The 72,089-nt window shown below is 39.1% G+C and overlaps 1 protein-coding gene across 1 annotated transcript; it reads right to left on the bottom strand.

The window, feature by feature from the left end:
• Positions 1-34,109: 34,109 nt before the first annotated feature.
• sall1a (spalt-like transcription factor 1a) lies at positions 34,110-45,438 on the bottom strand. The gene is made up of 3 exons (XM_058089405.2): positions 44,696-45,438; positions 36,566-39,906; positions 34,110-34,598 (listed from the first exon to the last, which is right to left on the bottom strand). Exons 1-3 carry the CDS (start codon positions 44,766-44,768, stop codon positions 34,158-34,160), a joined length of 3,855 nt encoding a protein of 1,284 aa, XP_057945388.2. The 5' UTR covers positions 44,769-45,438; the 3' UTR covers positions 34,110-34,157.
• Positions 45,439-72,089: the final 26,651 nt, after the last annotated feature.

The raw sequence follows: 72,089 nt of genomic DNA, 5'->3' as shown, positions 1-72,089 counted from the left end.
AAAGTTTTTTTGTGTTTTTTTTAGCTAAGTGATGGAAATAGGCCAACCACGGATGGAAAGTGTCGTGGTCCATATCAGCTTTCTCTGCTGAGCTCTGACGGCCACCATGGTGATGATAAAACATCAGACTTGATTACAAAGCCAGAGCCCTGATACAAGTGTTTGATCCCACAGTGGGCGGCTGTGACTCACCCCCGCAAGTCGGCCCACATACACACACATTACTACAACACATGGTGACGAGATCCCCGCTGGAGATCCTGCCTCGGTGGTGCACAGTGCATTAGACGGGATGACTTCAGACTCTGTGGGATCCAAGCAAGCAAAGCTGTGGGATCAGACGGGGAGTTCAAATGCACACGTACGCACTGGCAAACACGTCGGTCGGCGGCATGCAGCTGTTGTTCCGCGGCTACTGAGGTGGCTCGCGTACCAACACGGAGAGCCGTGGAATCGCCGGCCGCCATGTTAAGTACCTTATGTGATCTAATTCATTGTTTGCGTGCGACAACTGACTTAGGCGTTGTTAAGCTTCCGGTTTTGGAATGTTGTCACTTTAAATCCCAAAAGTCGAAGCTAATGATTAATGTGCTCACAATATCGGGGGTGTCCATATGCCGGTACTGGTCGCTGGGTCCCGGGCTGCACATGTTCCCCACTCTATCCGGAGTACTCGAGTGGCGTTTAAAAAAACAAAAACATAAACAAAATTATATTATTATTAGTATATGGTTTAAATATGTTATTCCTGATGACAAAAGCCCAAATCTCCATTTCATCCATCCACATACAAATTGACATAAAAGTATTAAAACTGCAGTCAAGCCTCGGTTAGAGTACACCTTGGTTAGTGCGCGCCTTGGTTAGCGTTTTTGTACCCTTGTTAAAACATATTACTCCTGTTGTAGTTTTTTACTCCTCCTCGTAGTTCTACATGAATCTAAGACTCATTCACAGTATTCCATAATGCCAACCTAGCATCATTATACTACGATGATTACTAGCAAAGAGGAAACATGGCAATGGTGCGCGAAAGAGATTTATGTTTTGTGTGTCCAACTGTGTTCTTAATGTATTTGTATCACAAAACACAAAACCTTTTTACCATGCTATTAGCTTGCTAATACATTGAAACAGGAAACGGAAGTCAGCTCCATTGACTCCGTAGTTCTTTGCTAATTAATACAGTTATGCCACACGGATGCTAAAATAAAAATTGTTTACAATTATAGTTGTACAAGCATAAAACAATTTTAAATGCATATAAATGATGAATGAAATGGGATAAGATGAACGTAAGCTTAAATTTTGATTTGTCAATTATATGCATTTTATTGTAAAAATACATTTTATATGTACAGTATATTATAGAACTATATACATATGTTTTTTGTTCACATCTTTTGTTTCTTATGGGACAAATTAATTTGGTTAGTGTCAGACCTTCAAGGTTACGCTGTACTTGCATATAATATACCTGCATATAATCCGCAAGGCATGCTGGGTAACCTGCGTAATGATGGGTCCCACACCCAAACTAAACTTTTAATCCTCTAGAAACATGTTTAAAAACACAACCTAAAACGATATTTGCAGACATTCTTCCTTTGTGTCTTGTCGTTGGTGGTAAAATGTCCGACACGGCCGAAAACCCAGCCACTGTGCCGGGGCGCCGCGATGTGACAGTAATTTTACGCAGCCGGTTCCTCGGCGTTCCCGGAGGTGGGCCATTAAAGTTCAGGTGAGGTTAATTACACAGCACTGCCAGGCCTGCTGCTGCGCACTGGGCGGGCGGGGAGTTTGTCGACGCCTCAAATGTGACGCGACCCCACTCACGAGCACAACGGGGGTGAGTTCCACGGCGGATTTACACCAACCAGTACCAATCAATCAAGGAAACGCTGCTAGATTCAAGCGGAAAATACTGCACGTTTACCACAAATAGCAACAAACGCACTTAATATATCCAAATTTTGGAAGAACAGACGTTAAATAAACGTTGGCTTCCATTTTTGCTACAAGGTTATATTAACCCCGAGAAGTGGAAACCAAGCCACTCAAAGATGCACTGGTCTGCCTTTGAGTAAGGATGAGATTATATTGGATTAAAGGGTATTTTTGCAATGCAAATGAATGCACCTCCAATCAATACGCCCTGTTCTACTCAATATACAAACTAATTAAGAGGTAATACAATCAAACCCAAATAAAATAGATTGCGTGGCCTTCTTTAGAAAGAAATCCAATCAAAGCTTTTTATGTGAATAGATAAAATCTCGGGCGATCTCTCTTTGGGAAGGAATAATGACCTCGGCTTTGTGTCCATTTAATAAGGAAAACTTGTCTTAAGAGCCTGCGTTCAATGTGCATATTCTAATCAATATGAATTACATAGGGTTTTATCTATGTTATCTGCTCCAGACCGCTAAGCTAATTAATGTTTTATCGAGTGTTTTAACTCAATTATTTCACAAAGTCACAGAGGTTCAGCGCAATTTTCCGTGCAGAGGGAGTCGAGGTCTGCGGCCTTTTTCTTAGGAAACCAAACCAAAGACACTTTGACTTTCTCTCAGGTTTCCATGAACGCATCACAATGCCTGTAAAATACAAATAAAATACACTAGACAACACCATCATGCTGGGACACGGGTGTGAAGTTTAACACTTAGTTCTCCGTCTTTGTTGTATTGAAAGCAAAATTGAGACAACTTGCATCCAAACTGTGTTAAAAACATTTAAGAACATTAAATGTTAAGAAAATTTTAGAATGTTCAAATTTTTTTAATGTAATGTGAAATTTGAATTTAAAAATAATTTGATAATATTATTGATTTTTTTTACAACAAAATTTTTTTTTACAAAATTTTACATTTTTTACATTTTTTTTGCAAAAAAATCTCTGACACATTTTATATAATATGGCAAAAGCAGGCTAATAAGCAAGCCAATAAGCCGGCCAATGTTAGCAACAGCCAATGACGTCATTTGGCCTATTTTAGGAGGGGGCTTCACACCCCCAAAAATGCCTCCCTAAATAAATAAATAAATAATTTGATATTTTTTAGTGATTTTTGTTTTTGGAATCTGGAAATTTCTGGACGACTTCGAAAAATGTGGTCAAAAATCACGTATTTCTGGAACCGCAAGTCGTGGCGAGTCATGCTCGATACCGTTGGAAACCTTGTGATGGAATTTTTTCGGGCAAAAATGGGTTCCAAGTCGATTGGACTTCACAAAAACACTGATCCAATCATATTACAGCAAGAGAAGGTCAGTGAGGTAAGATTTTCAAAAAATGTTCATGGTTAAGAGCACGATTCAGACCATTCTGAGTTGATTGGACCCAAATTTTTTGGGTTTTGTTTCCCCAAAATTTGAACGCCAGTATGAAGGAACATATGTCGTGCTTGGTGTAACGGTTAGGTTCATGGCTGTAATGGGGAATGAAGTAGGAACAAAGTTGAGCCGTTGGCCGTGTGCAAAGGGAATGTTGGGAATTGCTGGGACAGGAAGTGTAACACCTGAATGAAAACATATCTGTATGAAAAAGTATCTGAACCTTTTGGAATTTCTCACATTTCTGCCTAAAATCACCATCAAATGCGATCTGATCTTTGTCAAAATCACACAGATGAAAAAAACAGTGTCTGCTTTAACTAAAACCACCCAAACATTTGTAGGTTTTCATATTTTAATGAGGATAGCATGCAAACAATGACAGAAGGGGGAGGAATAATAGTAACTTAAACATCACATTTAATATTTTGTGCCCCCCCCCCTTTGGCAGCAATAACTTCAACCAGACACTTCCTGTAGCTTGGTGTAACGGTTCGATTCATGGCTGTAATGGGGAATGAAGTAGGAACAGAGTTGAGACGTTGCCTGTGTGCAAGGGAATGTTGGGAATTGTTGGGACAGGAAGTTTAACACCTGAATGAAAAAGTATCTGTATGAAAAAGTATCTGAACCTTTTGGAATTTCTCACATTTCTGCCTAAAATCGCCATCAAATGTGATGAAAAAAACAGTGTCTGCTTGAACTAAAACCACCCAAACATTTGTAGGTTTTCATATTTTAATGAGGATAGCATGCAAACAATGACAGAAGGGGGAGGAATAAGAGTAACTGAAACATCACATTTAATATTTTGTGCCCCCCCCCTTTTGGCAGCAATAACTTCAACCAGGAACAGAGTTTAGATGTTGCCTGTGTGCAAGGGAATGTTGGGAATTGCTAGGACAGGATGTGTAACACCTGAATGAAAAAGTATCTGTATGAAAAAGTATCTGAACCTTTTGGAATTTCTCACATTTCTGCATAAAATCACCATCAAATGTGATCTGATCTTTGTCAAAATCACACAGATGAAAAAAAAAACAGTGTCTGCTTTAACTAAAACCACCCAAACATTTGTAGGTTTTCATATTTTAATGAGGATAGCATGCAAACAATGACAGAAGGGGGAGGAATAAGAGTAACTGAAACATCACATTTAATATTTTGTGGCCCCCCTTTTGGCAGCAATAACTTCAACCAGGAACAGAGTTTAGACGTTGCCTGTGTGCAAGGGAACGTTGGGAATAGTTGGGACAGGAAGTGTAACACCTGACACTTTTTTGTGCTGAAAGTAATTGTCGCCATCAGACAAGCATTGTACCAAAGTTCTGTGTAAAAGACACACATGGGTATGAAAAAAGCCAGATCGATATTTAAGGCACTGATGCTGCAATTTTGCAGGGTCGCTGTGTGAAAGGGTACTATTTTGCATTTAGTATGGAACATTTTTTTTCCGAGTTCAACGCTCCATACATTTCTCAAAGACTGCTCCAAAAGTTGAGCCCCCCCCACCCCGACCCCCCACTCCTCATCCTCCCTCCGTCCTCTTGCGCTTCATTCCAGCTGATTGCTCATTTTCTAATGCTAATGTAGCTCGACTGGGGCTAGGGTTTCTCCCCTGTCAGCTGGCCACTGGGGCTGTGGCCGTGGGGACGGATCTAATGGGCTCTGACAGGAGGGAACTGATCTCATTCAAAGGGGATTTGATATGTGGCATGAATGCGCTGACACTATTAATGGCCGTTATCATTCACAGATTTTGTAGCCATTCATATAAAGCCTCGCTAGACCTACGCCTTTTCAAGACGCCATGACTTATAGATGAGCCCCGTATTGTTTTGGCCGCCTTTTAGGGTAACACGTCAAACCGTGGGGGTAAAGGAGGTGTAGTTTGAGCAGCAGTAAATAATAACACGGTGGGTGTTGTTTACAATTCAATTACAATCGCGATGACGGTAGAGAATAAGACAAAAGGTCACAAGAGACAGCGGCGTGGGATCACGAAGTCAATATTTAGCCTCCCTGCATGCGATTTATGGCCGCAGCATTCAAATTATTGTCTGTCCAAAGAAGACAAAGAATGAAGAGGACAACAATGAGCTATTAAAGTTCAGGTAAGGTTAACGGCTCGGTCGTTAAACCTGTTGCTGCGCTATTGAGCCAAAGTCACGGCCAGTTTGTAGCTGAATTACGATTCTGGTGTTTGACTTTGAAGTTTGGATACGTTGGTGCCGAGTTGTAGGACGCAATAACACACCAAACACCAATGAAAACGGGGGAAAAAACTACAATTGCTGGAGCCTATCCCAGCTGTCTTTGGACGAGAGGCGGGGTACACCCTGGACTGGTGGCCAGCCAATCACAGGGCACATATAGACAAACAACCATTCACACTCTCATTCATACCGATGGACAATTTCGCTAATTAACCTAGCATGTTTTTGGGATGTGGGAGGAAACCGGAGTACCCGGAGAAAACCCACGTATGCACGTGAGGTCTCCGTGCTAACCACTCGACCGCCGTGCCGCCCTGAAATAATGACATAAAAAGTAAAATATATAAGAACATTAATAAAAAATAAAATAAGCATGTGTAAAAATATAAAGATATTTAGTTAAGACTTAATACTTAATAAACAGGAACTTTCCGAGTTGTTTGGACTACAAAAACGCTACTTCCTGGTGATTTCCTGGTGATTAAGGGTGTATGGTCATAGCTAGCATACAGCTAAAGCTCGAAAAGTATCGTCGGGTAAACCACTAACACGCTAACATTGGACTTCATTCATTCATTTTTTACCAGCCAGCCAGCCAATCACAGGGCACATATAGACAAACAACCATTCACACTCACATTCATACCTACGGACAATTTGGAGTCGCTAATTAAATTAACCTAGCATGTTATTGGAATGTGGGAGTACCCGGAGAAAACCCACGCCCCATGTCCAGATGCCCGAGGGTGGAATTGAACCCTGGTCTCCTAGCTGTGAGATCTGTGCGCTAACCACTCATCCACCGTGCAGCACAAACATTGGACTTGAGCTCGCAAATTCAAATAATTAGTACTGTAGTGTACTGTAAAAGCAAAGTACACGGAGAACCATGGTAATGACGGTTTAGTTTATCTCCGTCTTAAACAGGCAGTGTAAAAGTAGCTATTCCGTGCCTACTAGCCTAAAAAAAACACAAAACAGTTTTTAGCACATGGAAGCCAGAAGCACTTAAAATGACCATCATTATGCAACAAGCGTTCATGTGAGGAACGTGACCGGAGCTAAAAAAGATGGCAGAAAGTTCTTGTCAACATGTGGAAGCTCTGGAATAAACATGTATGAAAAAGCGCAAAGTGGTTTTTGTTGGATTTTTTTTTTTTTGCACAAAATGCAGCAGCCACAATTAAATGTTTCAGGCAGGATGCTCATCAGAGTGCGGTTCCCCCCGTCCCCCCCCCTGAAAAGAAAACTTCCAACAAAACAAACACATCTATAAATGGGAGCAGCAGATGCAGAAAGTCATATTGGCTCATATGAATGAATGCATATGGCAGCAAGAGGAAGGCAGGAAGGAGTCGTTCTTTGCCGTTCGTGTTGCAATCTGAGCTGCTACCTGCCACCTGAGACGTCAGGCGGCATCTCCGAGACAAATAAACTCGTAACACACGGCAATGAAAGGTTCAAACAGGGTGAATCCATCACAACAAGGCATCGGATCGTCACATTAGTCGTCATGCAAACGAGCATATGGGTCTGCTCTGCGTACCGTGCTGATGGGAGGTGTTTTGTTGACAGCTGCACAGGAAGTTACATCCCCCATCCCCGCCACCCATCACCACTTGTACGACACACATGACGAGGTGTCGCCAGACTTTTTTTTTTTTTTTTTTTTTTTTTTACTCTTAATCATGTGCCACCTTCCAAGTTTGAAGTCAAAGTGGCACCCTCGCACCCCGGATGCCTCCTAATAACAATCTGTTTCATGCCACGGCGTGCCAACAATATGCACGCATTCAGCAGAACTATTTACTGTGAAGCACTGAAAGTTAGATTCCCCCGAGGTTGGATCCATGTATTTTCAGTGGCAATGCACTTCAGGAGTTGCACCAAATGTCACCTCAGTAGTAGAAACCTCAAAAGTTACCATATAAAGACTTAATATAAAGGCTTATCCTCACGAGGGTCGCATGGGGTGCTGGAGCCTATCCCAGGCCTATCTTCGGGCAAGAGGCGGGGTACACCCTGGACAGGTGGCCAGCCAATCACAGGGCACATATAGACAAACAACCATTCACACTCACATTCATACCTATGGACAATTTGGAGTCGCAAATCAGAAACGAGGGAAACTTCACAACCACTCAACAGGGGCCCCAGAAGCACCCAAAAATGGCATAAAATGCCAGTGTTTTAATTTGGTGATTTTTGACAAAAAACGTAAGGGGTTAGTTAGTATGTCGTTTTTTTCACTTTTTTTCAACTTGCTTCAAATGCACTTTTCCAATCAAAAAAACAGGGGAAACCTCACACACACTCAACAGGGGTCCCAGAAGCACCCAAAGACGGCATAAAATGCCAGTGTTTGAATTTGGTGATTTTTGACAAAAAGCGTAAGGGGGTATGTCGTTTTTTTTCAGTTTTTTTCAAGTTGCTTCTAATGCACTTTTCCGATCAAAGAAACAAGGAAAACCTCACACACCCTCAACAGGGGCCCCAGAAGCACCCAAAAATGGCATAAAATGTCAATGTTTGAATTTGGTGATTTTTGACAAAAAACATAAGTATGTTGTTTTTTTCTGTTTTTTTCAACTTGCTTCTAATGCACTTTTCTGGTAAAAAAAAAAAAAAAACCAACAACAACAAAAAAAACAGTGGAAACCTCACACACACTCAACAGGGGCCCCAGAAGCACCCAAAAATGGCATAAAATGTCAATGTTTGAATTTGGTGATTTTTGACAAAAAACGTAAGTATGTTGTTTTTTTCTGTTTTTTTCAACTTGCTTCTAATGCACTTTTCCGACAATCAAAGAAACAAGGGAAACCTCACACACCCTCAACAGGGGCCCCAGAAGCACCCAAAAAACGGCAAAAAATGCCAGTGTTATAAAATGGTGATTTTTGACAAAAAAACGTAAGGAATTAGTTAGTATGTCATTTTTTCAGTTTTTTCAGTTTTTTTCAACTTGCTTCTAATGCACTTTTCCAATCAAAGAAACAAGGGAAACCTCACACACACTCAACAGGGGTCCCAGAAGCACCCAAAAATAGCATAAAATGCCAGTGTTTGAGGGCGGTGATTTTTGACAAAAAACGTAAGGCGTTAGTATGTCGTTTTTTTTCTTTTTTTTTCAACTTTCTTCTAATTCACTTTTCCGATCAAAGAAACAAGGGAAACCTCACACACACTCAACAGGGGCCCCAGAAGCACCCAAAAACTGCATGAAATGCCAGTGTTTGAGGGCGGTGATTTTTGACAAAAATCACATGTCGTTTTTTCAGTTTTTTTCAACTTGCTTCTAACGCACTTTTCTGGTAAAAAAAAAAAAGGGGGGGAAACCTCACACACACTCATAAGGGGCCCCAGAAGCACCCAAAAACGGCCTAAAATGCCAGTGTTTGAGGGTGGTGATTTTTGACAAAAAAACATGTGGTGTGGCTCAGTTGGTAGGGTGGTAGTTTCCTAGATCTTGCCACGATCCTGTCAAAGTGCTGTACATGGGAAAGACCCAAGACCGCATTGACGCAAAAAAGGGGTTGTTTCACATCAAAATAAACATTAAAATATTGCATTAAAAAGTGAATGTAGTAGGTCACTCGGTGTCAGTAATTGTTTAGCGAGACAAACACCACACTTGTTGGAACAGCAGGTTTTAGATTATCACAATAATAATAATCATAATCATAATAACAACAACATAGGTCATCACTTCCTGTATAAAATCAGTCGTTTGGTTTGTATTGCCTGGCCTAAAATGTGAAAATGAGCCTACTGTATGAGCCCAAATATTCAATTATCAATATTAAAATAAATAAATAGTATCACTACAGCAATTTATGGGCAATATAGCGAGCAAATTTAACACTTAGTTGTATAATAAAGGGGCACAAGCAGACATTAAACAGATGTAAGAGCAGACGTGAGCGTAACCAAACATCAAACATCCACAAAAAAAGTGCTCTTCTTCCCTCCTAGGGACGTTTTTTAGGGCGTCAACGGGCCGGAAAATCCTGCCGACATTAGCGAGCATTGTGAGAGCGACTTTTTGTTTTCACACTCCAAAGATCAAAAAACGTCAGCCATGTTTCAAGGGAACAAACGTCCTCCCGGCCGCCTCGGCGTGAACACAGATATAATGGTGACAGGAAGCCGAGGCAGTCACTTGTACAGCCAATTATGGGCCGAGCCATGGGGGCGGCTTTACACACTTAGCTTGTGTCGCGCTATACGACGAGGCGTATGATTAACTTCTCCCCCTTAAAAGAACCCGGGGCCGAGCCTGGAGTCTGCCGGCTTTGTAATTTGGCGAGAAGTACGGCTACACCGCACAAGCGAGACAATAAAACAACAAAACATTGTCAGCTTCAAATTCAAACCCCCGTACAATATGTAAACAAGGACATTTGTCTGTAAAAATATGGCTTAAAACATAAAAAGAAACTAGCATTAGCATATTTGCGAATAGTTAGCATAACTACAGCAGATTCTAGCAAATTTTAACCCTAACTCTAACCCTAGCTTAAAACATTAAAAAACTAGCATTAGCATATCTGAGAATAGTTAGCATAACTAGAGCAGATTCTTGCAAATTTTAACCCTAGCCCTAACCCTGGCTTAAAACATAAAAAACTAGCATTAGCATATCTGACAATAGTTAGCATAACTAGAGCAGATTCTAGCACATTTTAACCCTAACCTTGGCTTAAAACGTAAAAAGAAACTAGCATTAGCATATTTGCGAATAGTTAGCATAACGACAGCAGATTCTAGCAAATTTTAACCCTAACTCTAACCCTGGCTTAAAACATAAAAAAACAAGCATTAGCATATCTGAGAATATTTAGCATAACTACAGCAGATTCTAGCAAATTTTAACCCTAACCCTAACCTTGGCTTAAAACATAAAAAACTAGCATTAGCATATCTGAGAATAGTTAGCATAACTACAGCAGATTCTAGCAAATTTTAAACCTAACCCTAACCTTAGCTTAAAACATAAAAATAAACTAGCATCAGCATACCTGAGAATAGTTAGCATAACTACAGCAGATTCTAGCAAATTTTAACCCTAACCTTGGCTTAAAACATAAAAAGAAACTAGCATTAGCATATTTGCGAATAGTTAGCATAACGACAGCAGATTCTAGCAAATTTTAACCCTAACTCTAACCCTGGCTTAAAACATAAAAAAACAAGCATTAGCATATCTGAGAATAGTTAGCATAACTACAGCAGATTCTAGCAAATTTTAAACCTAACCCTAACCTTAGCTTAAAACATAAAAATAAACTAGCATCAGCATACCTGAGAATAGTTAGCATAACTACAGCAGATTCTAGCAAATTTTAAACCTAACCCTGGCTTAAAACATAAAAAGAAACTAGCATTAGCATATCTGAGAATAGTTAGCATAACTACAGCAGATTCTAGCAAATTTTAACCCTAACCTTGGCTTAAAACATAAAAAGAAACTAGCATTAGCATATCTGAGAATAGTTAGCATAACTACAGCAGATTCTAGCAAATTTTAACCCTAACCCTAACCTTAGCTTAAAACATAAAAATAAACTAGCATCAGCATACCTGAGAATAGTTAGCATAACTACAGCAGATTCTAGCAAATTTTAAACCTAACCCTGGCTTAAAACATAAAAATAAACTAGCATTAGCATATCTGAGAATAGTTAGCATAACTACAGCAGATTCTAGCAAATTTTAACCCTAACCTTGGCTTAAAACATAAAAAGAAACTAGCATAAGCATATCTGAGAATAGTTAGCATAACTACAGCAGATTCTAACAAATTTTAACCCTAACCCTAACCCTGGCTTAAATCATAAAAAGAAACTAGCATTAGCATATCTGAAAATAGTTAGCATAAGTACAGCAGATTTTAGCACATTTTTGCACATTTTCTAAGCTAGCCGTTAACTTCTGTTTACGCGTTTATGACAGACAACTCATTCACTAGCAAAAACATATTTGTACGTTTTTTCACTGCGAATTTGCCATATATTAACGAGCTTGACAGCAAAGAGGAAGTGGAAAATCACAAAGAAATGGAGCAAATTTTCAGCGTGAAAATGTTGTGGCATATTTTGGCTAAATATATATGGTATGTGGAAATTAAAAGCTATGCTTGAAATGTATCTTTTCACAAAAAGTTGTTTTTCTCCCGGATTTTTTGTTGGGAACTTATATTTTGCTGAAACTTACCTATGTTTTACTACTTCTTTCTAAAGAACGGAAAGACGAGAGTGTAATCTTTCATTTGGTAGGTTCCATCTTTACATAGCCATCGAACTGAATATTCCGTGGAACTTGAAAAATGGCCTAAAAATGGCCTAAAAATGGCCTAAAAAGTGCTAAAATCTGTGACGCATCAACTAAGTTATTTTAGTTTAGCGTATATTTAAGTGGTTCCCAAGCTCGGCACAATCCCGTACGCCATGTTTATTGTGTTCAAAAACTACAAAACGCTCTTGAAGTTACACAAAACACAACAGGTCTCGACTGAAGTTGTTGTTTGTGTCCTCATTTACGTCACCTCCGCGTTCTTGTAGCATTTAACAGCTCTCCTCGAGGATGTGTTAAACTGTTCTGTTTTTTTACGGGACCATCCTGAAGCTCTCGGTTGCAGACAAGAGGAATTTCTAAACACAAAAACGCCTTCGCTTTGGGGGTGACTCATTTTAAAATGTTTTCACCTCAGCGGCCATAGCTCCCTGGATCAGTGAGTAGTTTTCATTTTGTTGTAGTTTTATTTAGTCTTATTTATTTAGTGTTTGGTCTTAGTCTAAAGCAGGGGTCTCAAACTCAATTTACCTGGAGGCCACTGGAGCTAGGGTCTGGGCAAGGCTGGGCCTCATCAGGTTTTCCAAAAAAAAAAATGCATTTATTAAAAACAGAAAAATATACAAACTTTTTCAGTGCTTTGGTTTCGATTTTCTACAATAAAAGCTCTGATAAAACATTCCACTGTTCTCAAATATCTTAATTTTTATTTTTCTGCACAAAATAAGATAAATAAACAAATCAAGAATAAAGAAAATCAATCAATCAGTCATAAATAAATATAATAATAATAATAAAACGGCAAATAATAAAAACTTCAGAAACCACATATAGTTGGTGGGTAGACAAATTATTTTTTTCACATTAAAATGAACAAAACATTATTAGAGCCCTGTAGACATGACAAAACACGACTATAGTCACATTTATACTTTTTTTATTTACAACATATTGCGCAACTGCAGGGTCTTGAGACACATGCTAACTCACAAACTAGAGAGCTAGCGACCTAAACGCTAGCCTTCAAGTTATTTCCTTTGAACTTAAATAGCCAAAAACTTACCACTTCCACACGGATAGGGAGGATAACTATTAACAGTTATTTAACCTTTAACATGAACATTAATCAAAAGTAATAATTTTTTCTGGGTACATGATACCATACAGCATCCATATCAAACATTAAACTTTCATATCAAGGCGGGGGCCTCAAACTAGTGTGGCCACGTGTTTGAGACCCCTGGTCTAAACTGTGTCAGACGCTTTTAAGTTGTACAATTTTACGTTTTTAGAGTAAACATCTTTAGTAGTGGAGTAGTTCACGTTATCGTACAGTGGTAGGCATGAATTTGGCTCGCCTATGCATCATCATGAAAAAGTAATACAGAATCATTTTAGTTTCACGTTGGAAACACTCCTGAAGTTGTTGAATTTGTAGTTTACGTTATCATTTACGGCACTTCCGTAGTCTCTGAGAATTGAACGACTCTTCTCGACGATGTGTGAAAATGTTGTTTTTTTACAGGACCGTCCTGAAGCTTCCTATTGGAGTCATGAGGAATTCCAAAAATGGAAAAATGCCTTAATTACAAGCTTTTCTCCTGAATGGGGGGGGGGGGTTGAAGGGCTATCTTAATTAACTCTCTGGACGTGCCCCCCACCCTCACCCATTATCAAACCAAAATCATTTTCCGGGGGTTGCTTGAACTTTAAACTAGAGCGAGGAACTGGCTGGTGTTCAATCTTGTTTGAATCCAAACAAGCAGTGCGGTATTGTAAAGGGAGAAAGGCGGGGGTCTCCACTACTGTCCCGTTTGAAAAGTCCCTTTGAGCACATCTGCCCCTCATGTGCAGCCTTTTTGCATTCAAACGCGTGAATATAACTGTCCTCCATCGTTCCCTCCGTGAATTCATGCTCGACTTACCCCGCATAAAGAGGGTCTCTGCCTCCCAAAATAAAGCAGCAGCACCCAATCTGGCTGTCTCTATAGAAAACAGCCCCCCCTGCCCCTGCGTCATACAGTCCCCCTTTACAACTCTACATTTCCATTTAATGACAGCCTACATATTAACCCCGCTCAGCATCCAATTACACAGAAGAAGTGAATGATCTGTGCCAGCGCAGGGAGCAACGTTCATTAAAAGTTTTTGGGAATCCATTAACTCCTAAATACAGGTGATTCCCAGGACCCCCCGGGACCACCAAGGGACTGGGGACACCAAGTGATTTGATGATGAGACTAAAAAGCCAACAAACAAGCTGGGGTGACCCATTTGTGTTTAATTCCAAGCTGCGTATGTAAATGTTACACCCGGGTAGAATGTGGACAATGTGGAGGTTCTTTGGACCGTTTATGCTTTGGACCTGAAGAAGAATCCGAGTCAGCAATAACAGCAGTTGTGTTTCTCTTAATGGCATGTAAATAACACCAGGTGGTGAATATTATATAGAAAGCAGAGTTCTGGATGTGGGGGGGGGGGGGTGTATGCAGGGTTAAGGGTTAACCCTAACCTTAACCCAACCCTTACTTCAACCCCAACCCCACGCTAACCCCAACCCGAACCTTAACCCAACCCTTACTTCAACCCCAACCCTAAACCTAACCTTAACCTTAACCCTACCCTTACTTCAACCCTACCCCAATCCCAAACTTAACCCAACCCTGACTTCAACCCCAACCCCACGCTAACCCTAACCCCAACCCGAACCTTAACCCAACCCTTACTTCAACTCTAACCCTACCCCAATCCCAAACTTAACGCAACCCTTACTTCAACCCCAACCCTACCCTACCCCAACCCCTACCCCAATCCTAACCTTAACCCTACCCTTAGTACAACCCCAACCCCACGCTAACCCCAACCCTAACCTTAACCCTACTCTTACTTCAACCCGAACCCGACCCCAATCCCAAACTTTACCCAACCCTTACTTCAACCCCACGCTAACCCTAACCCCAACCTGAACCTTAACCCAACCCTTACTTCAACCCCAACCCCACGCTAACCCTAACCCTAACCCAAACCTTAACCCAACCCTTACTTCAACCCCAACTCCTACCCTACCCCAACCCCTACCCGAACCCCAATCCTAACCTTAACCCTACCCTTAGTTCAACCCCAACCCCACGCTAACCCCAACCTTAACCCAACCCTTACTTCAACCCCAACCCTACCCCAACCCCAACCCTACCCCAACCCCAACCCTACCCCAACCTCAATCCTAACCCTACCCCTTATGCCCTAACCCCAACATTGACCCAAACCCTAACCCTCTAACCCCAACCCAAACTTTAACCCAACCCTTACTTCAACCCCAACCCTACCCAAACCCCAACCCTAACCTTAACCCTACCCTTATTTCAAACCCTAGCCCTACCCTATCCAAACCCCAACCTTAACCCTACCCTTACTTCAACCCTAACCCTACCCTTACCCACTCCCCTGACCCCAAACCATCTAACCCTACCCCTTATCCTCTAACCACTTCACATAACTTTCTGTGTGCGTTCACACGAGGTATTACAATCACAGAGGAACTCACAATATAATATCAGGATAGCCTATGATAATATGTTCTGTAAAATGCTTCTCATTTGCATATTAATTAATAACTACTAAATACTTCTAAAACCTAATTACGAAACTACTATCATAAAAGTCTGATCAAATGCTAATGTGGGACAAAAAACATACCAAGGTCCACAGTCTTCTTTTTTCCTATTTGATTTTCTTACAATAAGAAAATTAAAATAAAATTCCTATTGTTATGAAATGATAACATTTATATATATTGTGCATTGAAATCAATGTAATTGATAGTTGAATGACAGGTAATGACAACTCATGAGCATCAGTCAATACTAAAAGTACTTTTAACCGCTTCAATTCCAGCATGGAGGTTCGCTTTTGAGCAACACACTGAGTGTTGAAAAATACCTTATTATTAACCTGTAGTACATATACACACAAATATCAGACACATTCAAAGTGCGTCATTATCTCGGCACGCCGGCGCCCGTCACTCAGTGGGGTTGGAGACTGCGGGCCATCGACAGGCGTCTAAGTCAATGCCTGACAAAGCTCAAGACACCAGGCTGTAATTGGAAGCGCCGGCCTAATCCTCACATCAAGACCATGGGGCTCATTGACAAACAGAGCGGGTGGCCGTCCCACCATGCAGCCTTATTAGCCAAGCACGGACGCTCTCATCACCGAGTAAAAACAATCACACATCCTACAAAATACTAAATAAGGAGGAATTCTGTATCACGGCTAGTTTTTATGCTCTTGTGCTTCCATTCATTGTGGCGTTAAGACTTTTAGTCAATTGTGAGGAACTGCAACCATTAGAGGTGCTGTTGATTTTGGGGTGCAATCCCGAATTGAAACTAATTCTAGTCCATCAGTTATGAACGCAGTTACCAACATGGACCACGATGAAAGTAGGAGTCAGTATTAAAAATATATATTTTTGTAGTTTGGCTGCACGGCGGACGAGTGGTTAGCGTGCAGACCTCATAGCTAGGAGACTCTAGTTCAATTTCTCCCTCGGCCATCTCTGTGTGGAGTTTGCATGTTCTCCCCGTGCATGCGTGGGTTTTCTCCGGGTACTTTGGTTTCCTCCCACATTCCAAAAACATGCTAGGTCAGAAAAAAACGACTTACGTTTTTTGTCAAAAATCACCAATTTCAAACACTGGCATTTGATGCCGTTTTTGGGTGCTTCTCGGGCCCCTGTTGAGTGTGTGTGAGGTCTCCCCTGTTTTTTGTCCAGAAAAGTGTAATAGAAGCAAGTTGAAAAAAAAGGAAAAAACGACATACTAACTCCTTACGTTTTTTTGTCAAAAATCACCAAATTCAAACACTGGCATTTTATGCCGTTTTTGGGTTCTTCTGGGGCCACTGTTGAGTGTGTGTGAAGTTTCCCCTGTTTTCTTTGACCAGAAAAGTGCATGAGAAGCAAGTTGAAAAATAATGAAAAAACGACATACTAACTCCTTACGTTTTTAGTCAAAAATCACGAAATTCAAACACTGCCATTTTATGCTGTTTTTGGGTGCTTCTGGGGCCCCTGTTGAGTGTGTGTGAGGTTTCCCTTGTTTCTTTGATCGGAAAAGTGCAATAGAAGCAAGTTGAAAAAAAACTGAAAAAACGACATACTAACTAACCCTTTACATTTTTTGTCAAAAATCACCAATTTCAAACACTGGCATTTTATGCTGTTTTTTGGGTTCTTCTGGGGCCCCTGTTGAGTGTGTGTGAGGTTTCCGCTATTTTTTTGACCAGAAAAGTGCAATAGAAGCAAGTTGAAAAAAAATGAAAAAACGACATAATAACTCCTTACATTTTTTGTCAAAAATCACCAAATTCAAACACTGGCATTTTATGCCATTTTTGGGTTCTTCTTGGGCCCATGTTGAGTGTGTGTGAAGTTTCCACCTTTATTGACCAGAAAAGTGCAACAGAAGCTAGTTGAAAAAAAAAGAAAAAAAAATGACATACTAACTCCTTATGTTTTTTTGTCAAAAATCACCAAATTCAAACACTGGCATTTTATGCCATTTTTGGGTGCTTCTGGGGCCCCTGTTGAGTGTGTGTGTGAGGTTTCCCTCGTTTGTAAATGGCGATTCCAAATTGTCCATAGGTATGAATGTGAGTGTGAATGGTTGTTTGTCTATATGTGCCCTGTGATTGGCTGGCCACCAGTCCAGGGTGTACCCCGCCTCTCGCCCGAAGACAGCTGGGATAGGCTCCAGCACCCCCTGCGACCTTCATGAGCATAAGCGGTACAAAATGAATTAATTAATTTTTGTAGTTAGAGCACGGAAAACCTGTATTGACTTTCTAAAAAAAAAATTTAACATTAGAGCTTTCTAAACATGATATAACACCCCTATAGTCACTCAGTATTTTACCCAATATAGTAGACATGATGAGCAATACCGTTAGCTTTGACAACGTTCCGTGTTATAGTATCTGGAACGTAATGTGGGATTAATTAGGTTATCATCAGGTTACCTATTTGCAGAAGAAGCTTTAAGATGCGTAGTGAAGCCTGATTTTTTTTGTGTTTTTTTTTATTATTATTATTATTTTCAACGCTGTCCTGTATGAAGTGATGGGTGTTTTACCTTCATGCTGTCACCTTCCAAAGCAAGTCAACAAGTGAGGGAGATGCTATATTGTTTTCATAAACAGGCTCGAGGGGCTGCTAGAACGTCATTCAAAAGTCCACATTTGAAAACAATAGTTGTATTGTTTGTGTTTCTATGCTCCAAAATGCTGTTGTCATGTCAATGAAATAACACCGGTTTTAACCCACCTTGCAAAAAAAATCCCCTGAATATGAGAGACATGTTATTATAATGCACCAAAGTCGGAAAGACGATTGTGTTTGGAGTCATAACCAGCTTCCAATGTACCGCATAATGGACACATGATATCACAATTAGCTGCTGTTGTTGGGTCCAAAGCTGTGTGGTGCCTGCCAAAGCTTGAGCACCATCAACTAGTGTTTCTGTAAGTGGGCGCTTGCCCCGGTTTTTGTTAAAAAAAAAAAAAAAAAAGTTCCCGGGAAGCTGGATGAGTCCAGCCAGGCATGTCTGCGCGGTGTAACCAAGGCTGACTGGCTGACCTCGGACTGTGTGGGCTCTTTAGCAGCAGATGAAGGAGCTTTTTCATGCACACGGGAACAGGAGGTATCGCCTTCCCCCTTCTTGCGGCAGCGCTCATTCATGCCAGACACAATGCGTTATTATTGGTTTTGAATTGAAATGTTAATTCTGGGGGAACCGGGCTAACTGGGCCTTGGGAGCTTTCTCTTTGCGTTTCTCATTTTTCACTTGACTGAGGGGTCGCTTTTATTTAAACAAGGGGAGTTAACCCCTTTGGGTCCAGCCAGGTACAGACGGACTGTGGGTTTTTACCACCTTGGTAATGCGGTGTTGGATCTTCAGTTGACAACATGGTGTCCACTTGAGGAAACGCTGGTCCAAGAAAAAAAAAACCTGAAAAAAACGACATACTAACCCTTACGATTTTTGTCAAAAATCACCGCCCTCAAACACTGGCATTTTATGCTATTTTTGGGTGCTTCTGAGGCCCCTGATGAGTGTGTGTGAGGTTTCTCTTGTTTTTTTGACCAGAAAAGTGCATTAGAAGCAAGTTGAAAAAAACTGAAAAAAACACATACGATTACAATTATGATTATGATGTTTGTCAAAAGTCACCAAATTCAAACACTGGCATTTTATGCCATTTTTGGGTGCTTCTGGGGCCCCTGTTGAGTCATGGTGTCGACTTGAGGAAACGCTGGTCCCAAAAAAAAAAAATGAAAAAAACGACCTACTGACCCTTGAGATTTTTGTCAAAAATCACCGCCCTCAAACACTGGCATTTTATGCTATTTTTGGGTGCTTTTTATTTTATTTTATTTTATTTTATTTTATTTTATTTTATTTTATTTTATTTTATTTTATTTTATTTTATTTTATTTTATTTTATTATTTTTATTATTTTTATTTATTTTATTTTTTACTGCAAAAAATCTTAAAAAATAAAAAATGTTAGTCAAAGATCCTCTATGTGACATCAGTGCAGTGTTGTTTTTAAGGACCTACTGACCACACACTACACAAAGGTCCTCTATGTGTGACAGGAGTGCTCTGTGGTTTTAAGGACCTACTACAAAACTGCTAGTCAAAGATCCTTTACATATAGGAACACTCTGCTGTTTTTAAGAAATTGAAAAATTCTTGTCAAAGATCCTCGGTGAGATTTTGCTGTGATTTTTAAGGACATACTGATAAACTGCTTGTCAAAGTTCCCTGATATGAAAAGAGTGTTTTGCTGTTTTTAAGAGGAACAGGAAATGTTTTTAATGACCAACTACCAAAAATGCTAGTCAAAGATCCCCTATATGGCAGCAGTACTGCTGCTTTTAAGGACCTACTACAAAACTACTAGTCAAAGATCCTTTATGTATCGGAACACTCTGCTGTTTTTAAGAATTTGAAAAATTCTTGCCAAAGATCCTCGGCGAGATTTTGCTGCGATTTTTAAGGACATACTGATAAACTGCTTGTCAAAGTTCCCCGATATGAAAGGAGCGCTGTGCTGTTTTTAAGAGGAACAGGAAATGTTTTTAATGACCAACTACCAAAAACGCTAGTCAAAGATCCTCTATATGGCAGCAGTACTGCTGCTTTTAAGGACCAACTACAAAACTACTAGTCAAAGATCCTTTATGTATCGGAACACTCTGCTGTTTTTAAGAATTGGAAAAATTCTTGTCAAAGATCCTCGGCGAGATTTTGCTGCGATTTTTAAGGACATACTGATAAACTGCTTGTCAAAGTTCCCCGATATGAAAAGAGTGTTTTGCTGTTTTTAAGAGGAACAGGAAATGTTTTTAATGACCAACTACCAAAAATGCTAGTCAAAGATCCTCTATATGGCAGCAGTACTGCTGCTTTTAAGGACCTACTACAAAACTACTAGTCAAAGATCCTTTATGTATTGGAACACTCTGCTGTTTTTAAGAATTTGAAAAATTCTTACCAAAGATCCTCGGCGAGATTTTGCTGCAATTTTTAAGGACATACTGATAAATTGCTTGTCAAAGTTCCCCGATATGAAAGGAGCGCTGTGCTGTTTTTAAGAGGAACAGGATCTGTTTTTAATGACCAACTACCAAAAATTCTAGTCAAAGATCCCCTAAATGACAGCAGTACTGCTGCTTTTAAGGACCACTTGTAAAAAAGCCAATCAAAGATCCTCTATAAACAGGACCTCGATAGTGCCACACTGTGATGCACAAGCATCCCCGAGAAGCGAGTGCATCAGCAGGCCTGCTAGATCTATATATATGACGGGAATTAAACAGCATAATCAAATTGTTTGCGCAACCATTTAGCATCTCTTGCCCCTGGGCCAAAGTGACCACTGGAGACCGTCCGTCCAGCCGCAGTAACAAAGTAGGGCAATAACTAACGGCGATTACGGCCATATTGATGGCCTGTGACATGCGGCCGCCTGAAAAATGCCTTTCGCTCAAATAGCCGCAATAATTAAGTATATGAGGGTCAGTCAATTTTATCTGCCGCTTTTATTTGGATCGATCATTTCGTTAAAAAAAAAAAAAAGCAGGCAAGCCTCAGCGCATTATTGCTCGGGTGGGGTGTCGACTCCGTGCTGGCGCAGGCACGCCGAGGTGTTAAAAGATGTTTGCAACATGTCAACTGCGCAAGATGTTTCCTGTAGGAAAACAAATGTCAGAGAGACATTGGAAGATAGAAAGAAAAAGTCTAGAAATGCTGCTATGCTAATGTTAGTATGCTAACATTCTAAAATTACATGCGAACACCTAGCTTAGTGGTGCTAAGTGTTTATATATGTGTATACCTATGAAAACGTCTAGAAATGCTGCTATGCTAATGTTAGCATGCTAACATTCTAGAATTACATGCTAACACCTAGCATAATGGTGTTAAGTGTTTATATATATGTCTACCTATAAAGATGTCTAGAAATGATGCTACACAAATGTTAGCATTCTAGCAGTGCTAACATGCTAACATTAGCATGTTAACACCAAGCCTAACAGCGATAAGTGTTTATATACTGTAAGCGTTTAGCTCTGAAAATTGCAAAAAAGGCTACGATCATGATAGTGCTAGGTGTTTATATCAGTTTACCTATAAAAACGACTAGAAATGCTAGGATGTTAGCATGCTAACATTCTAGAAGTACATGCTAATACCTAGTTTAATAGTGTTTATATATGTGTATACCTATGAAAACGTTTAGAAATGCTGCTATGCTAATGTTAACATGCTAAAATTCTAGAATTAACATGCTAACACTTAGCATAATGGTGCTAAGTGTTTATATATGTGTCTACCTATGAAAGCGTCTAGAAATGCTGCTATGCGAATGTTAGCATGCTCGCATTCTAGAATTAACATGCTAACACCTAGCATAATGGTGCTAAGTGTTTATATATGTGTCTACCTATGAAAGCGTCTAGAAATGCTATGCTAATGTTAGCATGCTCGCATTCTAGAATTAACATGCTAACACCTAGCATAATGGTGCTAAGTGTTTATATATGTGTCTACCTATGAAAATATCTAGAAATGCTGCTATGCTCATGTTAACATGCTAACATTCTAGAATTATATGCTAACATCTAGCTTAATGGTGCTAAGTGTTTCTATATGTGTCTACCTATGAAAACGTCTAGAAATGCTGCTATGCTAATGTTAACATGCAAACATTTTAGAATTACATGCTAACACCTAGCTTAATGGTGCTAAGTGTTTATATGTGTTCCTACCTATGAAAACGTCTAGAAATGCTGCTATGCTAATGTTAACATGCTAACATTCTAGAATTAACATGCTAACACCTGGCATAATGGTGCTAAGTGTTTATATATGTGTATACCTATGAAAACGTTTAGAAATGCTGCTTTGCTAATGTTAGCATGCAAGCAGTGCTAACATGCTAACATGAGCATGTTAATACCAAGCCTAATAGCGGTAAGTGTTTATATACTGTAAGCGTCTAGCTTTGGAAAGTAAAAAAAGGCTACAATCATTATAGTGCTAGGTGTTTATATCAGTTTACCTATGAAAATGACTAGAAATGCTAGGATACTAATGTTAGCATGCTAACATTCTAGAATTACATGCTAACACCTAGCATAATGGCGCTAAATGTTTATATATATGTCTACCTATAAAAAACGTCTAGAAATGCTGCGATGCTAATGTTACCATGCAAGCAGTGCTAACATGCTAAGATTAGCATGTTAACACCAAGCCTAACAGCGGTAAGTGTTTCTCTACTGTAAGTGTCTAGCTCTGAAAATTGCAAAAAAAAGGCTACGATGGTAATGTTAGCATGCTGGCAATGCTAACATGCTAATGTTAGCATGCTAACATGTAACAAGTGTATATATATATATATATATATATATGTGTGTGTGTGTTATATGTGTTTATGATGAAAAATAGCAACATAATAGCAGTACTAAAAACACAGAGTCACTTTATTGTAAATTTAAAAACGACTTTCTACGACTTTGTTTGGAAAAAACAGTCAAACTTTCTAATGAAAAGTCAGCATTATATCTTTGCACAAAGGCATTTTTGTATAGCATCACATTAGCGCATTACAATAACGGTGTTTTGTTTTTCACATATTTCATTGCTTCTGAGTGGAAGCTTCATTGCTTTTAATGCAGCTGGTTAAAAAAAATAAATAAAGCGGGCCATTTAGAAGCGTCACCCCGCCTTGATTGATTAAACATTAACCTGCTGGATGTGGGATATTTCTTATTAATCACAGGTGGCAGCGACTTAACTGAGCATGAGGATGTATGCAAACGCACACACACATGAATGCACCCGTGAAAGTGTGTGATCATAACATATCATTTAGTAGATGTTTTACCCTTGTTAGACACACACACACAAACACACACACGGAGGAGCCCAATGTGGGAATACCATGAGCTAATGCAATTCTTATCTATGAGATTAGACATTTCACAGAGGAAACCAGTGAAGGAACTAACCCTGACTAAAGGGAGTGATTAGTTCTTTTAAAAAAATTATTTTCTTTTCTTGAAAAAAAGCCTGTGATGGTTAGCCATCAGATAATGACAGCAACACCGTAGTCAGCCTGCCAATAGGAAAGAGTGAATTCCCACGCAGGAAAGCACAGGAAGTCGTCACGCTGCAGCCATATCGGAAAGCTCTAATGTGGGTGGCCCACCAAGTCTGATCCTTGAAATCCTTGAGCCTTGATCCTTGATCGGCATAACTGAAAATGCTGTTATTTTTTTAACTCTGTTTCGGTCATGAAAAATGCTAAGATTTGACAAGTGTCAAAGTTTTTCAGTCTAAACGTAAACAAATGTCAACAGTCCATATCTTAAAGGTATTTATGGTTTTATTGTCAGAAAATTACAACTTTATCTATTATATCATAATTTTTTTGCCTCATAATTATGGATTTATTCCCATAATATTTTGACTTTATTCTTTCAACATTATGACTTTTCCCAACCTCTAATTTTTTTAATATTTTTTTGTTTGTTTTTTTGTCTTAATATACTCATAAAATAAAATTTTAGTCGTTTGATTACAACTTTTTTATTTTATAATGTTGACTCATTGCTGTTTTTTTTGGTGTTGTTGATTTTTAGTTTTCTTGTTATTATGTTTTTAAAATGGGCCACAGGCCAATAAAAAAATGGGCCATTTATGGTTTTATTCTCATAATATTAAAACTTAATAAAAACATATGATTTTATATTAAAAAAAAGTAAGATATTTTCTCATACTACAATTTTTCAAATATTTTTTGGTTGTTTGTTGTTTGTCTTAATATTTGCGTAAAATCATAACTTTTTGTTGTTTGATTACAACTTTTTTTCTTTTATAATGTTGACTTTCTCTTGCTGTTTTTTTATTTTTTGGTGTTGTTTATTTAAAAGTAAGACATTTTCTTGTACTACAATTAAATTCTTCAATTTTTAAATATTTTTTGTTTGTTTTTTGTTTTAATATTTGCGCAAAATCATAAATCTTTGTTGATTGATAACAACTTTTTTCTTTTATTATGTTCACTTTCTCATTGTTGTTTTTTTTTCAATTTATTAGTGTTGTTGATTTTTAGTTTTCTTGTTATATTATGTTTTTAAAATTGGCCATTTATGTTTTTTTATTCTCATAATATTAAAACTTAATTTAAAAAATGTGATTTTTTATTTTTATTTTTATTTTTATTTTTATTTTTATTTTTATTTTTATTTTTATTTTTTATTTTTATTTTTATTTTTATTTTTATTTTTATTTTTATTTTTATTTTTATTTTTATTTTTATTTTTATTTTTATTTTTATTTTTATTTTTATTTAAAAAACATATTTGTATTTAAAAGTAAGACATTTTCTCATACTTCAATTTAATTTTTTACATTTTTTCAATGCCCCCCATGAGTCAAAACGTTTGTCCGCCCCTGCTTTAGAAACGTGTCCTTATTTCTCCTTCATCAGAAGCAAATTGCGGCACGTAGTTTTTAACATCGCCACCTACTGGCCTGGCCAGCCAATGGCGGCGTTGCCATGTCCTGAGCTTCCACATTGCAAAGAAAAATCTTACCAGGGTGATTTTTCATCCGGCAGAGTAGAACCAAACAACTTTTAACGTCTGTGATGTCCTGATTGGCGGCTATCAAAAGTAAATATTTCAAAAGCGCTCGAGGGTTGTCCCCGCTCATCAACTGTCATGGCGTGAGGCGGGTGGCGTCTTATGGCGGCGTCGGCGCACAGGTGCCCCCTCTGTTGCTCCCGGGGGGCCCGAAAATGACAAATTCAATAAAGTCAAGACAAGTCGGCTCATCACCTTATGGAATCAAACACACCTGACAAGGTGGCTGAAGGGCTTCCTCTCCTCGTCACTCCGCCGTCTTCATATCCAAATCTCCGTCCTCGGGCTTCCGATGAATATATGTCAGAGGTTGTGGGGACGACGGGAAATTGGATCTGCGAGATGACATTAACAGAGAGTGTCCCCGACTTGTGTGTGTTTTTTTTTTAAGCCCCACAAAAGCAGACGGGGGCTCCGGGGCCTTGGCTCTGGTTTCCAGACTTCATTCTGAAGCTGAAAAGACCCCCGTCGTAATCTTCGAGAAAGACGATCCGTCTCCTTTTGGACTGTACACAACAAGGAAACATGTGATTCATCTTAAAAGTACTTTCAATTCAATTTGTCTTTCCGTGAGGACGAAACCCGTGACGCTGGCAGGTTCTCCATCCCGTGACCACTCAAAAAAAAGCTGCTCTGTCTTCATAAAATCGAAAGAAGAAACGCTGAGGTGTGAACGCATTGAAGAATTTTATCGGCGGTGAGGCAAAGATAGGCGGCGTCCTACGGCATGTACTTCTCCAGCAGATATCTGCAGCTGTGTGTTGGAGTAATAGTACCTTAAGCCCCCCACTTGATGTCGACCGCCCTTGAAATCAAGGGGTGTCCAAACTATTTCCACCAAAGTCCGCATAGTGAAAAATGTGTCAGTTATATTTTGTCCACATTTTTGCAATTTTTTTACTAATTTTTTATGATTTTATTACCATCATATTGGATTTTTCAAAAATTACATCTTTATTTCGTTTGTTTGTTTCTCGTAATATTATGATATTATTACAAATGACATTATTTTTCTTCATAATATTATAAGTTTATTCTCATAAAATTTAGACAATTTTTCTCAGAATATTACAAATGTTTTTTTCATTTCTGCTGTAGCTTTTTTTAATTTCCAAAATAATGTTGTCAATGCTGTTATGAAAAACAAGTTTTTTTTAATGTTTTTTTTCTCAATGTGATTCTCATAAAATTTTGACAATTTTCTCATAAGAATGCAACATTTTTCTCAGAATATTACAAATGTTTTTTTTTCATTTCTGCCGTAGCTTTTCTTTTAATTTCCAAAAATTTTTTACGTACTATTATTATTTTTTAAAATTATTTTCTCAACGTGATTCTCATAAAATTTAGACAATTTTCTCATTAGAATGCAGCATTTTTCTCAGAATATTACAAATGTTTTTTTTCATTTCTGTTGTAGCTTTTTTTTCATTTCCAAACATTTTTTACGTACTATTATTATTTTTTTAAATTATTTTCTCAATGTGATTCTCATAAAATGTAGACAATTTTCTCATTAGAATGCAGCATTTTTCTCAGAATATTACAAATGTTTTTTTTTTTCATTTCTGCTGTAGCTTTTTTTAATTTCCAAATTTTTTTACATATTATTATTATTTTTTTTAATTATTTTCTCAATGTCATTCTCATAAAATTTAGAAAATTTTCTCATTAGAATGCAGCATTTTTCTCAGAATATTACAAATGTTTTTTTTTTCATTTCTGCTGTAGCTTTTTTTTAATTTCCAAATTTTTTTTATGTATTATTTTTTTTGTTTTATTATTTTCTCAATGTGATTCTCATAAAATTTAGAAAATTTTCTCATTAGAATGCAACATTTTCCTCAGAATATTACAAATGTTTTTTTCATTTCTGCTGTAGTTTCATAATGCTTTTTTTTTTTAAATTTCCAACTATTTCAATAATTTTTCCCAAAAAACGTATCCATTGCTCATGAATATTATCACTTTTAAAATATAATTTTTTCATTTATTTGCTACTCAAATAACATAAGTTTTATTCTCATAAAATTGCAACTTATTTCTCAGAAAATTTGTCTTGATGTGGCTTCAAATTTCAGCAGTTTTTTTTTCAATTTCTGCTGTTTTTAAATTTTCTAACTAATTCTAACTTTTTTCTTGCAAATTTTCTTGTAATTAATTACCTCATTCTCGTCATTTTCCAAAATTTACAACTTTATTTGTTTTGTGACTTGTTTCTTACACTATTATGACTATTATTTGAAAAATAATGTTGTTAATGCCGTTATGAAAAACAAGTTTTTTTACGTATTATTTTATTATTATTTTTATTATTTTTCTCAATGTGATTCTCATAAAATTAAAAAAAATTCATTAGATTACAAGCTTTTTCTCTTGCTATTTTGGCTTTATTCTTATAAAATTGCTGATTTATTGCCAATTAAAAAAAAAAACAGCCACAAGCCACAAATGGCCCCCGGGTTACACTTTGGACACCCCTGTTGTTTTTAAGAAATCTGCTGCAAAAATTTTTGAACTGACCACAGAGCTCCTCTGATTTCTCTGCTATTTATGGGCCTGATAACTCATTAGCATTAAAGCTACAGACACAGATTAGGACCTCAAGGCTAGAATGTGGACAACATGCGATCTCTGAGACTCTCTGAGTCTTTGGAGGAGTTAAAGAACGGGAAGCTCCTTAAGTCCGACTTTGGTTCTCCCACCTGTTTGTCTGGCTGACACAATCGTCACGGCAACACGAGCCCCGCCGAGTCTTCTGGACGCACAAAAGGGCTGAAGAGTCCGACATACGTGACCTTGGCGTGTCTGGATGCTCTCCAGACGCCATAAAAAGTGGAGGCGTGTCGGGCAGATGCATTTTCCCTCAGAGGTCTTTGATGGCCTCAGACCTCCAACATGGTGCTTACACGTGTCAACTTTTAAACGTCCCGGAGGTCTGCATTTCCACACGGTGATGACGGACAGATGCCTGGAATGACGAGAGACGCTATCAGTAAGGGAAGCTAAAGTACGCTACAAGGAGACCAAAGTCCAGGCTTTTTTTTTTTTACCTGGGTGTGATGGACATCCGGGGAGGAAAGTGAAGAAAATGAGGTTGGTCTTTGATCTAACGGCGGTAGTCCAGAACCTCTGTGGGGAGTCCTGGCCGGGCCTCAGGCTAACACTTTGTATCCGCTCACGGGGGAGGGGGGGCTGACGGAACAAGAAGGGAAAAGGTCTTAAGGGGGGGTCTCTGGCTTCTTGAAGACATCCATCTCCACCTGATCCTACGGAACTAAAATGACTCCCAAAGAGACTCGAAAATAAAATATTTAATATAATAAAATGTTTTATTATATTATAATAATAAAAATACATTATATTATATTATATATATATTATTTTATAATATGATAAAATATCAAAAAATAAAATATTCTGTGAAAATTTGAAATAATTTCAACAAGAATTGCCTAAATTAATTTTGCTGCATGCTTTTAATGGGAAAAATCGGCGCCACCTGGTGGACAAATATAAACAATTGAATTTTTTTTCGATTTTGTTTGTGAAAGTGGGCTCAAACGTAAACTTGAGGAACAGATGTGTGACGTTTTGTTCGTGTGACGTCCACACAGAGATGGCCGAGCGTGAAATTGAACTCGGGTCTCCTAGCTGTGAGGTCTGCGCGCTAACCACTCAACCACCGTGCAGAAGTCCATTTCCGAAATTACTGGAAAATATCCAAAAAATAAAATATTCTGTGAAAATTTGAGATCATTTCAACAAGAATTTGCCGAAATTAAATTTGCTGCATGCTGTGAGGTCTGTACGCTAACCACTCGACCACCGTGCAGCGGTCCATTTTCGAAATTACCGGAAAATACCCAAAAAATAAAATATTCTGTGAAAATTTGAGATCATTTCAACAAGAATTTGCCGAAATTAAATTTGCTGCATGCTGTGAGGTCTGTACGCTAACCACTCGACCACTGTTCAGCGGTCCATTTTCGAAATTACCGGAAAATATCAAAAAAATAAAATATTCTGTGAAAATTTTAACATAATTACAACAAGAATTGCTGAAATTAATTTTGCTGCATGCTGTGAGGTCTGCGCGCTAACCAATCGACCACCATGCAGCGGTCCGTTTTCAAAATTACCGGAAAATATAAAAAAAATAAGATATTCTGTGAAAATTTGAGATCATTTCAACAAGAATTTGCCGAAAATTAAATTTGCTGCATGCTGTGAGGTCTGCGCGCTAACCACTCGCCCACCGTGCAGCGGTCCATTTTCAAAAATACCGGAAAATACCCCAAAAAATAAAATATTCAGTGAAAATTTTAGATAATTTCAACAAGAATTGCCGAAATTAATTTCGCTGCATGCTTTAAATGGGAAAAATCAGCACCACCTGGTGGACAAATATAAAAAAAATCAAAATTGTCCAAAGTGATATCACATAAAGAATTGAACCCTGGTCTTCTAGCTGTGAGGTCTGTGCGCTAACCAATCGACCGTCATGCAGCGGTCCGTTTTCGAAATTACCGGAAAATATCAAAAAAATAAAATATTCTGTGAAAATTTGAGATAATTTCAACAAGAATTGCCAAAATTAATTTTGCTGCATGCTTTAAATGGGAAAAAACAGTGCCACCTGGTGGACAAATGTAAAAAAATCAAATCGAACCCTGGTCTTCTAGCTGTGAGTTCTGCACGCTAACCACTCGGCCACCGTGCAGCGGTCCATTTTTGAAAATTACCGGAAAATACCCCAAAAATAAAATATTCTGTGAAAATTTCAACAAGAATTGCCGAAATTAATTTCGCTGCATGCTTTAAATGGGAAAAATCAGCGCCACCTGGTGGACTAATATAAAAAATCAAAATTCACATTTCACTTAAAGGATTTTTTTGTGTACGTTAAGGTGAAAGTGGACTCAAACGTAGACTTGAGGAGCAGACGTGTGACGTTTTGTTTACAGCTTTTGACATTTTCGGCTAATTTTAGCTAAAAATATGTTCCTGAACATGAATACATTCTTATTATAAATCATCATATACAGGATCTTTGTCATGTGTTGTGTAGCAGGCCCATAAAATCGGAACTAAAAGTGGCCTACAAGCAATTTAGCGACAGCCAGGACGGAAACAAGAACCCGCCTGACAAATGTGCGTGTCTGCAAGTTGTAGCCGGTCTGCATGGAGCATGAAACAAACTGCAGCGATTGTGTTTCCTGTGTCGCCACGCTGGAGGAGATCCACCCGACACACACATTCCTCGCCACCTGAGATTGGGAGAGTGTTTCTGTAACCGTGCACGACTCCATCGATCCACGCCTGGCTGGACATGCAGAGAAGAACACCAAGAGAATGGAGCATGGAGAAGAGAAGGAGGAGGCCGACCCAACCCGACCCGACCCGACCAGGCCAAGCCAGGCCTGGCGGTGCGTTTAGGGCTGCTTGTACTCACACGCTTGTATTTACTTCCTCTCAAGTCTCCCACATGCAAAATGACTTTCAGACACACTGTACCACTTTATACTCTACATGTGTCATACATGATCTTCACATGTAAAACCCATGCTCATGTTTCATTATATTATACTATATTATTTGAAAAATAATGCTGTTATGAAAAACAATTTTTTAATGTTTTTTTTTAATTATTTTCTCAATGTGATTCTCATAAAATTTTAAAAAAATATATCATTAGATTGCAAGCTTTTTTTCTTGGTATTTTGGCTTTATTCTTATAATAAAATTGTTGATTTATTATTCAGGCACACTGTACCACTTTATACTCTACATGCATCATACATGACCTTTACATGTAAAAGCCACTTTTTATGTTATAGTCACGCTCATGTTTCATTATATTATACTATATTATTTGAAAAATAATGCTGTTATGAAAAACATTTTTTGATGTATTATTATTATTTTTTATTATTTTATATAATTTGAAAAATAATGTTTTTAATTCTGTTATGGAAAATATTTTTTAATTTATTATTTTTTCATGATGTTATACTATATTATTTGAATATATATTACATTAAAATATATAAATATCTAATTTTTATTATTTGAAAAATAATGCTGTTATGAAAAACCTTATTTATGCATTATTATTTTTTTAATTATTTTATATTATTTTTATTATTTGAAAAATAATGTTGTTAATGCTGTTATGAAATTTTTTTAATGTATTATTTAATTTTTTTTATTATTTTTTCAATGTGATTCTCATAAAATTAAAAAATATATATAATTAGAATACAAGCTTTTTTTCTTGGTATTTTGGCTTTATTTTTATAAAAGTATTGCTGATTTATTGATTCATTATTCAGGCACACTGTACCACTTTATACTCTACTTGCGTCATACATGACCTTCACATGTAAAAGCCACTTTTTATGTTATGCTCACGCTCATGTTTCATTATATTATACAGGTTGATTTTTTTGTGTATATTTTTGTATTGAAAGCATTGAATATTGCCATAATTGTATTACTACTGATAATAATTACATCCATTGTAATAAGTCACTTAAACACTTATGCAATGCCGGAATATTACAACATGTATGGATACTTTATAATAGAAATGTATTATTATTAATAACAATGTGAAATATTGTGTTTCTCATTTGTTGTTTGGCCTTTTGGTTTCATTTATGAATTAAATTCACTGAGATTTTAGGCAATATAAGCAATATAATTAACATGAGAACAATTATTGTCCCAATATTCAGCTAAAAAATTGTGAAAAAATTGTGACAGTAAACGTAAAAATAATGGTAATATTTAAACGCAACGAACGCAATAAAGATGTTTGTATATTTATCACTAATGATAACAGATACAGCACATTTTTATATTAAGCAGCATCGTCACAATTACTTAAAAATGATTAATTTTTACTTGTATTTTTTTAAGCGAATGAGAGTTTTAATAAAGAGAATAAACAACTCGAGTTATACCTCTGGGAATTACCGCATTTGAAAGGACGGACGGTCGTGAACGCAACTCGTTTGCTGCGCGTGAGCATCTACATCGCAGCGTGCCGCGTGCCAATCACGTGGAATACAAAAGGAGCCAAACGTCCTTTTTCAATGGCGACAAAAAAAACGACAAGACAGACAAAACGCCTTTTTAATCCGGATCACACCGTGCCGACGTTTTTGACAACTTTATTTTAAATGCCTTTAAGTGGAAGGGGACGCTGGAAAAAAAAAAAGGGGGGGGGGGGTGGGGGGTGCTACTTTATTTGCAATAAGATAAAGTCATTTCTACCAAAGGCGTGTTTGACGGTATAAATGATTATTTATTATATTTATTAGAGTTTTTTTATTTTAAAATTTAGTGAGTCATACGTTTTTCAAGAATAAGAATTTACACATTTACAGCATTTTATTTTTTGGCATCATTTTACATTTTATATCAATTTTCAAATATATATGATGCAATATACAGTACCGCTTTTAAAAACAAATAGCACAAATAGGTTTTTACATGATGCAAAAAATGCATCATTTTTGCAAAAAAACACTTTAAAATATAGAGTAAGAAAATACCCACATTTATATATATATATATTTTTTTTGTAAAAAGCATTGAATATTGCCATAATTGTATTCCTACAGATTATATATATATATATATATATTTATTTATTTATTTATAATTTTCTGTATGACCATATATTTTTTTTAACCTAATTGATCATAATTATCTTTAAAATGTAACTTTGAAATATAAAGTAAGAAAATACACACATTATATATATAATTTTCTGTATGACCGTATATTTTCTTAACCTAATTGATCATAATTTTCTTTAAAATTTAACTTAGAAATATAGTTAGAAAATACACACATTATATACGTATATAATTTTCTGTATGACCATATATTTTTTTTCATTTAATTGATCATAATTTTTCCACTTTATATTTAAAAGAACTACATGCAATATAGCAAAGTTTATTTAATGACAAAGTGTGTCCAAATTGACTGGTACTAAATTTCTTAAAGTCATTATGGAGAATTAAAACTATTAAAATACTTTGTTTCTTATATTATGTTATATTTAAATATAAATACAATAATTCAGAACGCTATTAAACAGAGGAAATGGGAGTAAAAACACAAACACACACACAATGTTTCTTTTGGAAAACTGATGTATTTGATTATTAGAGTAAAGAATTACAGTATTTTAGTTGTTAGTAGGTATTAAAGTGTAGAGAAACTGGACCCATATAGAAGATCTTCCAACTTTCCAAGAAAGTGCATGTAACAGTCCCAACAGGTTGTCAAACCCAATATATTTATATTTATTATATTTATAAAAAACACTATCCTTTTCATAAACCCCCCCCCCTGACCCCCCTGGCCTGCTGGACTCCTCTTTGTCTTTGCGAGATATATATGTACATCATCTTTTCGTGTTTGCCAGAGGGCTTGAACGCAACGATGCCGGGACATTAGCAGCACTGTGGAAACCCGGTGGAGAAGAAAAAAAAATAAAAGAAAAATAAAAGAAAATCCGAGGGATGGGTGGGAGAGAGTATGGAAGTAAACAACAACAACAACAACAACAACGAAAAAAAAAAATATCAAGAAACACTAAACGGTCCATGTTTTGTCGTCCTTAAATAAAATGTAAGCGAGTGGAGCACGTCTAGTGAACAGGGGGAAGTGAACACACCATCTGGAAGAAGATCAGTGTACATTATTTACAGCATCTTTACAATGCATCATCACATAGAAGACATCATAGGGTTATAAGCTACTACAGGACGAGGAAATAACTTAATGCCTACCTCATGGTACTACACATCTTTAGAAGAAGAAGAAGCACACACACACACACACACACACACACACACACACACACGCGCTGTACCCATTCTTTTGTTTGTTTGTTTTTTTTAGTACTTTTAATGCTTCCACTGCGTCTCAAGCACGGTTATAGTCACTAATAAATAAGCTCCTGGAAACTATAACATGTACATTGTACAAAAAACAAAAAGAAGCAACTTGTCTTCAAAAAAAAAACAAAAAAAAACAAACACATTTCTGTGTTTTTTCTCGTCATTTTAATTAGTGACGATTTCTTTATTGTCCTCCATGAAGCGCGTGAACCTGAAGTGGGCGCCGTTTTCAGTGTTGGCCATCTTCTCCATGCCGGCTAAAGCGGCATTGGGTTCTGCGCTGTGCAGTTTATCCAAGCTGCCCGTCAGGCCGCCGATAGGGGAGCTGCCCCCGTTACCCACGCCGCCCGACATGGGCGGCAGGCCTCCGTTTTGAATCACGGAGATCTCATTTGTCTTCATCGCCAAGCCGTTGGAGAAAGCTGCGGCGTATTGGTTCCAGAAACTCGCCGGGTCGCCGCTGCCCGCCCTGGAGGACATATCCTTCTGGAAGATCTCAGGGAACTTGACGGGGTTGGTGCCCAGGAAGGCCATGGGGCCGTCCACGGAGAGCCTGCGGCCCCGTCTGGCTGGGGCGCTGTTCCACATGTGCGTGCCCATGTGGACCTAACACGGAGCAGGAATGCAAATTAGTTTACAAACTTGAGAGCTGCACATGAGATGATGCAATGGAAAAAATAATAATAACGCCGAGCCGCAAATTAAAATAGCTTCACACCCGGCGTGGAGCAAAGCGGTTAGCTGCGTGTGGCGTAAACATCTTATTTTGGGAAGAGCGCTATGCGCCGCTTCATCTCATCCCTAATATGCTCGTCTCACGCTGGACTTGAGGGTTCTGTGTAAAATTAGAATGTCCGCTTTCACTTCAACTGGCATTTCTTGTCCTTTTGAGAGCCCCTTTCACACAGAAATCCCGCAAAATTGCTGCATCCGGCTTTTTTCCACCGGTACCTTTTATACAGAAATGATGCTTTTCAATTAGCATCAATGAAACAGATAATTGGCCGCATCGGTTTCTGGTGTGATGTCGTGAAATAACGGTAATTGCGTTCATGTCCCGGCTTTTTGGCATCAGAAGTGGCGTCGCATCGCACGTGCCGGTGCAAGCGGTTTTAAAAATGTCCCCAAATTCCCAACAAAGTTTAAGTTGTGAACCCATATTTTGGTTCCTTACTCACTTTTGTGTGATATTTCTGTGTAGAAGTCACCAAAAAAAGAATTGTTTTGAATGAGAATCAAAGCTGTAACAGAGGGAGGACTCCACCTGCGTTTAAGGGCATTCCTCACTGGAGGGGCCCGGAGTGTCAGGTTTAACACATACACTCAATACTCCTACCCTGGTAATGGTAATGGTTTTATTTCATTTGCATCAGATTACAATTGAATGCATCCCATAATCAGTTCCCAGTTCCACATGTCCAAAAGGAGTAGGAAGAAGCAAAGCTTATTAAATCCTACCCCTCCATCTGGTACTTTTACAATCAGTAACTGTTACATTTGTTCACTTCCTGCTTTCCTAATATAATTTAAGTTTTTTATTTATATATTTTTAAATTAATTAATTTATTTTTATTTTTATTTTTATTTTTATTTTTATTTTTATTTTTATTTTTATTTTTATTTTTATTTTTATTTTAACCATCCAATGACATAATGGGTACCATAGTAGTAACTGTACATTTGTTCACTTCCTGCTTTCCTAATATATATTTTTTTAACTTTTAAAACTTTAAACTAATTTTAATTTTAATTTTAATTTTAATTTTAATTTTAATTTTAATTTTAATTTTAATTTTAATTTTAATTTTAATTTTAATTTTAATTTTAATTTTAATTTTAATTTTAATTTTAACCATCCAATGACATAATGGGTACCATAGTAGTAACTGTACATTTGTTCACTTCCTGCTTTCCTAATATAGTTAGGAAGTAACTAGTAATTTTAATTTTAATTTTAATTTTAATTTTAATTTTAATTTTAATTTTAATTTTAATTTTAATTTTAATTTTAATTTTAATTTTAATTTTAATTTTAATTTTAATTTTAATTCAAGACTCTTCATCCTTGCATTTAGCAAACATCAACTGCTTGTATTGTTTCTTGAATTGGCTCATCGTTGTGCATTGTTTGATTTCCTTACTCAATCCATTCCATAGTTTGATTCCACATACTGAAATGCTATGGCTAGCATAACGTAGTCCTAGCATAGAAGTGTTTCAAATGTACTTCTTCCCTGAGATCATATTTCTCCTCTCTTGTAGAAAAGTATTGGATGACATTTTTAGCTAATTGCTTATTTTTAGCCTTATGCATTATTTTAGCTGTTTGAAGATGAACTATATCAGCAAGTTGAAGTATTTGTCATTTTACAAATAAGGAGTTAGTAAGTTTTCTTGTGTTGTCTGAACAGATACTGACACGCATCTAATGATTTGATTGCTGTGTGAAAAGGGTTGATTTTGTCTCCAACGGGATGCTCTAACCGTGCGAGATCTCTGTGTAAAAGAGGCTATTTGAGTATGTTGAAAATTAGCATGAAAAGTTCACATCACAAAGATCACATGGCGCATACCTTGAGGTTTCCTTTGGTGGTGAAAGCGCGGCCGCAGATGCTGCAGGCGAAGGGCTTCTCGCCGGTGTGCGTCCGCTCGTGGATCTGCAGGGCGCTGGATGAGGAGAAGCACTTTCCGCATGTGTTGCAAAAGTGCTGCTTGGGCGTGCGGCGGGGCGGGGCGGTCGACAGCACCGGGGATGTGGAGGCAGACGACGTGACCAGGCCGTCCTTGCTCTCCGGGTGGAGGCCGTGCAGGAAGCCGTTGACCTCGGGTTTTCCCAGGGATCCCACGGATAAAAGGGAGGGTGTGGGACTGGAGGACAGGCTGGTGTTGGAGGGTTCGAAGAGCTGTGAGGGCAGGTCTCGCATCTGGTGGGTGAGCATGTGCTGCTTGAGGTTCCCCTTGGTGGAGAACCCCCTGTTACAGGCCGTGCAAATGAATGGTCGCTCTTTGGTATGGCTTCGATAGTGAATGTCCAAGGCACTCTGACATGCAAAGGTCTTCCCACATATGTCACAAGATGTGTTCTTGGCGGTGCTACGCTCCCGGAACGGGAATATCATTCCCAAGGGGTCCTTTGATGGATTCACGGATGTCAGGTCTAGGGCTCCGATGTTGGAAGGGTGAGGGTGTAAGACGCTGCCGTGCTCCAGTGCCCTCTGATGCCTTTCTTCCAGGCTGGGGGATTTGCGAGGCAGCGGCTGCATGCTAGTGGGGGACGGCGCCTGCACGGAGGAGGTAGATTCGGACACAGCTGGGCTTCCAGCGCTTTGGCTTTCAACATCCCCTCCAAGAGACGAGGAGTCATTGGTGAGGCAATCCCCTTCCGCTAAGCCATTAGCCTTGATTTGGCCGACTCGCAGCTCCTCCATGTCATTCCCGTGGACATTTTCTTGTACTTCCTGCATGTCCAAAGCGACCGGGGAGTTACACAGGCTGTCTTGGGAAGCGTCCACCGACTTGGGTGTGTCTGGAACGCTGCTATCCGGCCCCTCCTCCATGCCTTCCATGTTGTCATCAGAAAAGTTGTCAAGATCATCAAAGTTTCGCTCATCAAATGAGCCTGTATCCGACACCATGGATTCCGGGTAATTGTCCGGCAAGGGGTTGTTCGGGATCTGTCCGCCCATGTGCATGCGGATATGCTGCTGAAGGACTACAGCATTTGTGAACTTCTTTTGACAAATAGGGCATGAGTGCTGGACTCGCAGGGGGGGCATGGCCCGATGGACGCTGTAGTGGGTCTTTAGGTTTCCCTTAGTGGTAAAGGCCCTGCCGCAGATTTTACATTTAAATGGTCTCTCCCCCGTGTGGGTTCGATAGTGCATCTTCAGCGCACTCTGACAGCTCAGCACCCGATGGCAGATGACGCATTCGTTGGGGTCCGTCACCTTCCTGTCGATGTTCTCTACGAGCTGCTGCAACTTGGAGGTCTCGGACCCCTGTAGGGGATCCAAAATGCCCCCAAAGGGGAATTTTGCCTTGAATTCGGACATCAAAGGCATAAGTGGGTTGGTCATCATGGGTGGGCTGTTGGACGTTGTGTACTCTGCGGTGCTCTCCGAGACCGAGGTCACACTCGTCACGAAACCCGTGGAATGGCTGCCTTCGTCGGTTTTCCCATTTGAGGTAGGCAGAGTTGCACCTTCGCCCTCTTCGGATGCTCCGTTGTTTTTAGCTAGAGGCTCAGAAGAACCCGAGTCACCTTTTGTAGTCGGAACATGAAGGTTAGTTATGGCTATTGAGTGATCTTCCTTTTTGATGAAATGGGGTACGCTGGGCATGGTTGGCGGCAGCAGCATCCCAACAGAGGAAGTCAGAGTCGGCAAAACCGGTTTGCTATCCAGCCAGCTGGTGACCGGCTTCTCGGGTGGCATGGACATGCCGTAGGGAATGCCGGTGCTGGTCGGGATGTTGTCTAAATGCTCCGGAACAGGGTAAGGGTTCATCTGGATGTGCGGGTATTTTTCTTTATGACGCTGGAAGTGTACCTTCAGGTTACCGCGAGTGGAGAAGCGGTTCCCGCAGATGTTACACTTGTACGGTCTCTCGCCGGTGTGAGAGCGCAGGTGGATTTGCAAGGCACTGTCGCTACCAAACACTTTGCCGCAGAACCTGCACTTATGCTTGAAGAAAGCTTCTTCCGAGCTGCTCTTGCTTTCGAATGACGCCACGTTGGGCGGCTTGCTTTTCCTCTGCTGCGCCAGAGATGCTAACGAGTTCAGGTCCTCCACGGTGGTGCCGACGCTTGGCAGCGAGCTGGAGAACATGGGGTTTCCGGGCGGGGGCTGAGGTAGAAGGGGATTCACCGCCGAGCTTAACAAGCTACCAATCGCGAAAGCTGGCGTGGATGACTTTGCTAGAGTGGAGTTAGTCATGTGACCGGGTCTCTTCTCAGGGGGCTGGGCATTGACGGTTGATGGCCCCAGGGTGCTAATGCTCTGAGATGTCTCACTGCTGCTCTGGTTGGACTGAGGTAGCTGTGCCGCAGCGGCGAGCTGCTTTAGGCTGCTAATGCTGGCCGACTGACTCGCCAGGTTCTGCGCAAGGCCTGCGGCTGCAGCCAGCTGTTGGGAGAGATGGGAGCTGAGGGTGGCCAGCGGGCTGGCGGTGGGCCCCATTGTGCCTGGAGCCGAGGTCGGGGGCACCTGCATTTCTGGGGATTGGGAAGCCAAGCGTAATATCTGGTGACGGATCTGCTCTATGAGCTGTAACTGGTGGATCTGCTGCTGCTGCAGGGCTAGGAGCTGCTCCATGAGGGCGGGCACCGCCACCCTGGGCCCCCCGGAGGTGCGTGCCTCTTGGGAGAACTGAGCCACAGCCACTTTGGTGCTCTGCAGGTTTTCAATAATGACATTACTGTTGATCATGGAGAAGTTCCCCAGCTCGGCAAGGTTTGTGAGTTGAGGAAGAGGAGCAGAAATAGCCGAAGTACCGACTGCGGGACCGGAGGTGGCGCGACCGCTGAGGCCGCTCATTGTGTTGCCGGGGCTGCCGCTCTCCGTTTGGCTGCTTTCCTCTTCGTGACCGCTGCTCATTCCGGAAACATCCACATCCATGGATTCCTCTTTTTCCATAGCGCCGGGCTCTAGAAGGTCACCGCACTCCGTTTGATCAGTGTTATTAGCTGCGTCATTCATCTGGTCATCGGCGTTATGAGGAGGAGACCCCGGCGAGAATGTTCCGGCGGGGGAAGCCGGATTTTCATTCACGATCAGAACTAACTGATTCTTAGTGCAATTCTTCTGGTGCTCCTCCAGGTCTGATACTTCAAAGAACTCGGCGCAACATCTGCTGCAGACATGGGCGTCGGACTCCTTGCAGGGGGGGTCCTCGGAGCAAAGTTCTGTGTTGTCCCCTGCAAGAAAAAAAAAAAAAAAAAAAAGGAAACAGAGGATTAGTGATGAGGCAGCTTTATCTCCTAAAATTCCATTGTTGCTAATCTTAACTTAATCAGTTTTACACTTATCCCCTTGATGTGCTCACAAAAAAAAAAAAGGCAAGGATCGAAAGGCAACAATAAGCTGAGAGAGGAGCCTGATTCAGTGCCTCGGAAACAGATAAGAGGGGAAACAAAATCAATGAAAACTACTCAAATATCGCTTAAAAAGTGATCTTTGAAGATGTACATCAGCCAAAGCAGAGCTCATCATTTTCTTCAGATAATCCATCAAAATATAGAAGGACTGCGTTTATGTGTGTGTGTGTGTGTGTGTGTGTGAGAGAGAGAAGGGGGGGGGGGCTCTTTAATGAAATTTCATAGAAGGCCATCGATTTCCTTTACGTTCAAAGTCCGCTTGTCCACTCGGGCGCAAATCAAGCATTTGAAGGACTTATTAGACTTTCAATTTGCTGTCACCTTTGCTCATTTTCAACCCGGTCATGTTGGACGACGGCGCTAAAACTCATTTGTGGCGCCTTGAACGAGACGAGAGACGAGTTCGCCGCGGTTCGAGCCAAAACAGGACAACACGTTAATTATATTAAAATAGTCTAGAAGAAGAGAGAGAGAGAGAGGGGGGGGGGGGGTGATTGAATTACGTTGACCGGTAAAAATGCAGAGAAACCACGAGACACGTGTTCTTTATGTGTGTGTGTGTGTGTGTGTGTGTGTGTGTTTGTCACATGAATGATTAAGAATGAAACGTGTACAACATAGGTGTCAAACTCAAGGCCCGGGGGCCAGATACAAAATTTGACGTGACCTGCAAACGACTGGGAATTATACATTTCTGACATGTTTCACAAGAGTTTATAATAATAATTCAACAAATAAGTCGAGAGAAACTGTACTTATTTTATCCTACTAATGTGTTTCACGTTTTAAATAATAAATAATACCTTTATCGTTCTTGCTTAATGTGTGTTTTATCAATTTCGACTGAATAAAATGTACTAAAATGTACCGTAAGCAATCGAGGTGCTCAATATCATAACAAGATAATCAACCCCACTTTTAATCTAAATGGTACACTTGTTACTTTGACTTATAAGGGCATTCTTATATCTTTATATTAAGTGTGTATGAACCTTTTACTAATGTAAACTTTATTAAATACGCTAAAATGTAGTTCAACATATATTAGTTATTTTATTATAGTTATTTTAAATCTCAAATATTACTTACATATGCCACGAGACAATTAAAAAAAATGACATGTGGGTTGAAAATGACTCCCGTGCCGCCCTTTTGACACCCCTGATTGATATGGTTACACAGTTCTGCTATGTGAAAAGAAGTTTGACATTGTTGGATATTAAAAACAGGTCGGAAAACAGGACAAACTTGCAAAAAAAAAGTGGTTTCAGAAGCTCGCAAAGCTAATGAGGACCTTTCAGATGTTAAATTTGCCGCATTTTAATAAACAGCACAAAACTAAGATCCTCCCTGGAGGCGCTGCAGACTTTTCTTATTCTTCGCCCTCTTTTGTCCTTCTTAAATCTCTCTGTTTAACATACAAGTTGATTTACAAATTGCATTTTTCTATGAATCCCTTTCATTGTGACTGCCCCCCCACCCCACCCCAACCGCCGGACCCCTCCTCTCCTTTGCCCCATTCTCAACACTTTCATCAGGGCCAAGAATTCATTTGCAAATGAAACCCTTGCAGAAGTGCAGCCCTGCCCCACAGAGAGAGACAGGATGCCTCCCCATTGTTCACGCAGCATGGGAGCGGCGGGGACAGGGGGACTGGGTGGAATGGTCCACCCGGCTTGGCGCTGCATGACCCGGGCCCGAGCTCATCCCTAGGCCGCAGCCACCCCCCCCTCTCTCACTTCACTTCCAAAGCAGATTCTGTTTAATTCAAGGATTATCTTCCCCTTCAGTGTTTCTCTGCACCGAGACGTCAGACAGCAAAGTTGCCATGACAGTAACCCCCCCCCCCTTCCACTTCGACTACCCCCCCACCACCACACTTGCCAACTATGCAAACATATAACTTTTCATACTAAAAAAATAAACACACACAACACTGACAGTTCATTTTAGGGAGAAATGTCCAAAATATACAAGGATGAAATTATGAAAAGGGCGAGAAATTTCAAGAAGGAAAGAAAATGTGTGTGTGTGTGTGTGTGTGTGTCCGCTAACAATGAAAATAGGGGAAAAGCTGTAATGTGCTTCAATTAATTAATTAAATAAATGCATCTTTTTTAGTACTTGAAATCAAGGAAATGTTTAATAAATCAAATGACTCCATATTTATTTCCAGTAAAATAATGTCAATATTTCATTATACATATATATTTTTTAAATCATGTAAAACATCAAAGCACATTTATACACAAGAGTTCAAATAAATAAATCAATAAATGTATTTCATTATTTTAAAAGGCACGTATATTCTACATTTTTATGATTACTACTTTTTTTGTAAGTAAGAATTATAAAGCAAAACAAGAAACATGTAATTTGTGTCAACATCTATGAATTCAAAGTTTTCTTTCTTAAAAAAAGGACACAAAATGCACAAAACAAGAAAGTTGATAAAGTATATAAATAAAAATGTGGAATTCAAGGTATCTATCTGTTGTTTTCTTGCATTAAAAAGGTCACAAAATGTCAACATTTTAATAAATAAACTTCTTTTTAAGGCTCTTGCAAAAATGAAACATTAATAAATAAAAATGAACCTCCTTGTTCACTTTTTAAAGCTTCACATTTTGACCCATTTTCCCCTTTCCTGTCCTAGCGTGCGTGTGTGTGTGTGTGCACGTATTTAACTTTATTTAAACAAATGGAAGTTTCACATCGACAGGCACGGCGGAATAGCACAGATGCTAGCATTAGGCTTAATTCCCAAAATAGCAGGGATTAAGTTAAGAATTAAAATTAAGATCAAGCCAAGCTGCAGTGTCAGGATGGCGTGGTGGAGAAAAAGCAGCGGAAAAAGAACACAGAAGATGCAAAAACATGGACTAAAGTGAAGATAATTTTTTTTAAAAAAGGTCCTACGTTGTGTTTTTTTGGTAGGGACGGGGTCCACAAAACGCCCCACACCACACCAGATAAAGGGGGATCCGGTCAAAACCACCATGGTCCGGGCCAGGATGACACTAAGCAAGCTGTGGTCTGCTAACATAATGTACATGCTTAAAGCTTTTCCAAGGAGGTGGGGGGGGGTGGATTTGGGGTGGGGGGGTAGTAGGGCTACACCCCAAGCAAATGACAAACACTCTCTGTTTGCACCAAAAAAGCAGAGTGGGGGCTGCCCTTGCCAATTTCCCCCCCAGGGGGCCCACTCTGATAGGGCCTAAATATTGATAAGGGCCTCACTCATTCATTCACTTCATACAAGGGATAAAAAACAAGTGTCAAGGCCTCGCTCGGGCCGCATGCAGAGATGACCAGGCGGGTCAATGGCGAGCACAAGTGGATCTCACTGGGCCCTGAACCCTGGTCAGCCCCCCCACACACACGCACAAGGGGGGCACTGGCAAAGGTTAAAACAGCTCAACACAATCATCACAGGCATAAGCGCACACAGACACACAAAACACTATTTTAGCTCACGAATAAACTGCACAATTTTTTAAATACAGGACATATTACTCAACTTTGATATGATTACATAAAAAGTACATCCGACAGCAACACAAATAATTATAAAAGTTCATTTTTGTTTAATTATTCCCATAGAAAATAAAAGTAATTTAGTTTCAATCACCTTCATGTTATCATTGCATTTAAAGTAAAGCTACGTTAGCATAAAGCCACAAAAAAAGCTACATAAAGCTATATTACTTAGAACGTCTACTTTTAATGGACATATTTACAATTTAAATGTTATTTTAATGAGCTATACAATGACAATCTAATAAAATAATAATAATAATAGTCGGTTAGCAATCAACTTCGCTGGTTGTGCAACTGCTTTATCGCTTTACTTGAAACAACACTTTTTAATTTACGTTCCTATCACATTGCAATGAATTCGAACGGAAATCTCCTTTGTGAATGAAACTTAATTACTTTCCCCATTTCGCGAATGATTTATGTCACACTTAAAGCCAGTAATACTACATTCGACACTACGTTATTCATTATTTGTAGTTATTTCACTTAAGGCCGGTACTATGTAATTTTATTTTCTTTCCCCCCGTTTTTGTCGAGTCAGGCCCCAATGTATTTTACACCCGAGCGTGTGACTCACTATGAGTAATACTTTTATCATATATGATGAACAACATCGCGTAAAAGTCTTGTTTCGTTGATGTGCTCACTTCGTTTCGTGTAAAATTACGCATCTTTTTAATTGACTCGCAGAAATGTAAGGTTTGTAAGTGTATAAATGAAGCGTATAAAAGGAGGTTTGCACACTTTTGGCCCTTTATAGTACGGGCAGGGTGGTCCGAGGTAAAAGTGTGTGTTAAAAGTTAGTCAAGTTTTTAAAACAGACGAGTTAAATGTATCAGTCAATTTAAATTCTTTACAATTGAGTCTAATGAAGTTCTTAGAATGCGGAAAAATAATAGAAATTTCAATTATTATTATAATTATACAGTAAAGTTTGTGGCGGTTTGGATGAAACGGAGTGGTAGAGTAGATTTTTGAAATTTATTTAAAATAAAAAACGCAATATTTGGTCTGAAAATGAAGTATTTGTGGAAGGTGATAGGTGGAAGCTGGAGGGAGTGGGACTCACCATTGTGGCCGGCTCCGGGCAGCTGAGGGTCGGACTGGAAGTGTTGCGGCTTGGCTTGTTTCCTCCGCGACATGCTGGCTGGCACATGGGCGAGCGAGGAAGAAGAAGAAGAAGAAGAGGAAGAGGAGGAAGCAAGTAAACCAAAAAAAAAAAATGAGTGGGGGGCCTCAAATTTTTACGCACATCGAACCCATCCAACGCGCATGTGCCACGTTATGATTATCAATAATGCCTTGCGATTAATCATACAGGGAGGGAGGGGTGATGATGGAGGAGGATGAAGATGGGAGAAGAGGGAGGGGGGGCTTCTTTGAAAGGCGATTGGCACCTCGCCAGCCCCCCTCCTATTCAAATGAAGCCTCTTTAATCAATTAGCTCCTGATTTGCTTTTGCTGGAGAAGAAGAGACGGAGAAAAGGGAGGGGGGGTCTTCAAGCCTCCCACCTCAAAAAAATGACTCCTTTGGTGGAGCTTCCCAAACTCCTGTCTCTTCTACGGAGGCTTGTCAAGTTCATATGAAGAAGCTCACTCGGTTTTTTTTTTTAAATGTTGCCCGAACTTTCTCCTCTTGATAAGATTTTGTAGTCCGTACAAAAGTGGCACCTTTTCGATGACGGTGGCGATTGTTGTCCTCCTCTAACTGCAAAAATCCACGGCTTCGCTTCCGTCCGGATTAGTTTTGTGGTAGTTTAAAGGTGCTTTTAAGACGGGAACACGTTGCCATCGCACGCCGCACACAGCGAATAAACAAACTTTTCCAGAGGGCCCAGTGCGGCAGTGGGACAACCCGCTCAGCTCCGCCCACGCGCTACGCGATTGGCTGGAGAGCTGCTCAGTCACAGGGCTGGGACACGCCTACGTCTCCTCCCACTTGTGCTCTCTCTCCTCTCCTGTTCTCTCGAACAAACATTTTTTTTTACTCCACAGTATGAACATAAAGTACATAAAAAGCTTTGCTCCTCAACCTTTTTTTTTGAGCTGGCTAGTTTCTGTGTAACCTTTTGTGCTGAAACTCACTGCGATACTGCCAATTTTGGTATCAATATTTGTTGATAATTAATTAATAATTTGGGGATATTTACTTTAAAGTTGTTGATCATGATTATAATCAGAGCAAAGCACATTCAAAGATTTTAAGTGTAACAACACACTATTTTGTGAACAATTTAACAAAATCTAAACAATTTAAACTATTAACAAAATTATTATTTCACTATGTAACAGAACCCCCCCCCCCCATCTCCATCAACACTGCAGTGCTAAGCCTTCTGGGTAATGCAGTATATGAACATTTAGCAACACAATAGCCATGCTTGAGTGACAGCAATCTACCAGAACAATGGTGCAGTGTATTGGCAGTGCGTAGGGGGTAGTGGGCAGTCGCCCCCTTCCGGGGTCGGAGAATTTTCCTTGGATCGTGGTTTGTTGTTGAAATTCTGTTATTTTCCGGAAAATATCCCTTATGTTGAAACACATGACATGATACGTATGCATACTAGGGGGGTGGGGGGAAGTATTGTTGATACTTTAGCCGATTTTGGCTGATCCGAATCTCCACTAGGGCATCCGGAATATAAAGTGATCAAGTCAAAATCAGGATGCGGATCAAAATGATCGGCTGTGGCGACTCCGAAATCAGGAAAAAGCAGAAAGAAAGAATACTAAGGCAATATAAACATGGAACCTACAAAAAGAAAGTTTGGACTCCCGTCAGTTCAGCAGTAGAACATAGGTAAGTTTCAGGAAAATATCAGTTCCCAACTAAAAAAAAAGGAAGAAAGAAAAACAACTTTTTGTGAAAAATATAAATTTCAAGCATAACTTTCACTTGGTGACAAAAATGTTTTTTGCTTCACTACAACACAAACAACACAAAAAGGGGTTGTTTTACATCAAAATAACAATTTATGCACAAATATAACCCCGTGAACTATGAGTGTGCATGAATGTGCACGTGTGTGTTAAAATGTACGTTGTTGGGGTTTGTAAAAACATCTAACTATGTCTTTGGTATTGAATTAATTAACATAAAAAATTTCGTCTGAAATTTTTTTTTGACAATTATCATCCAGCAAAAAAAATTATCGTGATTTTTTTACACCAATCATTAAACTTAAATCCAAAATGATAAAACTATGAACTTCTTACAAATAAACCATGATTTTAATTATTTTTATTCATCAATCTGTCTCGCCATTATCATTATCGGCCTGTCCGATACCGAAATCAGCTGATACCGATATGTGAAACATGATTTATCTGAATGAAGACATGTGTTGTTTACAGCATTTTGAAAATATTGGTTTTCATAATCGAGAAAACCGATACTGATATCAACCCATGTCATATTTTTATGTTGATATCGGGCCGATAATTGTCGGGTATCTGTAGTGTATACTCAATATTTACACACGGCTTGTTTGTAGTGGAACATTAGCCTGGCATTGAAAACATATGCACTGTGGTGGTATATTGTATATATTGTTATGATTGTAATGTTATGTATTTACAATATTTATATTATAATGAATATGCGCATTGTAATCAATTAAAGATATAATTTAAATATCTAATTCATAAACTACTACAATCTCTTAGTGGGTGGAATTAATGTTCTAAGAGAAGGGTATCCAAAGTCCGGGTCGGAGACTATTTTGGGGAGGATTTTTGTAGCATATTCTAAAAAAATAAACATAAATTAAATGGAGGTTTAGAATAAAACACAATGAATGTAAATAAACAGCCATGTTGCTTCCATGGACTTGATTTAAGTGTGTTTAATCAACAAAAACGTGAATCATTTTCAAAGTGACCCTCACATCCTTCAGTGTGTATGCTTTAAGGGCTAACCCATACATAGGATTTTTTTTTTTTAGATGCATGGGGGTGTGAAAGAAGACAAACGGAGCCCTCTCTCAGTCTGCCGTGCTGCGTGATGTTGAGAAATGACGATAATAACGTTCCGATGGCCGCTGCCATTATTTTGCACTGAATTTTTAAAGAGCAGCTGCGGGGCGAGATGGATCTATCCTCCCGGCTTTGTCAGCTATCTTTTTTAGCTGCGACGAGACTTGACTCTTTATTTATTCATGCCTCAAAGAGGGGAGCGAGAGAGAGAGAGAGAGAGAGAGAGAGAGAAGGGGGGGGGTATAGGTTTGAAGATCCATCTTTTATCAATGAAATCATTTGAATTTTGTGCTGTGTTATTATTGGTGTGCACACATGAGCATTAATTGGTGCAATGATGAGCAAACTTACTGTGTGGGAATAAAAAGGGGACGGGGTGAGGGAGGGGGGGGGCTAAGAGAAGTGGGTGGGGGTGGTGTTCTGCAATATTGTAATGTCCCAGGCAGGGAAAATCAATGTGCAGTTAATTGATGTGAGTGTTGGTGTGAGATTGTAAACAAGGTGATTTGCAGCCCTGCAGAGTGGGGGGATGTTTTTCCTTAAAGAAAAAAAAAGGGATATTTACGTGAAACGGAAAAAACACAGCAAAACACAAGTTTGAAAACCTCAGATGATGATAGAAGGAGGAAAGAAGGAAGAAAGTGCATCCATCCATTTTCCTCACGAGGGTCGTGGGTATGCTCAGTATATCAAAAATACGACAAATGAATATGAATTACATAACCAAATACAGTTACACTTGATTTATTGTGCTTAATTGGTTCCACACTTGACTGTGAACTTCCGCTAAATCAGATTACTTATTTGTACATGGAATATTTTCATAATTATAGCATATAAAACCTGTTTACAAACTTCTAAGTACGTTTTTTTTTAACATTATTAGAGACCTCAATACATGATATAACAACCCTATAGTCACATTTACACTCGTATTATCCAAAATAGTAAACATAAACAAAGTAAACATTAATAAGACTTATATAGACTCGCATTTGTTAGCATCGGTTTCCTTTTTTACTTCCAGTTTCTGTACAGTACTTCCTTCTCATAAGTGTAACATAACTGACACCACATATCAAAACGTCTTTGAACGTGTTTCTATTTTAGTTCATACCTCACTTGGAAAAATTACCAAATAATCTAGTTAGATTTTTTTTTTACATGGGGTAGCACTTTATGTCCCCCCAAACTTATAATGTTGTTAAGCGCACATCTGTTTAATTACTTTGTTTTTTTAAATAACATTATCGTTATTGTATTTAACATCAACCTGCCCCCCAGGGATGGAAAATAGCCATTGCATATTTATGAAAATGTAATGGTAATGGTTTTATTTCATTTGAACATGCATCAGATTACAACTGAGTGCATCCCATAATCAGTTCACAGTTCCACATGTCCAAAAGGAGTAGGAAGAAGCAAAGCTTATTAAATCCTACCCCTCCATCTGGTACTTTTATAATCAGTAACTGTTACATTTGTTCACTTCTTGCTTTCCTAATATAATTTAAGTTTGATATGACCATACAATGACATAATGGGTACCATAGTAGTTTGTTTGTTTTGTTTTTTAATTGTTTTTAATATTTATTTTTTGTCACGTACCGATTTGCAAAAAAACAAAACAAAAACAAACGACAGGCTTTTACATTTTTTAAATTAATTAATTAATTAATTAATTAATTTTGTATTTTATTTTGGTCACATACCGAAGTACGAGGTAATATGACCATACAATGACATAATGGGTACCATAGTAGGTTTTTTTGTTTGTTTTGTTTTTTATTTTTTTTATTTTTTGTCACATACCGATTTGCAAAAAAAAAAAAAAAACAAATGACAGATTTTTAAGTTGTTTTAAATGTTTTATTTATTTATTTATTTGTTTATTATTTTAATTTTGTCACGTACCAAAGTACGAGGTAATATGACCGTACAATGACATAATGGGTACCATAGTATTTTTTTTGTTTGTTTTGTTTTTTTAATGTAATTTTTAAATCTTTTTTGTCACATACCAATTTGCCAAAAAAAACCAAACCACAGGCTTTACATTTTTTTGTTTAATGTTTGTTATTTATTTATTTAATTTTTTTTGTCACGTACCAAAGTACGAGGTGATATGACCATACAATGACATAATGGGTACCATAGTAGTTTTTTTTGTGTGTTTTGTTTTTTAATTTTTATTTTTTTGTCATGTACCGATTTGCAAAAAAAAACAAAAAACAAAACGACAGGCTTTTAAATTTTTTTGTATTTTTTAAAAAATGTTTTATTTATTTATTTATTATTTTATTTTTGTCACGTACCGAAGTACGTGGTGATATGACCATCCAATGCCATAATGTGCACCATAGTAAGTGTCAATATAGTGATATATATAGCACATCATGACTGGTTCAAGACTCGTATTTAGCAAACATCAACTCAAAATCAAAATGTTAAACTGTGTGTACATGGATGTACAAACAACTGAGCCAACAGATTGTGTCAGCCCAACACATCTTATGTTGTTGTTGTTGTTGTTTTAGTGCAGCTTACAGTGAAAAATAAGCAGTCATGCTAATAGCACATCCTTCTGACTGCAAATATGAAGCAGAGTCACGGCGTCCTGCACGAGGATTAGGATCTTGATTAAAGGGATTGTTGTAATCTGGGCCCTCCTGGTACGGGACTTTGAGAAAATACAGCAAGCATTTTTCACCCCCCCCCCCCCCCATGATATCATTCACTTACTCCGTCCCATTATGAAATCAACAGTTTCTAAAGCACTTGTGTTTATTAATTAATTTGTCCTACAGGTGAAGACACGCGCTGAAAAACGACCTGCATTAAAATTCACTTACCTGCAGCAGTAGAAGAGAATAGCCTCCATTAATTAAGACATCAAACCCTCTCTATTGTCCTTGAGCACTCGCTACCCTATTATCCTCCCCCCCCAGGACCCCCCCCCCATTGTGCCCCTTGACAACTTCCTGCAGCATCACCTGATATCAATGGCCCCTGTTTGTTGTTACATGATCTCAGCTGCACAACCCCCCCACTCTCGACCCCCACCCCCCAAGTCTTTCAGTGCAGCTTGTTTGAGGGGGGGGAAACAAGTTCAGAGGTGTCGCGGAGGTGCTACAGGTCACAGCCACATACAAACACACGGGACACACTTCAGAGAGAGCGAGGTGTGTGTGTGTGTCTCAACCCCCCCCCCCCCCCCACACACACACACTCAATGTGTTGCCACACAGATTTAGGGAAAACATGTCTGTTTTCAGGTCAAAATGGTATAAAAGTATTTTATTATTATTATTATGTTGTCATACGGGCTGCACGGCGGGCGAGTGGTTAGCATGCAGACCTCACAGCTAGGAGACCAGGGTTCAATTCCACCCTAGGCCATCTCTGTGTGGAAAATTAAAATTAAAATTAAAATTAAAAAATAAAGTTAAAATTAAAAAATAAAGTTAAAAAACTTAAACTATATTAGGAAAGCAGGAAGTGAACAAATGTACAGTTACTACTATGGTACCCATTATGTCATTGGATGGTCATATCACCTCGTACTTCGGTACGTGACAAAAAATAAAAATAAAAATAAAAATAAAAATAAAAATAAAAATAAAAATAAAAATAAAAATAAAAATAAAAATAAAAATAAAAATAAAAATAAAAATAAAAATAAAAATAAAAATAAAAATAAAAATAAAAATAAAAATAAATTATATTACAAAGGCAAGACAGGCAGGAAGTGAACAAATGTAACAGTTACTGATTGTAAAAGTACCAGATGGGGGGGTAGGATTTCATAAGCTTTGCTTCTTCCTACTCCTTTTGGTTGATTATGTATAATGCACTCAATTGTAATCTGATGCATGTTCAAATGAAATAAAAGCATTACCATTACAATAAAGTTCTGATAACAAAGTTCATCACCTTAAAAATATTGGAGGAACACGTCACACGATACTGATTAGACTAATCTGTGCCTCCGGTTCCTAACAAAAAGAAAAGGTAAGCAAAATATGAAGTTCAAATCAAATCAACCACAGAAGTGGACTAAAGATAATGACACATTGTAAAAGTGTGATGATAACCATAGAACCAGCCACGTGGAGCCCACTGGGTACCATGCAGCACTAAAAAGAGCTCGTCATTTGCGTTCTCTTTTTTTTTCCCCTTCTAAAATCCTCTTATTTTAAGACAAACAGAGCAGCAAAATGTGACGCCGTTTCTAATTGCTCTTTAAAAACTAGCACACACACACACATACACATTTCTGACTCAGTGTGAGGTCCTCGCACGTGTGTTCCTCACGTCCACGGCGGCCACACAGGAGCGAGATGGAGCCTCTGCGTGAGTGTGTGTGTTTTGGTAAAGTGTGTTATTTAGGTGACCGCACCGTATAAAATCTAGGAAGGGGGAGATAAAAATGTCTATGAAAAAAGTCAAGAAAACACTTCGGAGAGCAAGTGAGATGCATTGTAATGACTGAAGTCTGCTCGGGGGAGGGGGGGTGCTTGTAAGGCGGCGGGAGGTTGGGGGGGGGGGGTGTTGTCAGTCTTTATTTAGCCCACTTGTACAGGTCATGTCAGACGAGCGACATCAGAGAAGCCATGTCCCTGATGACTGGCGAAAAGACCACCTGAGGGGGGCTGAAGTCAATAAAGTCACCTCACGCCACCTCATTGCCTTGTCCTTCTCACTTTTTACCCCCCTTGTCTACGTCTCGTCTTATTCATAGCATTCTTGCGGAGACAGTCGGTAAAAGTTAGCCTTTGCGTTGAAGTCAGCGGCTTTTATTTGAACTCAGTTCACAAAGAATGCATTCATTCATTCATTTTCTACCAGGGGTAGTGGGGGTGCTGGAGCCTATCCCAGCTGTCTTGGGGCGAGAGGCGGTGTACACCCTGGACTGGTGGCCAGCCAATCACAGGGCACATATAGACAAACAACCATTCACACTCACATTCATGGACAATTTCAAGTTTCAAGAAAATTTCAGTTCCCAACTAAAAAAAAAAAAGACTGTGCAGCCTAGTATACAGTATATTTGGATTAATTGGTTCCAGGCCCGACCGTAATAAGTGAATTTCCAGTTTTTAACACTATTCAAGCCCTTCAGTCGCTAATTAACCTAGCATGTTTTTGGAATGTGGCTAATTAACCTAGCATGTTTTTGGAATGTGGGAGAAAACCCACGCATGCACGTGGGTTGCAATCATGCAATTTTAATTTTTTTTAAATTTTTAAATTTTTAAATTTTTAAATTTTTAAATGTTTAAATTTTTAAATTTTTAAATTTTTAAATTTTTAAATTTTTAAATTTTTAAATTTTTACATTTTTACATTTTTACATTTTTACATGAAATTAAAAATTTTTTTAGAATTTTAATTTTTAAATTTTTAAATTTTTAAATTTTTAAATTTTTAAATTTTTAAATTTTTAAATTTTTAAATTTTTAAAATTTTAAATTTTTAAATTTTTAAATTTTTAAATTTTTAAATTTTTAAATTTTTAAATTTTTTTTTAATTGTATGTTTTTAATTGTATGTTCTATTTATGTTTATGTTTATTTAGGCTTCTTATATGTTTTTATAGCTTTTATGTATGGTCATCAACCATGCACTGTCTGGTTTGCACTTTAGTTTCGTTGTATCATAACAATGACAATAAAGATATTCTATTCTATGACAGCGTAACACGGTCGAGTCTCAAACTGACAGCCGATTAGCAATATTTTAATATATTTTAATATTTTCGCATGCAGAGGTAGATAAATTGAGTGCTCCTTGTACTTCAAATACAGATGAAAGTTGTGTTGTGTCTACAAATGATCTTTCATCTTGGATTTTTGGATTTTTTTTCAGTGGGTTTTGGGTTCCAAAAATAGAAATCCCACAAAATTTAGAGATACGTGCTTTTCATTGGTGACTTTGGTCCGTTTTTGTGATTGTGTGTATGTTAAAACCAAACAGTGCTCTTGTTAGTGCAGACAGACCGGCATCAGACGCACCAAAAGTGCCAATTATCCTCCCATCACACGGCTCATTTTGTCTTTTGACACTCCCATCATCAACATGTGATGTTAAACAGATACTGCCTCCGCATCCTCTTAACAGACGTCCGCCGTGAAACCTTCGCATTGTACGCAACGCAACCGGTCATCCGCATGCAAACACACGCATACACATAAACTCTTTTCAAAGAAGTTTGCTTTTTTTTATGACTTCCTTTCCCATTCAGTGCCCTTCCCACTTTTCCAGAGTGCTGTGCGGCGAATGGAGGGCTTGTTATATGCTAAGGGGGGGGGGGGCTCCTTTGTCCAAATAGCTGCTTTTTCCTCCTCTGTCTCTCTTTAATATTCACAGTAAGAGTCTTGGCTCTCACAAGACGGCTGTTTTCCAGGTTTTCGAGCTCCCCCCCTTTGCTTCTCCCCTCTTCCACAGCCAAGTGTGGCCCCCGTCGAGTATAAACATACACAAAAGGAGGGACATCTCCTAACAAACATCTCCGAGGATGTGCCACCCTGGCCCGTGTCGCTCAATGGCTACCTGGCGCTGGAGCTAAACTGTTAACACCAGCGTACGAGTGCCCAAACGCTGTGGGGGCCGCCAGCGGCTGCGCATGCCCGTCTGCCTGCCCACCCGCCTGCTCTGCTCTGCTCGTATGCCCGTGTTCTCTACCCCCCCCTTTGAAAAAAAAAACACACACACACCATCCTCACATCTGTTCTCCACACTAAAGCATGAGCGTATTGCATCGACAAAGCCGTGAATGCAAATCGACTTCACGGTGGAACCGAAAAACAAACAATGTAAATTGGGAGAAAAGCTCGCGTTTGGTTGTGAACTGAGTGCCGCTGTTCATATTGACAGAGGTGGTCCACCGCTCAAAGAAGACATGTTGGTTTTGGGCAGTGAACACCTTTTGGGTGCGTTTACACAGCAACTTGGTTCAAGCTGCCATCTTTTGTCTTTGAGTTTTTGGAAAAGTTTCCACATATCACACCTTGTTAAAAACAACCCCCGTTCAGAATGAACTGCAGGGATGAAAATGTCCGAGAACTGTAACCACTTTTGGTGATGAAAGAAACAAGCACAGACCATGTACCCTCCATTTTTTTTTTTACATATTAATGTTTTCTCATAAGTAATACAAAAAGGAATAAATGAAAACTTTTCTTCAGTTTCCTCATGAAGTGATATAAACGCAAATGGCCAAGTTTCAAGTCTTTAATCTCAAGCATCCAATAAAAAAATCCAAATAAAGAATCCAATCCAATAAAGACGTGCAAGTCCGAGTCATGTCTCAAGTCAAGTCACGACACGATATTCAGTAAGGCAGATTCCAAAGAAAAAATTTGTAGTCTTGACATAATAACAATTATGTGTATGTGTACTCCTAAGTCTTTAATCTCAAGCGTCCAATAAAGACGTGCAAGTCCGAGTCAAATCTCAAGTCAAGTCACGACACGATATTCAGTAAGGCAGATTCCCAGGAAAAAATATGCAGTCTTGACATAATAACGATTATGTGTATGTGTACTCCTAAGTCTTTAATCTCAAGCGTCCAATAAAGACGTGCAAGTCCGAGTCAAGTCTCAAGTCGCGTCACAACACGATATTCAGTAAAGCAAATTCAGAGGAAAAAATTTGTAGTCTTGACATAATAACGATTATGTGTATGTGTACTCCTGAAGCCTTTAATCTCAAGCGTCCAATAAAGACGTGCAAGTCCGAGTCAAGTCTCAAGTCAAGTCACAACACGATGTTCACTAAGGCAGATTCCGAGGAAAAAATATGTAGTCTTGACATAATAACGATTATGCGTATGTGTACTCCTAAGTCTTTAATCTCAAGCGTCCAATAAAGACGTGCAAGTCCGAGTCAACTCTCAAGTCAAGTCACGACACAATATTCAGTAAGGCAGATTCCCAGGAAAAAATATGTAGTCTTGACATAATAACGATTATGTGTATGTGTACTCCTAAGTCTTTAATCTCAAGCATCCAAAATAAAGACGTGCAAGTCCAAGTCAAGTCACGACACGATATTGAGTAAGGCAGATTCCCAGGAAAAAATATGTAGTCTTGACATAATATCAATTCTTCGACTCAACACACTGATTTTCTGATGAAAATCAAAAAAGTGAAGTATTTTCAAGTCATCAGGCTGAAGTCTGAGTCAAGTCCAGAGTCATTGATGTCAAAATGCAAATTAAACTGTAAGTCTTGGACGATTTTGTCAAGTCGAGTCCAAATTCGTCATATTTACGACTTCAGTGTTTGTACCTGTGGTACAAACTCTCCTCCATTTTCACACATGATCGTTGTTGGGGTTCAAGCAAAATGAATCCTAATGGAGTCGTTTAAAAAAAGTCAACTTTGATTTCTGTTTTTTTTAAGTGTTCTTGAAGTGTTCTTGACACTTTTGCTTTTTTTCAGGTTGATAACATCAAAACGGAAGGGGAAGTCAATAACTTTGTCTGCGGTTTCCGCCTTTTGAGGTAGCAACAGAGTCCTAATGGAGGCCTTGTTCTGTATAAACGGCACCGGGATGGAAGACGAAGTCACCAAAAAGTGCATAAAATAACAGAACCTTTCACTCTTTTCCTGGGGAATTGTTCTGTATAAACAGCACCAAAACCAAATAGGATGAACAGGGCAGTTTTCCACTTTTAGAGGTTGCATCAGATCCCCAACAGAGGAGGGCTCGACGCCTGTATGTAAAGACACTATCATGTAACGACAAAGTCACCTGGGGGGGTATTATGAGAGTCTAAACAGAGGCAGGATAGGGATTATACCTTTCACACAGCCTGGAATATCAGTCTTTTTTCCTGTGTTGTTGTTTTGTATAAACAGCAGTGAAACAAAATGAGACATCTGTGTGTCATTGTTCTGTGTAAACAGCACTAACATGGAACGGGAGGATTCATACAGCGGCATCAGAGGTGGGCCACTGGGAAAACTGTAAAAACAATAGCCTCTTTTACACAGACTGTAAACAGACAGCTTTTTGTCTGACTTTTTAAAATAGAACGGTTAACACTGTTACTGTCACAGTAAAGTAAAACTAACCCGTTTTGTGATGGTATAAAGTTGACCTGGAATTTACCCATTTCACACAGCAGCCTTTATTAGTGAGAGACTTTCACACAGCAACACGGCATCCCACCCTCAGGGGTATGAAACGGTGTGATGTATAAAATGCTTGTCAAACTGTGAAAATGGCTTTTAAGGGCGGACGACAGAGAGAAGTCAAGTTAACCCCCCAGTCCACCGCACCCCCTTTCATACAGGCCCAATCCCACCTTCCGTCATTGTCCTTGTGTTGTCCCATCCTTCCACGTTCTGCCAATATGATGCGTACAAGTGTCACCAGGACTGATCTCCGCACAATTATTACACTCGGCAGTGAAGGTCATCCTATTTTCTGCCCCCCCTGCACCCCCCACCTCCCACATCACCGATGCTTTGTTTCTTTGAGCAGGTGACTGAAACCAGAATATCGTCATCAGCGTGAAGACGCCTTGCAAACAGCATGCATTAACCTTCCTCTTGTGTTCGATTTCTGGTATCATCTCTTATGTTAACGGGTGGGTTTTGACCCATGTATTAAATCAGCTATAAAGTACACTAAAAACAATAAGTTACCATTAAATTTGCTTCTCATGTATTGTTTACCTTCTTAGGCTTCCTCATCCATGAAAATGTTGGTTTTAATACTTTTGGTGTGGGCATGGAGGCCTTTTTTTGTCTCTATACCACGCGGCCCGTGGGCCAAATGTGGCCCGCAGGACACTAGTTTGTGGCCCCCGCCTTGATATGAAAGTTTAATGTTAGTGCGGCCCGCGCAAGTTTGATATGGATGCTGTATGGTATCATGTACCCAGAAAAAATTATTACGTTTGATTAATGTTAATAACTGTAAATAACTGTTAATATTTATCCTCCCTATCCGTGTGGAAGTGGTTAGTTTTTGGCTATTTAAGTTGAAAGGAAATAACTTGAAGGCTACCGTTTAGGTCGCTAGCTCTCTAGTTTGCGAGTTAGCATGTGTCTCAAGACCCTGCAGTTGCGCAATGTGTTGTAAATAAAAAGAGTATAAATGTGACTATAGTCGTGTTTTGTCATGTCTACAGGGCTCTAATAATGCTTTGTTCATTTTAATCTGAAAAAATAATTTGTCTACCCACCAACTATATGTGGTTTCTTAAGTTTTTATTATTTGGCGTTTTATTATTATTATATTTATTTATTTATTACTGATTGATTGATTTTCTTTATTCTTGATTTGTTTATTTATTTTTCATCTTATTTTGTGTAGAAAAATAAAAAGTAAGATATTTGATAATAGTGGAATGTTTTATCAGAGCTTTTCTTGTAAAAAATTGGAACCAAAACCAAGTTTTTAACATTTTTTAGTTTTTAATAAATGCGTTTTTTTTTTTTTGGAAAACCTGATGCGGCCCAGTCTCACCCAGACCCTAGCTCCAGTGACCCTCAAGTAAATTGAGTTTGAGACCCCTGCTTTATACTCATATTATTATAACCGGGTCGAAACCAACCCTAACAATACAGTGGTCATAATTTCAACTAGACCATTGTAAAAATTATTTTTTCGGTTTTATTTTGTTGAAATAGAATTTCCTGACAAAGTCAAAAAGCCTTGATGCAATAAACAAATGTTATGGGATTCTTTTTATGCATTAAAATGTAAAACGGGTCTAACACGACCCTAACACAAGAGGAGGGTTAAGGAGTAGGGCCTATACTTAAAGAGAAGATCACTCCAAACATTGATAAGGCGGAGCGCTGTTTAGCTGCTCGGCTGTCAACCCCCCCCCCCCCCCCCCCCTGCACCCCCCGCTGATGTGAACAACCCTCTGCTATTATCGCAGGTGTGATCGCTAACCAGCCCACTCCTTTACATTTTAATTACCGTCCTAATCGATGGGGGCGCACTTTTACTTCATTTATGACATTCAGGAAACAGTAAAAATAGAACATCCTGAGGAGGAAAACGCCTCTTTTCCAACAGAGATAAAAGAAGAAAACGGGCGGCGTCGGCAGCTTTGACACAGGGAGAGCTTGGAGATATTTACGATAATTGCACGCGACCGCCTTCCCTCCTCCGAAATGACAAGGCAAATTGGCGTATGACAGAAAACAGATGAGGGGGCAAACACTGGAGGCCGGGTGATTTAAATGGACAGTGATTGGACGACAAACTCGCATTAAGGCCGTATCGATGAGTTCGGTGTTTGATTCGGGATCAATAAGACGATTGGTGGTGGCGTAGCACGGGCTAAAGACAAGACATGGATGGACACCGAGATGACGCTAACCAAGGTTTCGCTGTGGCTGTTTTGATAAGAAAACATCACGTTTTCATTTTATACCATTATGGTCAAAATGTTAGCGTTTGTTTTGTTAACGTCAATAAAATGTTAAAAAACAGTTTTATCGGAATAATAATACATTTTTTTCATATTGCATTGTTGCTAATATATATCATCTCTTTACAAGCAAAGGCACACATTATTTCAACATAGAAGCTCATGCTGGAGTCTTAATCTCCAATCTTTAAGTCATTATTTGCACCCTCTTATATTAATATTGACACTAATAGCTTAACCAAGTATTTTGTTGGGCATCTGAAAATAATTTAATCATTTTTAATCCAGTTATGAGCGTTCCAGAAAGGTAAAATCTCAAGCAAAATCCCAACCGTGTCACGCCGCTCTCCCCACGGCGTGACGGATGACGCTAACGACGAACATTTCATCTCGGCACCGCACGGCGAGCGCTCCTGTAAGACAGAGACGGATGACATCGGAGGCAGATGAATTACGGCGGCCGTGATTTATCGCGACAGGCCAATAGGCAAAAATCCAAATGAACGATTAGCATATTTAGCCTTATAATTAACCACCAGGGCACAATAGATGAGCTTGTAAAAAGGAGCGCATGTGAACAAGCTCTTGAGTGGAGTTGAAGCACAAGGTTAGTTGGTAGGATATTACCCTGCTAATTAGGGTTAATTGGCTTAATTTTCATTCAGCACTTTCTCCACACTGATGATGGAGGGGCTGCACGGTGGACGAGTGGTTCATGTGAGCGCCACACAGCTGGGAGACATGAGTTTGATTCCACCCTCGGCCATCTCTGTGTGGACTTTGTATGTTCTCCCCTCCAAAAACATTAATTCATTCATTTTCTACCACTTATACTCAAGAGGGTCGTGGGGTGCTGGAGCCACCCTGGACTGGTGGCCAGCCAATCACAGGGCACATATAGACAAACAACCATTCACACTCACATTCATACCTATGGACAATTTGGAGTCGCTAATTAACCTAGCATGTTTTTGGAATGTGGGAGAAAAACGGAGTACCCGGAGAAAACCCACGCATGCACGGGGAGAACATGCAAACTCCACACAGATATGGCCAAGGGTGGAATCAAACTCCGGTCTCCTAGCTGTGAGGCCTGTGGGCTAACCACTTGTACTTGAAATTTTACATCAAATTTCGACCATTTTCCATTTAATTATCAGAAGTAGAATGTATTTAAGTTTCAAGAAAATTTCAGTTCCCAACTAAAAAAAAAAAACAGCCTAGTATATATACAGTATATTATTGAACTCGAGTCTCCTAGCTGTGAGGTCTGCGCACTAACCACTCGACCGCCGTCCTTTTTTGTTATTATTATTATTATTATTCATTAATTTTCTACCGCTTATCCTCACAAGGGTGGCGTGGGGTGGTGCTAGAGCCTATCCCAACTGTCTTCGGGCAAGAGGCGGGGCACACCCCACACTGGCAGCCAGCCAATCACAGGGCACATATATAGACAAACAACCATTCACACTCACATTGATACCTATGGACAATTTGGAGTCGCTAATTAACCTAGCATGTTTTCGGAATGTGGGAGGAAACCGGAGTATCCGGAGAAAACCCACACATGCACGGGGAGAACAGGTAAACTCCACACAAAGATGGCCGAGGGTGGGATTGAACTCGGGTCTCCTAGCTGTGACATCTGCGCACTAACCACTCGACCGCCGTCCTTTTTTGTTATTATTATTATTATTTTTCATTCATTCATTGAATGAAAATGAATGAATACATTTTTTTGGACATATTTGAACTAAACCAAGATTATAGCCAGCAACCTTTGGAGACCTTTGAGGTCAAATTCCGAAATGCATCACCTCATCGGACATTCGAGGTTACACTACTTAGCATTTTGAGCACTCACACTAAATTCCTAAGAGAACACAATAAGCTGATTTGTCAATGGGACCATTTTTAGAGTCAAAGTGGCGTCACATGCGTCCAGTTCTTGTTGACCTGGGAACCACTTTCTTTTTCCCACAGCGTCTCCACATGAGTGATAACGCAATTAAAGACGGCAACACAATACCGCGTCAGACCTGCCCCCCCGTACATCGCATCTTCACTCACACACACATTTATCCACCAAAAAGACATTAGGACATACAGTATGTCATAATTCAATGCCACCAAAATCTAATTGCAGGAAAACTCAATTTGTCCTCCTGAGGTCTGTAGAATTTACAATAATGAGTTCATTTGGTGCTAAAAATATGAGGTTTTCAAACGGTCTGCGGCGGCACGAGGGAGGGCTTCATTAGATAAGACGTTTGGACTGTTTTTGGACGTCATCGGTGATTGACGTTTAAATGCAGCTTTCACAAAGCGGAGTGTTGTCAGCAAAATATCTGCTTAACAAATGATGATGATGCAAAAACACAGCTTCTTATGGACCATAAATCCGACTCCAGTAGTCCATAGATGATTACAGATAGCAGATGACGGCCGGGGTGAGAAAAAAATTTAGCTTATTTCCCACCCTGACAGTTATTTTTCTAACATATAATCTATTGATATCTAATACAGCTCTGTATTAAATATTAATTTGATATTAATTAGAATAATACACTAGAATAAGCAGTTTTACACCACTGAAAAATAGAAAATGACATTTTAAAGACATTTAAAATAAACTAAGACTGCATGAAATAAAAAAAAACTGTAAGAAAAAAGACCGCAGCCACAACACTAGGCACAATAGTGTAAATAGTTAATATGTATTGTTTATTTTTGTTTATTTTCATGGTGTGTATTATACTGAGAAGTGTTTATTATATAAGAAATACTTTATTCAGCAATACAGGATGGTAAAAATACTGGAAAAAAGCTATATAAATTAGTTATATATATAATAATATTATATATTATATATATAATAATATTATTATATATTATTATATGACATATATATATATATAAATTATTTTCAAAAATAATATTTAAAAGTTATATATATTAGTTATATATTATATATATAATATATATTATTATATATTAGTTAATACGTATTGTTTTTTGTTCATTTTCATGGTGTGTATTATACTGAGAAGTACTGAGAAATACTTTATTCAGCAATACAGGAGGGTAAAAATACTGGGAAAAAAGTTATATATATTGGTTATATATATTATAATATTACATATTATAATAGTATTATATATTATTATATTACATATATATTAAAATATTTTCAAAAATAATATTTAAAAAGTTATATATATTAGTTGTATATATATAATATATATTATATTATTATATAACATATATATTAAAAATATTTTCAAAAAAATGAATTCTTCATGTTTTAAATTCAATTAAATACAATCAAAAATCTAATTAATAAAGACTTAATCAAGCTCCTGAAGTCGCAGGTGTACCTAATGATGTGGCTGCTGGGCGTATGTCACAGGGAATTGGACATAACAAGCAGCTAATGTCGCGTTATAAACAACAGCGGGCCGTCAGAGCAGACGTATTGTCAAATGACGGCGCCGTGACAGCGGAGATGAAGTGCTAAAAGTCGGTTCAAAAAAAGGAGGCAAATGAATAAATGAGACAAGACAAAACAAGGCAAAAGGATGGGAGGAGGGCCGCCTGGGATGGGGGGTGGGGGGACTGGTGGGGTGGCTAATGGGTGTGGGGTGCGTGCTAAGGTTGCCAGCAATTTCTCTTTGTTATCAAGTGAAATGACTCTGCAAATATGACAATAAATCACGGCGGGAATCAATCTGAGAGGAGGCGACTGTGAGCCACTGATAATGCATCAATCAATATTTAATGTTTGGACTTTAATTAATCCACACGGGCACCCGGCATTCTTTAAGTGACAAAGGGAGGTGGAGGAGGAGGTGGCGGGAGGGGCGCTTTTGCATAGAATAGCTCTTGTATCAAATGGAGACAGTCTCTCCTGCCGCTTTATCACCTGTTCTCTTATTTACAGGAGATAGACGCAGCAAGCAGGGGCGGAGCTAAGGGTGGACCTTGAAAAAGGATGCATAAAGTAGCTTATCAAGAGATCCTTGTTGTGATTTGTTAATATTGCCGTGAATCTAAGGGCCAAAGGTCGACTTTGCATGCTAAAGGGTCGCACCTTGTATGGTTTTTGGGTACCTGAGGTGCAAGTGGAGCTCCAGACAGAGTACTCAATACTGTCAAAAGTGAAACATCAGCGTACCTTGTAAGGCCTTGGGGGACACCGCATTAGTGCTTTTTCTTTGGCTTTCACAGGATGCGACCATAGAAGGGCACCTGATGGCAAAGTAGGAAAATTTTTTATTATTTTTCCACTTGACTGATACAATTCTGAAAATCTCACACTGTAGTTTGTACTGATAAAGAAATAAAGAAATAAATACTACATGTCATTACAAGTGGAAAATAAATCTACTTCCTGTCCCATAATTGAGAACCAGTGCATTATGGCATGCCCAGAAGGCATAAGTAGCAAAGATAGCAGAAGACGTAGCAGAAATGAAGATGCTGAGGTTCTCATTGGGAGTGACCAGGACGGATAGGATCATTAACAAGTACATCAGATGGACATGACATGTTGACATGCCTTGGAGATAAAATTACAATGATTTGTTAACAGTACTTTAATGAAGATGTAAAAAATATGTTTTATGCTTATTTAATTACTTATTAAAGACACACTTCCAGTTTATGCAAATTCAAATTTTTCGCTTTAATTCCTGTAAATTATCCATTATTTTAAAAAAAATCCATGGAGCTTTTCTAACTTTAAAATTTTCCAAAATTTCCAAACCATAGCAGGACGATGTTCACATATCCAAATTATAATTCATCAAGTTCAAAATGCAACATATTGTGCATTCATGAATTGGTTGTAGCTTAGTGGTTGTGAAAAGGTGCATACCAGGCAGAGATAGCAGAGATGAGGATGCTGAGGTTCTCATTGGGAGTGACCAGGATGGATAGGATCATTAACAAGTACATCAGATGGACATGACATGCTAGAGGCCTTGGAGATAAAGTCAGTAGCAGTAGCAGTAGCAGTAGCAGGGTGATGTTCACATATCCAAATCATAATTCATCAAGTTCAAAATGCAACATATTGTGCATTCATCAATTGTATCCTAGCATCGGTTGTAGCTTAGCGGTTGTGGGAATGCCACTCTTGAGTCTGTGAGAAGGTGCGTACCGTCGGTCAGACACTATAGCGTCTGATTCGGGGGTCTTATTGAGCAAAAATCTCTGTCAGAGCGACGCGAGCTCGTTTATCCCGCTCCCCTCTGATCACACTGACATCCCACAGGTGCTCATTACCAAATTCACAGCACAAAAAAAGACTTGTGAAAGGAGAGACTTTTGACATTTGGATGGCTTGCAGGAATAATTGGGACGTGACTGAAGGGGAGGTGCATGAGTTGAGACGATAACTCTCTCACAAGAAGACACATCACCTAAGGAAAACGTCCGGTAGGTCATCTGTAGGGTGAGTATTTAAAAAAAAAAGGAGTAGACAATTATGTGGAAAGTGGCTTACAATGTGGATAAAAGGCACTGAGGCTAAGCCAGCAGCTTCTTGACCACATGGAGGCCCCATTTGATGTATTGTCCCCAGATTTACAGGTCTTTTATCCGCCAACCCATATGGACGTGGGCCGCCTGCTACAAAGGTACCCCAAATGTTGCACGAAGAAGCAATTTGTGGGAATCAACGTTGCTAAATATCAGCAAAAATGCCTTTATTTCACTATCTGGTACTGGATGGCAAAAAAAATGTGGCCAATATCATAGTTCATCCGCCAGAAAAAAAACACAAAGAGAAGAGCGCAATCGTCGTTTCAACATGTATCGCAAGGGGACGGAAAATGAGATTTAACTGACTTTTATAACAGTTGTCAAGTCATTTCCTGCAGTGGTGGTTTTTATGCGTTTGCAATAACCTCCATGAATGATGTAAAGACATATTAGGATACTTCCTCCTCCCCTCTTTTATGATTCACTGGGTTGTCTCTGGCGTTTCTAACTCCATGCTGTCTGCTTTGATTCTACTGCAAATAAATAAAGGATGGAAGTCAGTAAAATGTGCAATTAACTTTGATTTTTCAGTTTTATTACCAGCACCAGATAATTCATTGATTTGTACATACCTGTACAGCAGGGGTCGGCAACCTTTACGATCAAAAAAGTCATTTTACCCCCTCGCTCACTGAAACATAATTTAAAAACAATATCTTATAAACTTTAGAAAGCTGAAATCGTTCTTAATTTTAGTTATTCTTTCACTTGTTGGAATAACTCCATATTGCCAATTTTTCATTCGTCCAGTCTTGAAATTTAGTCAGTCCGGTGCCGATTGCTCGCCTCCATTTTTAAACAACTGACAACTTTCCGTTTGAGCGGATACAAGATACCTCAATCGGATTAAGAAAAGGAATATTCCACCCCTGGGAATCCAATTATATATTCATTCGGATTGGCACTTTTCTTTCGGAATGAGGTGTATACAAAGGTTACATTCTTTCCGTTTGAGCAAAATAAACCAAATGCAATTGGAATATTTGGGTCCATGTATATGTGGCTAATGCTGCCAACAAGCAAAACGTCGTTGCAGAGGCGCCGGTCGGACATAGCAACCAATTAACCGAAAGTCATTGACGATTTATACAGTGTTTACAAAACTTTCAGGCCACATGTGTTCCATGTATGCTAGCAAGTCTGACAAAACATTATGACCACAATCCCTTTAAATATTAAATAACCACTTATTTGAGTTTCATATTTCCGCCCACTTCCTCTGGTTTGGCCAAAAATCCTTCAGAATTTCCGTTTTGAGTTGATTCGGTTGAATTTGCTAGAAGGAGTTAATCAAAGGAGTTACCTTTGATGTTGACCCTCTTTCAACCAAAATGGCCGACTTTCGTACACACCTATAGGGACTAACAAGAAGTAGTCTGTAAAATTTGAGCAAGATTGGTAGAAAACATGGCGGCGATGAAGAAAAACCCCATGGGATGTCCTCATTTTCGGATCAGGAACCTGGAACCCTTCAGTCCGTCAGGACCTCGCACCATTACGCCCCGTCAAAGGTCAACTATGTCAAGAACGTTTTCCTTGAAGGTCGAAGGTGCATCCTGTGTGTCGGAGTTCACCAAATTTAGACTCTGAAATAATATTTTATGATGTATTCCCGTTACAAGGATATGTTTTTTTTTGGCTTTCCTGAAACCGGTCCAACCAATCCTTCCAATGCTAACACAAAACCAGACTGTTTACCACAGGTGACAGTCCACAGACGGGGGTTAAGTGCTGTCTCGCTGGACAAGAGCCCGACAAACAAGATTTAATGCCGCTGACCCGGCCTGCCCAGAGCTTTGGAGGCTCCGAACACTCGTGCCTCGTAAAAAAAGAGGAAGACGAGATGGGACCGGGGTCGAGTTGACTGAGGAGTCCAACAGAACCAAGAGTGTGTGATGATGTCATCGACTTTACTGGCCCGATGATGAATCCTTTTGTACACGTGAAGGCTAATTGCATGTAAACCGAAGGAACTTTAGGAATGTAGCGCTCACTTATCCTTTTGTGCGCACTTGCTACTTCCCGGGCCTTCACTTTAATCCGCTCTGATTCGGCTGCCCGACATTTAATTCCCCTTAAAGAAAATGTGTATTTCTTTGCAAATGTCTTGAAGCAGATGGAATTTAATCTGACTCAGGCTCGTGTGCTTTGATTGGAACCCAGATTAGGATTGCGGCCGAGCATTTTCAATAATTATTCTCTGCTTGAATTAAACGTATCCTCTTAACACGGGAAAACATACGCTCGTGGAGGAACATCTGCACCATCGCTGTTGTTAATCTAAAAATATTTATTAAGCATGAAAAAACATGTTGCTGCTTGTATGGACAGCATAGCACAAAATCGAGCACACAACTCACCTTTAGCTAGCATTTTTATTATTGTATACTGTATCTTCTCAAGGGATAATACTACTTGAAAGTAGTCAGTGGACAGCTTGTATGGAAAAAGAGGGGGCCTAGAACTCTGCCATTCTTCAGAATGCCACAGTACGTGTTGGAATTTGTTATAATTGAAATATAATAGATTGACTCCAACACTCACACAGCACAATTAGAGTTGCGCAACACTTAGATGGAAAAGAGGGATGATGCCCGATTGTGGAATTGAACTTGGTCTCTTAGCTGCATGGCCTACGCGGTAACCACTCCTCTGCCACACAGCCTTGTTCAATTAAAATAACACATACAAATAAAACAAAGACCAAAAATGCAAAGTGCAACTGGAAATTGCCTAAATGTGCGAGTGTGCATGGTGTGTTGAATAAAGACATTCAGTAGTTGAAAACAAGCAGTTGTTATTCATTCATTCATTCGTTTTCTACCGCTTTTCCTCACCAGGGTCGTGCGGGGTGCTGGAGCCTATCCCAGCTGTCTTTGGGCGAGTGGCGGGGTACACCCTCACACACTCACATTCATACCTATGGACAATTTGGAGTCGCTAATTAACCTAGCATGGTTTTGGAATGTGGGAGGAAACCGGAGTACCCGGAGAAAACCCGGGGATGGCACAGGGAGAACATGCAAACTCCACACAGAGGGTGGAATTGAACCCTGGTCTCCTAGCTGTGAGGTCTGCGCGCTAACCACTCGACCACTAAATATATTGCTTTCATTTTTTTAATGCAATTTATAAACCTTTCAAATACGTATAAATTGTGCAATGCGGTTCCAAGACTCGGGGAGAAAGGCTAAAGTGAACTGAACCGCAGCTCCCCAGTACTGGCAGCTTTCATGCGGCCCCAGATCATGAACCTACCACCACCAGTTATATCGCTAAGAATCCAAAAGACCAGAAAAAGCCGCCATGTTGTCTGAGATACTGTATGTTGACAGTTTCTATGGCCACACAGATGTGATCATCATGTTATAGCATCATTGGGAACGACCAATTGAATTAATTGGCGCTAAAGAAAGCTACCAGGACAATAGCTTTGCAACCTACCTCTTATCCCGCCTGCCCCACGTCAAATGTCTATTGTTTCCCGGACAATTCAGCCACCGAGCTTGTTTGCAAATTGATGGCCGAGCCGAGCACCCCCACCACCCCCACCCCACCTCCCATGTATTCATCCTCTTGTTTGGAGGTGCGCTTTGCTTCCTGTCGTGAATTAGCCCCACTTACCCAACCCCGCTTAAGCCCCTTTGCCCATTGTTCTGTTTTATCACTGGCCATTTTAATAAATCTCAGGTGGTGATCCCGCTTCCAGATCCGTGTACCTCCCAAGCACCCCCCACCCTGTAAGCTGCATAAAAACAGCTACCTGCCACAACAATGGCCTTGTCAGCTCACTTTATCTGACAAGTGTTGACAAAGACAGCAGCTGCCCTCGCGGACGTCAGGTCAAGCTTAATACTCGCCGTGCCTTCCAGCAGCGGGCGGGATAGATTCTATCAGGACAGAAGAGACGTACTGGGCTCTTTCACACATACAGTATTGGCGCTGCGGAGATGTAACACTAGCCCAGGGATTTATTCAACAGTGTCTTTCACAAAGAACTCAAAATCCCGGGCTTTAATAAGAAGCGTGAAAGGGGATACTGTCAATAAAAGCCAGCTTGTTTACTACTTTTTTTTTCTGTATGATCAGCAACAATACTGCACCTTCAGAGGTAATATGAAAGCTGTATGTTAAGAGTACTTTGTTGAAAATGTTGTCTCATATATACTGCATATAACAAACCTGTATCGTTCGGCGAAATCGAGTACCAAAACAAGCAGTTTTGACATTTGAATAACCTGCCATGGAAACAAAGAAAGGTGCCAGGAATTTGATTAAAAAGGTATAAAAAACTGTGCCCCGCCCCGCTTTTACTCATGTTTTAACTGTGTATAAACAAATGAATGTTGTATTTTAACGTATCTTTTACTCTGTTTACTTGTTTTATTCAACTCAATTCAACTCAAGTGTATTTGAGTATTTTGAAAAGCGCCATACAAATAAAATGTATTATTATTATTATTAAAAAAGGGGAAAAAGATCTTGTCAGTGTAACCAATGTGTTCATTTACTTAATTTTACTTCACCAATAATTCACTTCTTTATGGAAGCCCGTTTCCGACACTGAAAAAAAATATCTCAATGGTAAGTTGCAATAATGACATAAAAAGTCCAAATTCTGAGATAGAAAGTCGAAATTATGAAATAAAAAGTCAAAACAATAAGTTAAAAGTTTAAATTACAAGATAAAAAGTCAAAATTTTGGAATAAAGTCAAAATTATGAGATAGAAAATCATAATAATGAGATAAAAAGTGTAAATAATGACTTAGCTTTGTGGAAGAGTCACAGCAGCAGCTCTTCTCTCCTGTTCAGACATGGATTGTGAGTACATTGAGGAGTACTTTTAAGTGTGGCTTTACAAGTGATGAAATACTTCATTTGCTGGTGAATTCACATGGAATTGTACACAGCAAAAGCACATTGGGCATCGAAATAATCAAAGGGATGTGGCTGTTCACAACTGTTCCGCCATTTTGCCCAGTGACGAAGACGACTGTGAAAAAGACGGCACCTGCGACACATGCGCAGTTTGTATCTCGTAATTTTGACTTCCTTATCTCGTAATTTCGATTTACCTTTGGGATTTTTTTTTCAGTGACGGAAACGCTTCCATACTTCTTGTATGTATTTCTTGCTATACGGATTTAAAAAATATATATAGTAAATTATTTTATTTGCAATTCTTTCTGTTCTTGGTGATGTCACTTCCTGCCTTTCTGGCGCGCTCCTCTTCAGTCGCATTTTGGACCGCTAAGGAGGAGGTATGCTAGTCGGTGGCAGAAATTTTTAATGACGTATATAAGTGTAAATATGTTGCGCGTTTCACCCCAGTATGTGCTTATATTATGTAAAGACACCTTATAAAAGTTACTGTTGTTAGATAAGTTAGTTTTAAGGAGTTGGTTTTTTATGTGTTTTTCTTTTTGTAGTGTGTTGACGCTGCTGTACATTTTGTATGTTGTTTACAGTGGAAATAAACGCCCCCTTCCGGTTGGCGACGGAATTGCAGCCTACCACCTCGTCTTTTCCAGTGTCAGTGCAGACCGGCTACACCAGGATGTACGGGAAGTCTGCATCAATTTAAAAAAAAATATCATTTTAATGCTTGAGAATGCTTCATTTAAGACAAAAATATGTAACATTTATTCAAACATGCATACGTTTTGACTAATAGCGAGCCGCATTCAAGGACAAAACAACAATTATTTGTTAATTAAGACATTTTCAAACACCAAAGTGGTGAGGGATGACTGGACAGTAATCTTCTACCACATTGGTTAGCATTATAACACTAAATCTGCAGTACTTCACTGATTTCCCTTGTATATTTATCGGATTACATATTTCACCCCCTCCATTTAATCTCTGGAAAACTTTAGTGGTCAGTCCTTGTCTGCTCATTGCAGAAATGATACTTTGTAATTCACTCTTTAATGTGCGAGTACATGCTGTAATAAAGGCCAAAAGAAAACGAGAGAGAGCGAGCGAGCGCTTAGCAGCCATGAAGCAATGAGAACGATTAAAAACAGAGAAAAACATATGTTTTAGAAGTCATTAAGAGCGACTGAGTAGAGCCTGCTGTGGGCCTGATTTACGCCGGCACTAAGCCCTTAGCGGGTGTAAATAATGTATTCATTTTTAAAGAGATTTTTCTTTCTTTTCTCCTATCTGGTCTTTCAATGAAAAAAAAAACCATCTCCATCTGGCCAAGTGTGAAGTAGGACAGAGCTAGATTAGAGAATGTACGGTGTTATCTTATCTCAGCTTAATGTCTGCACAATCAATGCCGCTCCCAACAAGTGGTTCATTAAAACGCAATGTTTAATTCCTCATGTGCGCCATGGCACTGAATAAAAATGACAAGAGCGAAGTGGAATGGAAGTTCAAAGTGGGTTTAGATGGTGGGTAGACCTCCGAGCTTTATTTTAGGATGTGTTGCGAAGCCTGTCTTTGAAAGGCTTTCCATTGGAAAGGAATATTCCAATCTCTTGTCTACATGCGCCGCTATAATCAACCATCAACCATAACATCAACATCACATGATACCGACTTCCCGAGTTTTTTGTTCTTCCAGTCTTAGTTCTTCCAGTTTAGTTTGGATCAAAAACAAACTTTCCACAGAAGTCCAGTGCCGATTTCTCGCCTCCATTTTTAAAACCAAAGAACGTCTGGAGCTGCGTGTTACGTCATATCTCAGCATTCGCTGAAAGAACGCACCCGGGATAAATTTAAACAGGAAAAGATCAAATTCAATCTTGCTAATATTTTATAATTAAACTCGGGACATGTTTTATATAGATATATATTTTCTTTTTTAATAAAAGTGGACTTGTGAATGGCGTATAAAAGGGTTTAGATTCTGTTCCACAGATGGCGCTAATATTTCCTTTAAACTTAAATAGCCAAAAAACTTACCACTTCCACACAGATAGGGAGGATAACTATTAACAGTTATTTAACCTTTAACATGAACATGAATCAAACGTAATAATTTTTTCTGGGTACATGATACCATACAGCATCCATATCAAACTTGCGCGGGCCGCACTAACATTAAACTTTCATATCAAAGCGGGGGCCGCGTGTTTGAGACCCCTGCCCTAAAGTTTCAGTCCATCCACAGCGACACTTCACTTTTAAGAACATCTTCTCCAACATGGACCACCATGAGTCTAGGTGAGAATCCAAACATGGACACAGCTAGCCTCACTCTGCCCCGTTTAGTTTAGAGTCGTTCAGCTTTGTTATTAATAATTCATTAAGCTCCTCCGGCTCTATTCTCTCTCACAACGCCGGCAGCCGCCTAGAAGGGTTGTGGCGGTATAAAGCTGCTTGGTGCCAATATGGTATCATGCTCAGAATCGCAATGTCTCGTCCCTGGGTTCCATCCATCACGTAGAACGAGACGGGGCCTTTACTCAAATATTATTAAAAGTCGCAACCTCTCACAGCCATAAATTAGGAGCAAATGACCAAGGCGTGGGTGGGTGGGTGGGGAGGATGGGGGGGAATGTATGGGCTGCTGCTGCCGCCGAGTA

Source organism: Doryrhamphus excisus, linkage group LG13 (genome assembly GCF_037039965.1).
Source record: "Doryrhamphus excisus strain RoL-2023G ecotype Guam linkage group LG13, RoL_Dexc_Guam_v1.1, whole genome shotgun sequence".
NCBI classification, from domain to species: Eukaryota; Metazoa; Chordata; class Actinopteri; order Syngnathiformes; family Syngnathidae; genus Doryrhamphus; species Doryrhamphus excisus.
This window is presented reverse-complemented; position numbering and strand designations above follow the sequence as displayed.

Coding starts and splice junctions, on each gene's coding strand:
- sall1a (XM_058089405.2), bottom strand. CDS start 44,768: ATGTCGCGGAGGAAACAAGCCAAGCCGCAACACTTCCAGTCCGACCCT. Junction 39,907..44,695: donor GCCCGGAGCCGGCCACAATG/GTGAGTCCCACT, acceptor TTTTTCTTGCAG/GGGACAACACAGAACTTTGC. Junction 34,599..36,565: donor CCACCAAAGGAAACCTCAAG/GTATGCGCCATG, acceptor GCTCCGTGTTAG/GTCCACATGGGCACGCACAT.